The following is a 72,089-nucleotide window of genomic DNA, read 5'->3' as shown; positions in this document are numbered from 1 at the left end:
GGTGGCAATTCTGAAGAACCAGTTAGTCCACTGCACGATGTTAACAAGCGCTTTTTCCGCAAATTAAAGCTGAAAAAGCCCTTTTTCAATTTTAAGAAGTTACTTCCCAAATTTAAACACCCTGAACCAGAAGATCAAAAACCTGAACCCTTAAAGCTTAACATCCCAAAGCTTAACATCCCAAAGCTTAACATCCCAAAACTTACACTCCCTAAGATTAAGATTCCAAAACTAAATCTTCCGAAGCTGACGCTACCCAAATTTAAACTCCCTAAATTCAAATTCAAGCTCCCAAAGTTCAAATTACCTAAAATTAAGCTCCCTAAATTCAGACTTCCTACACTTAAATTGCCCACGTTTAAATTTCCGAAAATCAAGCTCCCTAAAATTAAGCTTCCAAAGTTTCCTCCTATCAAATACCCTACGAAACCAAAGTACCCGTATCCTGACTATTATGATGATGATGACGACTACTACGATGATGATTGCGAGTACGAGGATGACCCAAAAACGAAGAGAGAAATTCGCATGATTCAGGATGTTAATTTGAAGATCAGGGGCCACGACGACCAAGGGGAAGATTATGGGAATCAAAATGATGACGATCAAGGGGATAACGATGAGTAATATGACGCTGAATAATAAAAGCAGTTGGAACTTCAGTTAAACTTAATTATTTTTGTACAGTCAACGATTTTCATTTTAGAAAGATACATAAAACAATTTCATCATGGAACTAAAAACAGAATTACATGTATTGTATTCCTTTTTATGACTGGCGCATCAACAAAATTTCTTAACATCTGAAAATATTGTTCTTAAAAAATATATCGACAAATATGGTGATATTTTGAATGGTTTCAGCAATAAAAATGATAAACTCTTGTTACTGTTGTTCTTTTGGGTTGTAAAGAAATTCATGTATCGTCTCCCATATAAATATCAAACGGAAATCCCAAGAAATCACTGTTTTAGTAATAATGCTTAAAATTATGTTTTGCTTAAACATGTAAACAATTCATGACAAAGTGTGTCTTCGAAAAAAGTAGTATTTTGATTTAATAGGTACATGCATATATTACTAGTATTTCAATGTCGTTGCTTATAATTGATCATGAAATCGTATGAAAACTCAAAAAAAGGAATAAGAAACATGAGGCCAATGGGCTACTTAGCTGACTTGAACAACAGTTCTTGTATCTATATTTACATTTTAAATATGAAACTCATTTCTTGAATATTTATGACTTGCAAAATTTTCAAATTCACCACGACAGTTGCGTCGGAAGCAAATTAAAATGGGTGGGGGCTAGAGTTACTAGAGTTATCAGAAATTTTGATAAGCCAAAAACGGTATGTTATGTCTAAATGCAAAAAAGAGCCCCCCCCCCCCCCCCCGGTTCCGACGCCTAAGCAAGATTTAAAAAATCTTATTATCCTAAACCTCAACACATCAAAGATAAAATATTGAAAAATAAATGATGATATTCAATTAATTCATTTATTCTATCACAACCATATAAATGGCGGCACAACAGGCACTAGACATATACCAATATATATAAATACAAACAGTCTGGATGAGCATACTGGATCATTTTGCTTGTGGAGAAAAGATCTCATGAATTTTAGTTATGAAAATACATTGTTTTGCTTTTTAATACAAAGTTGGTATTCGACAATAGATTACAGAACATTATAGTATTCGGTTGAACATAGTATTTTCTTGCTAAAAATATTTTTGTGATCGGCTTCACCCGATCACTGTTGTGTCCATGTGAGGCATTCCGCTTGCATACGTAGTTCTTATAAAAAAAAATTGAAGCTTTGGTTTAGTATTTATATAACATTTTACTCAGTTTCATTTCAATTCATTTACCTTAAGAGATGCAAACATACATAAAATACAGTTCGACCTGTTAATTTAAGAATGCACATTTTGTCTCACGCGTAAGAATTTCGATTGAAATATTCATTCATTAATGCAGTTGACCTCGATGAACTGACCTCAATCATGAGAACTGACCTCGATCTATTGCTGTTGCATAATATTAGCTAGGAAGACGGCTTGATTTATAAACAAGGTTACGTTATAATGCGACCTCAATAGCAAGTTATGTTTTCAGTCGCATTAAATTAAATTAATACATTTTTTCTTTGTATACGTGTTAATGCTCTTTGAAGAGCCCTACTCAGTATTCTGAAGACGAAGAAGAAGAAGAAGATGATGAAGAAGAAGAAGAAGAAGAAGAAGAAGAAGATACATTAACATTTAATAATTACGTTAAAAATATAAAACTAGACAAGGAGTTTACGAACGGCTTTCCCCAAATTTATTTCAAAAATAAATTTGTTGACGGTTTATAATGATGAAAGTATGGTGTACAGATTTAAAATATTCTATATTTTGTAAAAATACAGTACTTTTTTTTAATTATTTAACATCAAACTGATCATGTTGATTGCTTCTAGCTATCTAAATATCATTATTGCCGATCATTCCTTTAAAAGGAATACTTGTTTGAAATTGAAGATAACACGTTACCTTCTAACATGTAATGAAATTCGCCCGAATTTTGATTATTATTACACAGATTGCAAACTTTTTCGTGAGGTTGTAAATAATTCCATCGACCAACCTCTATAGGTAGACGGTGATTACGTGTTCTAAATTTCACAAGAATATTTTTAAATATTTTAGGGAATGCATTTAAGTATTCTTCACAAACAAATTTTGTTTTAAAAATGTTATTCTAATACTCAAATTCTACCTTAGAATAAATATATAACGACGTTGAGGCTTGATGATCTTAGATCTATGGATATCAAATATTTGACAATAAATTAAAAAATACCCATACTTTCCTTCTGAGGAGTAATAAGGCAAATATTCTGTAATGAAAGTACAAAGTCAAAGTAATTTGTACAGAGGGGCAATAAGGAAGAATTGCTGTTCATCTTTAAAATCATTGGCAGATTCGTAATCATTAAAGCACATTACAATTAAAAACTATATAGGGAATAAGGAATCATTCTTTGAGTATTAAGAGGTGATAATTTTGGTCGGGGTGTGATCAAATCAAATCAAGCCCGAAGGGCTTTATGATAGATTTGATCATGTCCCGACCGAAATTATCACCTCATAATATTCAAAGAATGATTCCTTATTCCTTATATTTATAAGATTTTAAGTCATTGTTCGATTAAATATTTAAATATAAATAAGCAAACCCCGCTGGCGCCTCAATATTCGGCGTCATTTGTATTATGGGTTATATAGTACAAAATCGATACGTAGTGTTATCACAGGCAAAGACACTGGAAATGTAAATATATAAACATGAAATCAAGAAATAAATGTTAATGTTTTCTTAAATCGGGGGATGAAAATAAACAAACCTGTGGCATACATGAACGTTGTATCCAGCCTATAGCCCCACTTCTAGTCCCGTGTACGGTTTTGAATGATTGATAATTCACATCGTTTCAGGAAAACTTTTTAGTAATAATAATATAAAATCAAAGTAATGAAATACTGACGGGAGTTGATTTTATCGATTATCATTTATTTTAAAATCAACTTATTTTGCGTGGCAATTACTTTCTAGTCTGTATTTGAATTGCGCACTTTTTTATAATATGAATTTTTAGACTTTTCAAACAAGAATTTCGAGAAACCCCATATGAATCATGTTCTGTAATATTTAAAGATAGATTTCAAACTATGTATTAGTAATTGAAACAATTCTAAAATTGTATGGATCCAAGCACTATTGATATCGAACTCTTGTCTCGTTCAACCAGACGCTCGGCTGTCTCCGTAAATCTCCGAAAAAGCAAGAGAGCCTCTCTGTTTGTTGGAGATTTACGGAGACTGCTGAGCGTTTGGTTGAACGAGACTGTATTAAACTCTGGCGTAAGAATACATGAGACTACAAAAATATCTTAAATGTTCGTATTATATAAAATCTGAGTATTTTCAAAGTGTTTATAGATACGTTTTCTTGCTTCAGCTTACATTACATCGAATTTTTCTGTTATTTTCAAGAACTAATTCTTGTCAGTGGTGATGATTTGTGATAAGGTCCAAACACTGTTGCACTTTTGGTTTGCCAGAGAAACTGCATAGGTGAGTTGATTAAAATCAACTCCCAAAAATCAAGAACTAAGTCTTGTCAGCGGTGATGATTTGTGATAAGGGCAAAACACTGTTTCACTTTCGGTTTGCCAGAGAAACTGCATAGGTGAGTTGATTAAAATCTACTCCCAAAAACTAGTGTCTTTATTCCTATTTTGTAAATAACCCTTTTTTGGCGACACAATATTAAATCGAGAATGACGTTTGAACAAGAAATTATACTATATCAGCAAGCTTGCCAAATCTTATCACTTAATGTAGCATTAAGAAGAACTTCTAAAACTAAAACTATTTCTTTCATTGAATAGAACATCGTGTCCCTCTAATGGACACGGCTCTTATCACGACCGGAACATTTTTGAATCCATACTGAATTAAACGGGATCCGCTAATCAAAACGGATAAGGTGTTATTGTCAGGCAATTCAGGGACAAGTATTGGGGCAAAATGATTCAATTAATACGTGGTCTTATATTGGAGTGTAAAAATACAGTTAGTACATGATTGCAACAGGAGATTCTTAGCAGAGAGAGAGAGAGAGAGAGAGAGAGAGAGAGAGAGAGAGAGAGAGAGAGAGAGTTTTGATAAAATTTAATACAAAAGGTAATGAGGTGTTTTTAAGAAATACGGAGCTAAGGATACACATTCTGTACAAAACTCGATCAGATGTCAAATGTATCCAACTTTAATATCCAGTGACATAGTTTTTATTTTATTTATAGTATAAACCTTTTGTATCTTTTGTTAAATGAAACTCTTTCTGAAATACAATCTTTTTAAATCGTTACACGATTTATCAAACATAAGAGATAATTAGGCTATAGAGCTATAGATACTAATAATTGACTGCCATAGAGGAACATCTCTACAAGGATGGTTAGATTAATAAGTTTGAAGCGATTAAAGGAAAAATATTAGTAGTCAAATTTACTTAAATCATTTTCCTATCAAATATTTCAGAGGGGTCTTAAAAATGGAGGGATAAGACTCGGTTAGCAATTATTCACAGTTCAACTATTTTTATACTAAAAAAGTGTAGCATGTATTACAGAAAATAAGATTGTGTGAAAAGAAGAAAAAAAAAGATTTAGGTCAGGTATTTAACAGTAATACCTCTCAGTCTAAAGCAACAGATAAATAGGCCGAGGTATTTGAAAAAAAACCCAACAAGCAATAGAAACTGTAAGTAACTGGACCACGCCCGCCTTTATTTAGGAAAGGGCCTTGAGTAACTAATACTTCGCAAGGTGTTGCCTGTTAAAGTGTTCATAATAGAATGTTTAAACATTTTTTAGAAGGTAAATTTTTTTTAAGTAATAACATTAATTGATCTTAAAATACCGTTTGTTTTTTAAATTACTTTTAAATGTTTACTTGTATAAGGAATATTTTGTGCAATTAGGATGCGTGAATGCATATCAATCGATGTTCTCACTGCATATGAATTATTTCATGCAATTATTTTGTAAATGAATATCGATGCGTTTTATGTTCTTTGATTGAATCACTATCGAGTTCATGGTACTGAATTTGTCTTGCATCATCTAATTATAAACAGGCAGAAAATACATAGACAATTTAAAAGATCAGGAGCTGGGGTTTAAATTCATTTTCAAGGGCTATTGCATTTCAAAATAGAGAGTGACTTGAAATTCAACATCTTTTTTTCCACTTGCAGGCTGGGGATTAACATGGACAGAAAAGACTTGTTTGAGGTTTATTTGATGTTCATACATTTTCTGCAACAGGGACTTGTTCTAGGTACCATTCCGTCTGGAGTGACATGGATACCGCCGAGTTGGCAAGGTTTACCACTGTACTGCCCAGAATGGTGTAACGGTGAAGAACTGTGCTGCAATTGTCATTCGATTACCGTTTTTGATTTCGATAACGATCCATGTCGAGCAAATATTTCATCACTTGGAGATTTAGTTGATAGTGGATGCAAAGGAAACACTGTGTTAGAGCATACTGTTCCAAAACTGTACAAATTCCCAGATAATACGTGTGAATTTCCCGGAATAACCAAAATTGTTTTGTCAGGAAATATAATTCTTGATATTCCGAATTTATCATGTCTTTCGAACCTAACGTATTTAGATTTATCAAGGAATAAAATAACAACTCTACGGCAGGCCTCTTTAGTTAACAATAAAAATCTGAGGATTGTAGACCTTTCTTTCAACTCTATTACACACATTGAGACGGGAGCCCTGGAATCTCTCTCTTTCCTTACCATGAATCTGAAAAATAACTCAATAACGACATTAGACGTCACGGATTTGATGATATCAAGACAACTCTGTAAACTAGATGTTTCGTACAACGGACTGGAATCCATCGTGAACAACAACAACTGGACTGTCAACCTTACGCACTACTATGGATATGGAATGTATAACGTGACCTACAATCACTTTAAATCTCTCCCAGACTGGAAAAAGATAGGATTTTCCTCTTTGAACTATCTAGGTAAAATTTTACAACGTGGATATGACATACGACATAATCCGATGTCTTGTGACTGCAACTTAGCAGAGCCTTTGGTTTTCTTTCGACCACTTTTAGCATTCGATCAGAATTTGTATGATGTCAAATGTGAAAGCCCAAAAGCACTGATGAGTCGGCAAATGCGAAGCTTTTTTGAAGGGAACAGTATAAAAGAGCTTGTTTGTAACTACACAGGAAATGGTCTTTGTCCTTCACACTGCAAATGCGTCACAGAGCCGAGATATTTCAGCAAACATCAAGGAAGAGTAATTTTTGCTACTATCATTAATTGTACCCATTCATCTCTACAGCGTTTACCACATATGTTACCAGAAAGTGACGAAATTGAGTTTTATTTTACCGGACGTAGCATCAAGAACCTTCTGAACGAACACTATTTACCTCGGGTGACGGTTTTAAAACTGCAGTCAATGCCTTATTTTGCAAAAACTGCATTAAAGAACCTTAAGAGTTTAAAACAAATGTATTTACCGAGGAAGGCACAGATTAATGGAATACCAAAAGAATTGTCCTTTCTTCATCCCTGTGTGTTTCTTCAAGAAGACAATTTTGTTATGAATTGTACCTGTTCTCTTAAGTGGATGATTGAATGGTTGTCATTGGCTGCGTCTGAAAAATGTCGAAACAATTTTGAATTTCAGTGTTTGGGGGGCAATAACATTGAAACTGCAAGTGCATATCTACAAAACATGAATTGCATTAGCCCCACTTATAGATCAATCTATGTGGCTATAACCTCGATGTTTTTTGCAGCTCTCGTTTTCGTATGTTGTATTGTTGCAATCTGCAAATGGAAATGTGAAATTCGAATATTATTTAGAGAATCAAAATTGGGAAAATTGATGAGGTTACGAACAGCTTTGGACCAGGACCGGGTTGTTTTTATTTCATTTGATGGATCAAATCAGTATCTCCACTCATTTATATTCTCGAAATTGGAGCCTTTTTTGGTCACAAACGGGTTCCATGTTTTCATACCACCTCGTGACTTAGCCTTAGGGAGCATACGAAGTGAAGAAGCTGCATGGCAGATTTCCGTTTCCAGATACTACATAACGTTCCTCTCTTTAGGTTATTTGGATGAAGACGTGTTCGAAACACGAAGCGAGTGGAGATGCATCTGGAATGGCTACTTGTCAGATAATAGAAAGGAATTGTTGATACTGAATTACGACCTGCTGAAACTATCAGATGTGCCATGCAGTAAAATGAAGGCAGTCATGCGAGCTGGAAATGTCGTAGACTTTGATGCAGGGGAAAATACAATATTATCTAAGATAGTAAAAACCTTTATTTATTAGTCATATGTTTTTAAAAATATACTTATGTGGATATTACATTACATTGTTGCTATAGAGCATGGCCATAGTACATGTATTTTATTTCGGTAAGACACAAATGAAGGATCATTAAATTTAAAAAGCAAGTTATATTTTTGGTAATGTTAAGAAAATAAACTCCAACGTATCGAAACAATTTATTTTCTGTTATAAATATTGCCCAATATAGACGCCAATAAAGCTCTTATAATCATAGTTAATTTTGTTTTAATCTTTAGAAAGGCTTTTGGGTAATTGTCCTATACCTTTTTCTCATAAAATTGTTCTAATATCTGCTTTTTTAGAATTTTTTATCCTCTTTTTTTTAGAAAAATCTTCAGCTAACACATTTTTTTCTTCATGGGAATTAATGTTGGTTAAATGTACGTGTTGTAAAGCTCGCCATATGTTAAAAAGAACCATTTTCAATCTTAAAAACCTAATAGCTCACTTCATCTGTATACCATTGCATATATTTGTCAGTTTTCAATTCTTTTATAAGTTCTCCAACCAAAATACTTTTGACAAACTAAAAGATAACAGATTGATTTTTACTAACTGCTATTGAAACGATCTGGATGATCAATTTAGCCCTACAAATATGCGGTAAAAATATTAGTTTCTCCAAGCACATAATTGATCTCAATTTATCTAACATTAAAATCCCCCCCCCCCACTCCTTTTCTTATTCATAGCAGTGATTAACTCAATAACATGTCTACTAAAAGCTAACGGTCTATTAATACCAAAACTGTTTGGATACACTTTTATACAAAAGACAAACAAACAAGCAAAGCAGCAAAGAACTCAATATATTACTAAACAATTTACATTAGCTTTCTCAATGCTATATATAATGAAAATGCCAGTATTCCCATTTGTTGTTGTTGTTGTTTTTACTTACATTAAATTAGACTTTTTGGCAAGAATTGTAATTATAGAGACGATAAATTGTTATCAACACCAGCATGAGTTTCGTGCCTATATGTTCGTCATTTAAGAGCCTACAAGTTTACGACTATCTCTGTCAATCATCCAGTATTTTATTGATGTCAATCATCCAGTGTTTTCATTGAGGTTGTCAATCACCCAGTATTTTCGTTGAGGTTGTCAATCATCCAGTGTTTTCATTGATGTCAATCATCCAGTATTTTCATTGATGTCAATCATCCAGTGTTTTCATTGATGTCAATCATCCAGTATTTTCATTGATGTCAATCATCCAGTATTTTATTGATGTCAATCATCCAGTGTTTTCATTGATGTCAATAATCCAGTGTTTCCATTGATGTCAATCATCCAGTATTTTCATTGATGTCAATCATCCAGTATTTTCATTGATGTCAATCATCCAGTGTTTCCATTGATGTCAATCATCCAGTGTTTTCATTGATGTCAATCATCCAGTATTTTCATTGATGTCAATCATCCAGTGTTTTCATTGATGTCAATCATCCAGTATTTTCATTGATGTCAATCATCCAGTGTTTTCATTGATGTCAATCATCCAGTGTTTCCATTGATGTCAATCATCCAGTGTTTTCATTGATGTCAATCATCCAGTGTTTTCATTGAGGTTGTCAATCATCCAGTGTTTTCATTGATGTCAATCATCCAGTATTTTCATTGATGTCAATCATCCAGTATTTTCATTGATGTCAATCATCCAGTATTTTCATTGATGTCAATCATCCAGTATTTTATTGATGTCAATCATCCAGTGTTTTCATAGATGTCAATCATCCAGTGTTTTCATTGATGTCAATCATCCAGTGTTTTCATTGATGTCAATCATCCAGTGTTTTCATTGATGTCAATCATCCAGTATTTTATTGATGTCAATCATCCAGTGTTTTCATTGAGGTTGTCAATCATCCAGTGTTTTCATTGAGGTTGTCAATCATCCAGTATTTTCATTGATGTCAATCATCCAGTGTTTCCATTGATGTCAATCATCCAGTGTTTTCATTGATGTCAATCATCCAGTATTTTTATTGATGTCAATCATCCAGTGTTTTCATAGATGTCAATCATCCAGTGTTTTCATTGATGTCAATCATCCAGTATTTTCATTGATGTCAATCATCCAGTGTTTCCATTGATGTCAATCATCCAGTGTTTTCATTGATGTCAATCATCCAGTGTTTTCATTGAGGTTGTCAATCATCCAGTGTTTTCATTGATGTCAATCATCCAGTATTTTCATTGATGTCAATCATCCAGTGTTTTCATTGATGTCAATCATCCAGTGTTTTCATTGATGTCAATCATCCAGTGTTTTCATTGATGTCAATAATCCAGTGTTTCCATTGATGTCAATCATCCAGTATTTTCATTGATGTCAATCATCCAGTGTTTTCATTGATGTCAATCATCCAGTGTTTTCATTGATGTCAATCATCCAGTGTTTCCATTGATGTCAATCATCCAGTGTTTCCATTGATGTCAATCATCCAGTGTTTTCATTGAGGACACCTCTTGGTTAGGGTACGGCCAATAGTCGGTCATGGTGTCATATTGAGAGACTCATCCCAACCTGAAACTTCCCCTGGTACACTGGCTATGCTATATATTGAGTTTTATCCTTGGGAAGGGAGGTAAATGATTGTGCCTTATCATTTCACAGAACAAAATGAGCACCCCTCCCCCCTTTCCGTGATCGGTTTGGATCAAATCTTGATCCACAATATATACATGTACGTGCATCATTTTATATAAGGCAACATAGGAGTCATACAAATTTATATTTGGTAGTCCGACATGAGTAAGTTCAATAGCATAATATCATAGAAATTGGAGTGTCTCAAAAAGACATGTTAACTTTAAAGTGATACATAACGGCAATGCCTCAAGGACGACTCATGCCAAAAACAGATTTGTATATAAAAATACCAGACAGTTTCAAGTCCCATTTTAAATTAACTTAGTACGTTTACCGCATATTCATCAAAGAAATATGAAATATATGTTAATACATGCATGCATTATAGCACTGCACATGCGCTCAATAGAAGAAATGATTTGTGTGAGATTTATTTTTTTTCTCATGAATTCACAACTTTAAATGGATTTTCTGAGGAGCAGTTTAACAAGAATGCTTATTTTTCATTTAAATAAAATTATCATCAAGCACAAATTGAAATCGCTTATTCATTCACTTTAATCTCTAAATCATTTTTGCGCGTATACATTTAACCCAAATTTGATCTCAACAAACAAATAAAAAAAAATCATGAAAATTAGACATATTTTCAAATGAATATACATAAGTTTAAATACAAATGCTGGCATCAAGTGTCTTTTGATGTGCACAGCAGTTGAACAAATGCCCACACGGCTTATTGGCCAAGAAAAAATTTGTTATGCAATGTAATTAAGTTAGGTATTTGCAGGTAGAGTATACCTGTATTTTACCAGGATAGTGCAATAATAAAGAATCAATAAAGTAAATAAGTAATGTGCTATTTGTATACACAAATACTTTTTAATAAGCCTACATTAATCATGTTTGTATACTAACATTTTATTCAAAAATCGATCTCACTTATCAATAATTCTAAAATCATTTATGGCCAGCGTGTTTCATTCGAAAATGCTTACCTAAAATACGTGTTAAAAGAAATTTAAACGTTACGCATAATTAGTTTATCTGACAAAAAAACTTTAATTCAATCATCAGCAATGTCAGCATAGAGCAAAGCAAACATAACAAGACATGATAATTCCAGAAACTATACTTTAGGAATGGTAAAATAGGGAAGAATGGCAAGTTGTATAGTACTATATCCCGGGATAAAGCTCGCTGTACAGACAGCCTTCTGTGGGAAGTCTCACTTTTGGGGAATGTTCACTTAACAACAGCGGTTCCTTTTCGTTTGTTTCTGCTCCTCCTTCTTTCAGTTAATATAAACTGCTGCTGTTTTTATTTAAATTTCCAGCTTTTCAATTTTATCTTGTACACAATCGCCATTTCTCAAATCATTTTCAAATCATATACGAGACAGGTATTCATTTTAATTAAAAGTTATTCTTTGGTAATGATATTGCATCATATGATACTTTTACTTATTAGGTTTGTTACTGACTTACTACAGAAATGTATCGGGTTGATCAATCTTAAAGACGGCGAAGCGAAGCCAAGCCGTCTATGAGATTGATCAACGCAATATATTTCCTTAGCCAGTCAGTAGCAAACCTTAAAGTGTTTTGTTTTCCCGAGGACATTTATTTCACATGAAACGGTGATCTTCAAAATTCAAGGTCTAAAAAGACCTTACAGCTTGCCCAATGTAACACATACCAACTCCTCAAAATTCTCATTCTCATTTTTCAAATTGTCTTTGAAAATCATTGCTGTCCCCTTCCTCATTTGAAATGTTTTGTTGCTATTTAATTTAACACGTTCTCTCCCTTTCCTCTGCAGAGGTTTGTGAAAATCTTAACGCCGCCATTTTATTCCGCTCCAGACATAGTAATGTGACGTCAAATTAAAGGGAAACTACTCTAAGTGAAAAGTAATTTCAAAATGCAACTACTCCAAATGTTTTAAAAACTTACGGAACTAGGTTTCTATATTAAATATTATAAAACGTCGAGATGAGTAGGCAAAGCGTCGACCTTATTTCTGAATATCAATACTCACCAGACGGACGTAGAGATATCTCCGGCAGTCACGTGTGATGATTAAACCAATGAAAGTGTGACATTTCAGTCTGAGCAAATACAACTATAATCATATAACATATAAAATGGCTCACCCTGGAAAAGATGTGCGCTAAAAATTCTGTTTTTAACACTGTACTAGCCTTATTTTAATGTAAATAACGGTTTCAAATCTTCAGTGTGATTCCAACATTTACCTACACGCTGTCAAACAAGAAGATTTTCTGTTAAACCGCCTACTTTGGACTTTTTCCAATCTCCTAAGAGGCCTATTTCCCGCCAAAATGGTGGATATGACAGACGTGCCGAAGTTGGATCCTTCCCTGCACAAGAATTATATCAGAGTATCCAAGGTCCAGCTTACCAAAAAAACTTAATAAAAGAACAGGTAAAGCTAAGAACTCATTATTTGAGGAACTTGACGTACAGCTTTACGAGAAGGGAGCGAATATGGTGACTTTTCACACCGACATCCATCGTCTCTATCCATGGATCAAAACTCTTGACTCATTTTACTATAACCATCTAGGTAAATGCGACGAATTCAACATCAATTGGTATGATGACCCCGAAATATGGGAGAACCCATCAGACAATGCAAATTCAATTGTTATTGAAATTAGAGATAACACCAACACCCTTGTATACAGTGTAACCTTCTTCGTAACAACTGGCACTATTAGGGCACATGGTAGCAAGTATATGCTGTTCGTGGAGAAACATTTCCCAATTTTAAAACTTATACTTGATAAGGTTCTTCTACTCGATCTACAAGAGGCTACTGAGGAGGAAGAGACACTAACACATTTGAAACAGCCACATTCAAATGTTGAAAATCGGAATGAGAACTTACAAAGTAAGGAAAAATGTTTGGTGGACGAGACACACATAAATCAGCCACATTCCAAAGCTGAGAAAAGGACTGAATATTCACAAAGAAAAGAAAAATGTATGGTGGACGAGACATACTTGAAAGAGCCACATTCCAATGAAAATTGGACTGAGAACTTACCAAAAATGGAAAAAAGTATGGTGGATGCCATACAAAAAATCCAACTTAGCCATGAGAAAGACATAGGTAGTTTAATTACAATCGTCAACCAAAACAGAGATGACTGCGTAAAAAAACTTGATCAACTTGAACTCAGCCAAAAGAAAGGCTTGGCCGAAATGATCAAAATTGTCAGTCAAAATAAGGGAGATTGCCCAACACAGATTCGACAATGTCTAGCTGGAATTGAAGAAATTAAAACAAATTGTAATTCTCTCCAGAAATTTAAAATAGATGCCACTGCAGCACTGGAAGGCCTTGTGCAGCCACTACAGGACCCAACGTCTTACTGATTGGAACCTCAAACATTAAAGGTATCAAGGAAGAAAAACTTACACCAGCCGCAACAACAACCAAAATCATCAAATACACAATTGATGAAACAATCGAGTACATCCAAACTTGCGAACTGTGTCCAGATGTCGTAATTTTTCACTCGCTTACAAATGACCTGACAAAGATGGATCCTCAAGCTTGTGTTGATGCATTAGCAGAACTGATTAAAATAGTTAAAGACAAGTGGATCAACACAACAACGATAATATCTCTGGCAACCCCCAGACTGGATAACTTAGGGTACCATACAAATGGACAAATCACTAATGCACTAATTAAACAGAGAATTACAGAAGTATCGTACTGCGATCACAGCAATATCCTTAAAGATGGGAATCCAACCCCCGACTACCTATCTGATGATAAGTACCATCTTTCCAAGAAAGGCACACCCATTCTTGCAGCAAACATCAAAAAAGCCATTCACACCTCGCTAACCTTTCCAATGATAAATCGCGGTAGATCAAGGTCCAGGTCTCGCATCAACAGCACAAGAGGACGAAGTCGTGGGTACCATTACAACTCTGAACATGTGTACCGTACACGCGATTCGTGAGGATGCAGTTACAGCTCCGAACATGTGTACCATACACGCGATTCATGAGGATGCAAATACAGCTCCGAACATGTGTACCGTACACGCGATTCGAAAGGATGCAGTTGTAGATACCATGATAACTTCCAGTCTGATTCGCCAAAGTGTTGTAACAGATATATCACCATAAACTTACTAAGTTGTATGTAAATCTCATTCTAAACTCTTGTGTTCACTATACTGGTGTATTGACCAACCAGTACTACTAATTGCACTCTCAATTAAGAGTAGCTTAAATATCTTTATTTTCAGTATATTATTTTTTTGAAACCATTACTAGTAATACACATTGCACATACATGCATTTGTGTGTATATGCAATGTGTATATATGTACATGTTTACACATATATTGAGCACACACATTTTTTTGTGCATACATTATTGTAAACGGCTAGGATAGTGTTATTATTGCAGATCTTTTTGTTCTGAAAAACATTGTCTTCTATAGTGTGAAAGAAGACAAGCCCACCTTTTCTTTTTTTCATTTATTATTATTAATTTCTTTTTCCCTCATCCTTTAAATAGGACTGTAGTTTAAATTCTTGTTCTATTGACAATGAGTTCATCTTTAGTTTACTCATCAATCAAAATGGGCTTCTGGAATGTAGGGGGTCTTATGAGCAAGTCATATAACAAGTTAAACGATGCAATTTTTCTCAAACAAATTGAAAAATTTGATATCATCTTTCTGGCAGAAACACATGTAGGTCATGACCAATGCATTCATAAGATTGGAAACTACTATTATCATTTTGTTTGTAGATCTGCATCCAAGCATAATAATAGAACATTTGGAGGTCTAGCAATGCTATGCAGAATTGAATTCAAACCACATATTAAGATTTTTAAAAATACAAAATCTGACTTTCAGTGGATTAAGTTAGAAAAAAAATTTCAATTTTGATCAAGATTTATTTATTTGCATGGTATATGACCCTCCAGAAAATTCATCTTATTCCAAAGGTATCGACCATAACATTCTTGACTGTATTGAAAAAGATATAACTCATTACCAAAATTTAGGCAATATTTTAATATGTGGCGATTTTAATGCCAGAGTCTCTACAGAACCAGATTTTATTGTAAATGATGACAATGGCTACATTCCTCTACATTAAAAATACATTGTTGACAAACAAATTATCAGTCGCCATAATATGGACTCTAAATTAGATCTTTGTGTATCAAATCAACTGAGAATACTTAATGGTCGTACTTTTGGAGACACAATTGGTAGCTATACCTGTTTTACACCTAATGGATGTAGCACAGTTGACTATGTTCTGATATCAGAAAACATTCTGAATCAAATACTGTATTTTTGGGTATCTGATTTTTTGCCCACATTGTCTGACTGTCACTGTCAGTTACAATGGTCACTATCAGCTAGGTTCTGTTTTAAACCTAAAAACAAATGTGTTAAGTCATCTCATGTACCCTCTAGATATATATGGTCTGAGGATTCGTCTACTCGTTTCGCAGCTGCCCTCAATTCTGAGGACATTCAGAAAAGATTACAAAATCTTACAAAAGGGGAGAATCTTCATTCTTATGAGTCAATTGATAACGCTTCAGCCGAACTATCAAATATTATTATTCATACAGCTGACAAATATTTAAAAATATGCAAAATTACTCGCAAGACAAAGAAAAAAGGTCAAAAATGGTTTGATTCTGATTTGATTTCCATGAGGAGAAATTTACTTAACTATGGAAAGATTTACTCAAAATATCCTAAAGACCCCTCCGTGAGAAATCACTTTTATAAACTATACAGAGAATATACAAAGTCAAGAAAATACAAATGTCGTCAGTACAAACAATCCATTCTTAAAAAGTTGAAAACCCTACATGAAGAAAATCCTAGATCTTATTGGAAATTAATTGACAAGCTACGAGGTATTGAAAGAGATAATGTCTCAGAAGCAGTTGACCCACCAACTTGGGTCTCCCACTTCCAAAATTTAAACATACCAAAACCCAAGTTCACCCAACGCTTAATACAACTAGAAAATATCCTTACAGAACTGGAAAAAGAAAAATGTTTCACTGAACTTGACAGTCACATATCGATAGCTGAAATATCAAATGCTATTTCAAAACTAAAAAGTGGGAAAGCTCCTGGTTTAGACAATATCTCTAACTACATGATTAAATTCGGTCAAACTGTTTTATTACCATCTCTACACAAGTTATTTAATGGCTGTCTTACTTTTGGATATTATCCCAAACTTTGGTCTTCAGGTTACATAACACCTATCCACAAAAGTAATGATATATCTGACCCAAATAATTATAGAGGCATTACTGTTACAAATGCAATTGGGAAGCTCTTTATTAAAATATTGGATATTCGACTAGATAAATTTTTTGAAAAGTATCACATTATTGACGACTGTCAGATTGGATTTACTAGAAAAGCAAGAACGTCAGATTATATGTATATTCTTAAGACTATTATTGATAAGTATTGTAGTACTAAGGATGGTAGAGTGTATGCCTGTTTTGTTGATTTTCAAAAAGCTTTTGACACAGTCATTCATACAGGAATTAAAATTTTACTCCTCAAAATTGGTGTAGGAACAAACTTTTATAACACTATCAAAAGTATGTATTCATCAAGCAAATCTTGTATCAGACTAGAACATAACATCACAGACTTTTTCTAAATAAAAATGGGTGTAAAACAGGGTGACAATCTTAGTCCCAACTTATTTAAAGTTTTCATTAATGATCTCCCGAAATCCTTGCACTTGTCTGCTGATCCTGTGTTTTTAAACTCAAATCCAATCAATTGCTTGATGTATGCGGACGATATAATTTTATCATCTTCATCAGCAGATGGTTTGCAACAAAAGCTTAATATCTTGCAAAAATACTGCAATGATTGGTGTCTCAATATTAATACATACAAAACCAAGATAATAGTTTTCAATAAATCAGGCAGGCTCTCTGTCACAATTATGTTCCAACCATACTCCCATACTTTTGGTTGAGTTCTGGTATCTAAATTTTGTTTGAAATGTATTTCCATACTTTTGAGTTATTTATATATTTTTGCTTGCATGAGTGGTCACTGGGTGTAGTAATACTACTGGAGAAAACCTGTTTAACAGGTATTATTTATTTTTAAATCAACTTGCTTAGTGGTTTGAAGAGTGAGGTTAGATGTATTCTGGGCGACAAGCTGTGTGGACGTGTCTGTACTCTTGCTGAGATATCTTGGGCGTTTCCCATGCTGTGTGATCTTGGGAACGGCATCCCTGTGTGGGCTAATTTGTGTGAGAGAGATACAACCCAGTGACCACGGAGTGGGCACGTGCACGTGGTGGAACATGCTATATCCGTGGAAGGACTTATGGTGGGACAATTAATATCCAAACCAAAAGCGTATGTGAGATGCCTTGTCGAATGCCATCTATTCAATCCGATAGAACTGATGTCAACAACCTCCTAATTATTGTATATTTGTAAATAAATTGTTTTTTGTTTTGTAAATTTTGTTTTGTTTGACTTACAAGGACCATCCTTTTACCAGATTGGTGAAATGTTTTAATAAGAACCTATACAATTTGAATGCAATTGTGACACTCTCTAAATCCAAATTTAACTTTGCTGATGCTGAACTTGAATGTGTCTCTGAATACAAATACTTAAGTGTGTCATTTTGTTCCTCAGGCTCATTCTCCTTTGCTCTAAAGCAGCTTTATCAAAAAGCCTTAAAATCATTTTTCAAACTCAAAAAGGACTTTATTTCTATGAATCCAGACATCAAAACCACAATTCATACTTTTGATCATACTATTAAACCTATTTTAACGTACGGAGCAGAAATTTGGGGGTATTTTAATCCATTTGCCAAAAAAATTCACTCTGGTTGTGCAATGGACAAAAATTATTCCAGCACACTTTGCGACAAATTGCGTCTTAAGTTTTGCAAATCGATACTTGGTGTACATAAATCTGCAACAAACTTTGCTGTTCTATCTGAATTGGGAAGATTTCCCTTACATTTTGATATCATAAGACCTATGTTAAGTTATTGGTACAGACTTGAGAATCAAAGTCAATCATTTCCACTTTTGTATAATGCTTATTGTGAATCAAAACAGTTGTTTCAACAAAATACTCCCTCCTGGTATGGCTCAATTCAATTTTTAACTAACAGCATTGATGGCACAAACAAGTTACTGTCGGTAACAAAACAAAAATTCAAAAGAGCACTTAGAGACTTTCTATTTAAATATTATATTAAAGAATGGAATTCTAAATTCACTATATACGCTGAATTTTAAGCAAAATTTTGGCCAAGAGAACTACCTAAGATTACTTTAAAATTTTGAGCAGAGGAGAAGTTTAACTTGTTTTCGCATTTCCGCTCATAGACTTAATATTGAAAGAGGACGATATCAAGGCATTCCACGACAAGAAAGATACTGTAATAGATGTAATGTCAAATCAGTGGATGATGAAAAACATTTTTTATTCTCATGTGATCATAATAAGGCATTAAGAGATACTCTGTACAAATTAGCTAATGAATCTTGTAAAAATTTTCAATATATGGACAATAACCAAAAATTTTACTGGCTTATGACAACTGAAGATTTACAAGTACTTGTACAACTCAGTGAAATGATTCTCAAAGGTGGAATATAATGGTTTATAGTTATATATACAGATATATTATGCAAAGTATTTATTTTGGTTGGGGGGGGGGTGTTATTTATGTATAAGCATACTGGCTTGAACACTTTGAGTACAAGTAGACCAGTCTAATCGACTGTGCAGGCACCGTCCCTTGGTACTCTCTGTTTTCAGGCCACTTTGTTTCTGTATAGCTGTTGTATTCACTGATGTGTAAATCCCATACATATATTTCATTGTATTAATGATACATTTTGCATATTGTTGCCTGGACATTGTGAGCAGTATTTCATTCATTATTTGTTATAATCATGATATTATTTTTTTTTTAAATGTATATGCCCCCTGAGGGCCCTTGATTGGTGAATAAATAAATATATAACATTGCATCATATCATATGACACAATATCATATCGTATCACACAATATTATACAATAATAATGATACAATAATATAATTTGAACTAATAACAATACATATATAATTATATACATATAATTTCATAATATCAACATTTAATTTTTTACAATATTATATTATATAGTATAATATCGTAAAATATATTACATGATACTGTATCAGATTATATAGTAATATACTATTATTACTTATTAGGTTAGTTACTGACTCACTACGGAAACATATTGGGTTGATCAATCTCATAGATAGCGAGGCGAAGCCGAGCCTTCTATGAGATTGATCAACCCAATATATTTCCGTAGTGAGTCAGTAACTAACCTAATAAGTGTTTTGTTTTCTCGAGGACTATCAAGCGACATATTTATTCAGAAATAGCTATGATCTACGCAAAGCCATGTACAAGATGCCTTGCATCTCGTCCAATTTAACTCATTTAAACTCTTCAAACTTTCAAATACTCTTTCAAAATCTTTGCTTCACCCATGTTTACTTACAATGTTTTGTTGCTATTCAATTTTAAATGTTTTCTCCCTTTCCTCTGCAGAGATTTGAGCAAATTTCGACGCTGCCATTTTGTTCTGCTCCAGACAAAACAATGTGACGTCAATATTCTAAGGGCAACTACTCTAATTTTAAAGAATTTCAAAGGACAACTACTCCAAATACTTTAAGAACTTACGGCATGCAGTTTATGTATAAAATACTATGAAATGCCGAAATGAGTAAGCGAAGCGTCGACCAATGACGGCCATATTGCCTAATATTATTTCTCACAGAACAAATATAGAGATATATGAGGCAATCACGTGCTATGTTTAAACCAATGAAAATGTGACATTTCAGTCCAAGGGAAAACAAATAAAAATATTAATCAGATAACTCAATATCATATGAAAAGAAATCATAATATATTGTTTATCACCAATCACATCTATCAAACAAGTTTGAGTGAGGTATGACAACGTTTTCTTAGAATCCTTGATAATGAAGATTAAGCTTTTTATCTGAAGCTAAATGTAGCCTTTTTAAATACAAATTAAAGTTACAAAAATCCAGAAAGTTTGTCAGAAGAGTATTTTTTTTACATTCAAACCTGCATTAACCTTCTCAGGCATCCTAAACCTTTGGCCCCGATTAAGAAACCAAGCCTGTCAAGTGCATTAGCATCACGAGATGCTTCCAAATTTGGACAAAATTAAACTAATAATTACTAAATTTTGTCTTTCAAAAAGCACCTGCTCCAAAAAACTTTAACCAGCTCCAAAAACCTTAACCTCATTCAGCATCCGAAACCTATGGCTCAGATCCAACGTACAAACTCGTCAATGCATAAGTATCATAAGACGCAGCATCCATGCAAGTTTGGTGAGGTTAAGACCAGTTGTAAGTAAGATATTGTCATAATAAAGGAACCTGTTCCAAATAACCTGCTGCAACATATTTACATAATCTTATCCAGCATCCAAAACCTATAGCTCAGATTAATTATTTAAACCTGTTAATGCATAAGTATTAAAAGACGCACAATTCATGCAACTTTGGTGAAATTAGGACCAGTAGCAGGGCACCTGCTCCAAAACCTTTAACCTGCTCCAAAACCTTTAACCTCCTCCAGCATCTATAATTCATGTTTAAATGCATAAGTAGGTCAAGATGCACCATCCATGCAAGTTTGGTAAAGGTAGGACAAGTTATAGGCCCTAACTTAGATTCAGGATCTGCTCCAAAACCTTTAACCAGGTATGGACGCCGACGCCGGGGGTGTAGCAAAAGCTCCCCCCGACTTCCTCTCGGTGAGCTAAAATAAAGATTTAAAGTACTAACAGAAATAAAGAGGTAATCAGTACAAGATAAATTACGGTACACTTAGTACAAAGAATGAATACACACGGAATGATAAGGTACATTGAATTAAAGGACACACCTACAGTTTATTTGGTCATGTCTGATCTTTCTCTCTAAGACATTAAATCATCTAATTAAAGGAAGTACGCCTAAAACTATCCATGTTGTGAGAGAAAGAACTAGTATCTAAACTTAAAGTTTATATCCTGCTTGAATAAATACTTTTTAAGAATAGACATAATTAGATAAATCTGTTGACAATAATGATAAATGAAGTTTTTAGTTATTCTTACAGTATGATTTGTGAAGAAATGTATCTTTTTTACTATGACAATTAAAACGTTTAAAAACTAAGTTGTGTATATTTGAGTTTATTCACTATACTCCTGAACAATATCACCACGTATTCTCATCCCTGAGCCTATTCAATTACTTAAACTAAATCTAAATGTATATAAAGTACTGGGAATACTGAATTTACAGTTTTAAGTAATACTAGTAGACTCTGACACGTGCGTGCACAGGTTGACATTGCATATGATATCGTACATTTACGAAATAGATATATCGACACACCGTATTATTGTCATCATTTAAATAACTAAGCTTTAAGCCTGCAATAATGCTATTAATTTCACTACACTCTAGAATAATCTAACTGTGTCTCGGGACAGGTCTTCACAACAGTTAAAATGTTTTTCATACATGTATGTACACGTAATGTAGCAGAAAATTGCAGAATTGTTCCAAAACGACTTTGGGGGAAATTAATGAATTTGCAGTGAAAAATAACAGTCAAATAATTCATAAAAACCATTTTGAGGCTGTAAATACATGTACCTTTCATATAAAAATTTAATTCATATTATTAAAGAATTGAACTCTCCGGATTGTTCATAGTAACTGAACTGTGTTTGAGTTATCTCCCGTATTTTCTTTGATGAACACAATAAATAGCAAATTTCCAATGAAAATTTACACGTTTTTGTTAAATCGTTTCTGAGTTTATCCATGCAAATGTGATATTGTGGAGACATAAACTAAAGAGCTTACCGTGTTTTAGAGTGAATGTAATGCGCATGTGCAAGATTTTAAAATCAAAAAAATCCAGACGATTTCCGGAATAATTTTAGGAATTTTCGTTGATTATTAATTAGCAAAGCTTGGTTAAGAAAAAATAAAAACAAATTGGTAATCTTCAAGTGCCAATGATGTTTTAAATATATAAAACAAAAGACATTACTCTTCCTATTTATCGGTATTGAAGGCCAAAAATTCGAGTCTATTATTTTGATATAGTCGTATAGATATCCTGGTTGTTGAGAGTGGTATTGCAATTAAGTCATTACATATCAGTGCTTTTGAAAAATAAAGCTGCGCCTGGTACAATTTAATTTGTTAGGGAAGTGGGTACGTGATATCGCATGTTTCCTTACTCTAATACTAGCAGGTAACGTTGTTAAGGACAACCTGCCCACTTCCTGGAAGAGTGGATGATTCATGGTGAGGTTACTTTGACTTTTAAGTAAGTCAAAATTGTTTTAATTTTCTATAAAGTAGAACACTGTGCTTTCATTCTAAGCTCAAACGTGATGTGTGGTTACATTGATAACAATAATGTAATTTGTGCTTAATTCTAGAAGGTGGGATACAGAAAAACTATAACGGAAGATTTATATTCAGTCTTTCCCTGTTGAAACACCTTTACCTGTGTCGTTTAAGGATATGGACATTACATGTGTTTCTGACAAATGTTTCGTCTTATTCTTTATTAACCTTTCTTGTAAGGGTCCAACATATGCAAGTGAGTGCTTTTCCCTGGCATTGTCAATTAATTTGACAACCATGTACATTATCTTTAGAAAAGAGTGGATAGCTTTACCGTCTCCTTTTAAAATGAACAATTACAGTCAACTTTATTGGGCTTTTTTTTTTTAAATTTGCATAGATTCTACCAAATACCATTAAGGATTACATAATACATGTGATTGTACCCTATACGGTCGTGGGCAAATGCAAGTTTCTTGCATCACTTAAGGTGTCGTGACACAGCAAAGATTTTAAACAAATTTGGTTTAACCTCACCCTCTCTTACATGTAACTCTACAAATAAGATGTGGAACGTCGCAGATCTAATGCACTGATACAAAAGACGTGTAAATATATTGTGACTTAAGAAGAAAAATCAAGAACGATCATTTTTTTTTTCTTTTTGTTTAACACAACAATTCAATTTTGTATAAAATAACAAGATGTTAAATGATGTTTTCATTTTATAAAGCTATTTACACATGTGGCATGAACTTGAAATGTGTGTCGAAATGTGAGAAAACGCTAACATAGCAACAGGGAAGTAATATTTTACGCTCAAATTAAAGCGAGCTTATCACGAGAGGTTTCAGAAAAAGGTTGAGGCCTTTGTTCGTCTGAATCGCAAGTCTTACCTTTTTAAAGGCTGATTATTAAACTGTCTTTGTGTTTGAAACTCTATTAGTCTTATGATATTTGCTTTGTTTAAAATACTTACTTTCGTATGTGTGAAATTGATTTGCGCATATGCACTTTATGCTTCGCGGGTTTCAATTGTAGAACCTCATTTAAAAACGAACAAAGAGGGTAACAAAATAAAAAGCTTAAGCAAACAGACAAACATAAATGTGTGCTGCAGAACAATCAGAGGTACTTGATTTGCAAAAATTCAATATTACATTTCTTCGGTATAAAAGAACGGTCTTTTTAATGGAATACGTTACATGGACGACTGTGGCGAAAATTCCATACTGCTGCGTTAATTACATACAGTCATAGCATATTTTTTTTTCGTCAGGTTTGTTATATAACACAACCAGGAAGTTCATGCACCAAATGGATCTAAAATTACTGTCCTAAATAACTGGTTTCGGTGGCTTATATTGCAAACAACGTAGTTCAAACAACGTAGTTTAAAACAGAGTGGGGTTGTTATATGTATACCGGTACATGTATACATGTCAGTCGTTCTTGTTCGTATTGCAAGCTGTTGCTCAACATGGAGATACATATCTTTTTAAAAGCATCGGTCCTTTTCCTATCTGTACTAAGACAATGTGTTGTTCTAGGAAATAATCCGTTTGGAGAGGAATGGAGGCTGCAGCATTGGGATGGTTTACCGTTGTACTGCCCGGGTTGGTGTAAGAGTACCGATAATCTTATCCTGTACAGTAAAGAACTGTGCTGCAATTGTCATTCGAATAGCGTTTTTGATTTCGATAACAATCCATGTCGAGCAAATATTTCATCTCTTGGAGGTTTAGTTGATAGTGGATGCAAAGGAAACACTGTGTTACAGCATACTTTTCCAAAACTGTACAAATTCCCGGATAACGTGTGTGATAATCCCGGAATAACCAAAATTGTTTTGTCAGGAAATTTAATTCTTGATATTCCAAATTTAGCATGTCTGTCCAACTTGACGTATTTAGATTTATCAAGGAATAAAATAACAACTCTACGGCAGGCCTCTTTAGTTAACAATAAAAATCTGAGGTTTGTAGACCTTTCTTCCAATTCTATTACACACATTGAGACGGGAGTCCTGGAATCGCTCTCTTTCCTCACCATGAATCTGAGAAATAACTCAATATCGACATTAGACGTCACGGATTTTATGATAACCAGGTCTTTTTGTCAAATAGATATTTCGTATAACAGAGTGGAATCCATCGTGAATAGCAATAACTGGACTGTCGACAAAAATAACAATTATGGAACTGGATTTTACAACGGAACCTACAATCAGCTGAAATATCTCCCAGACTGGAACAAAATCGGTTTCCCGAATTTGATATCTCTGAATGCAATGATGTATCGTGGGTATGACATACGGCATAATCCAATTTATTGTGACTGTAACTTAGCACAGTCTCTGGTTTTCTTTAGTCCGATTCTTGCATTAATTGATCGTGATTACTTCTATGTCAAGTGTAATGGTCCAAAAGCACTCACTGGTCAGAAATTGCGCAGCTTCTTGGAGGGAAACCGTATTACAGAGCTCGTGTGTAACTACACGGGGATCGCGCTCTGTCCTTCACAATGCGCATGCGTAAAAGAACCTAGATATTCCCCCAAAAAATTCTTCAATGTCATCCTCGTCACTAGCATAACCTGTAATAACTCGTCATTATACCGCTTACCGCACATTTTACCAGAGAGTGATGAAATCGAGTTCCGTTTCAACGGAAGTGGCATAAAGGAACTAACCAACGAGCATTATTTACCTCGGGTGACGGTCTTGAAATTGGTGTCAATGCCTCTTTTTGACAAAATGGCATTGGAAAACCTCAAGAGTCTAAAAGAACTATCTTTACCCCGAAAGGCACAGTTTAATGGAATACCAAAAGAATTGTCCTTTCTTCATCCCTGTGTGTTTCTTCAAGAAGACAATTTTGTTATGAATTGTACTTGCTCTCTTAAGTGGATGGTTGAATGGTTGTCGTTAGACGTCTCCAGTGAATGTCAGAGAAATTTCGAGTTTAAATGTTTGACTAAAAACAACACTGAACCTGCCAGGACCTATCTACAAAACATAGACTGCAATGTTCACACTTCTGATTCCATCTATCTGACATTGACGTCAATGTGTCTCGCTTTGCTGGTCCTGCTTCTATTTCTGACAGCAGCGTGGAAACGGAAATGCGAAATCAGACTGCTAATCAGGGAAACAAAACTCGGCAAACTCTTGAGGTCGCGAGTAACTTTGGACCAGGATCGGGTTGTTTTTATTTCATTTGATGGATCTAATCACTGCATCCACTCATTCATTTTCCAAAAATTGGAGCCTTTCTTAGTCACGAACGGGTTTCACGTTTTCATACCGTCGCGTGACTTAGCCGTAGGGAGCGTTCGAAGTGAAGAAGCTGCATGGCAGATTTCCGTTTCCAGATACTACATAACGTTCCTCTCTCTAAGTTATCTGGACGAAGACGTGTTCGAAACACGAAGCGAGTGGAGATACATCTGGAATGGCTACTTGTCAGATAACAGAAAGGAGTTATTGGTACTGAATTACGACCTGCTGAAACCATCCGATGTTCCATGCAGTAAAATGAGAGCAGTCTTGCGAGCTGGAAATGTCGTAGATTTTGATGCAGGGGAAAACACAATATTTTCTAAGATAGTTAAATTGTTTCATACTTCATCATTTTGACAGATAATCTAAGCGTTTATAGCAAAGTGGAAAGTTCATTTGTAGTTTGCATACAGTTTAAATGGAGAGTATAGTGCAGTAATTTTGTTTGAATTATATCTAGAATTTTCCGTGTGCTAGTTAAATCGCTTGCAGGCAATTGTACCCATGTATTAATATGCAGCCTTCTATAGAATAAAATGTCAAAGAGTCTTTAAACCTTGTTCAATAAATGGCAGAAAAGAAGTTAAATTATGTAGTAATTGTTCCGTAATAGGTATTTTCATTTTCATAAGCATGATAATAAAACAGGACCGTTTTAAAAACACTCGATGGAGTAGTTGAATTGTGATATGAAAGGTAATTATTTCTTTTTCACATGTTTAACATCATCTGAAGTAATTTTGTCTGCGCATATAATATCTACGTAAAAACATAAATTTACTATAGTTTAAAACTGTGTTGTGTTTGGCCGTTGTACTGTAACAGACACCTCTCATTATCCTTGAGAAAACGATTTACTAGAACTCTATAGACAATTTCTTATTTTTTTTAAAGATTTTAACAAGTCTTACGATATATTTTAGCCAACGCCTTCTTCAGGAGAGAATTGAAATAGGAATCAATGCCTTTACTATTTGTATGCACTGAATAAGATAACTTCATTACCACAGCTGTCAAGTTCTATTATAATATCCACATTTAAAAGGCCAGTTCTGTCGAGTCTATTATTTAAATTTTTAAATAGGTGCATATACCCCTTTTCTGGTTTTACTCTTTAAGAGGGCTGGGTGGTTGTGTCCATTCTACACTATATCTGTCTCCTATTTAAAAAAGAGTTCTGTACGAATGTATAGCAAATTATTCAAATTTCAAGCTCAAATAAATGGATTTCGTTTTATTTAATAATACATGAAGTTTACAGATAAAGACAACATGTCTAAAAATATAATGAAGATATGATGGTTGATTTGTTGATCATGAAACCTTCTTAATGTTTTAATTGTATTGAAACCCGTTTAGATTGATCAGTGTATCTTCTTTTATTACATCTTCAGAATTGAGACATTACTTATCTAATACCGGTATAAGGGCATGACATACAAATAACCTAATGTAAAAAATACTTCTGAAAAAATTCCTTTCACCTGTTACAAAACTTAAATAAATAGCTACCTTAGCATTCGATGTGCTGATCTTACTAAAAAATATCTCCCCAAAACAATTTAAAAGCTGACCCGAAATCTTCACATCCGCTATATAAGGAGGAAAGCACTAGTCATGCTCCAGTGCATTCAGGTATTTTTTGCGAATATGTAAAGAAAGGTAAAATAAAAAACCAAACATATATAACAGAGCACTAAAAAGGAATTTCCGATTAAACACTGAACAAAATAGGCTGCAATCCAGGCTCACTTATTTCATTTGTCTTCACAAAACAGCGTGTAAACGGTTTGTCGTCTGTTCTGTCGCTGCACACGCATAAACATAGACGATATATCATGCACGAATATGATGTTTATTTGAAGAAGCATAAAACATTATCATAAAATGTAACCTACAATTGCAAACGTGTTCGATGTGAGCTAGAAGCAAAACAACATTTACCGTTTTTGTGCAAGATAATGGGTTTGTCTGATTCTTGCAAAGAGTTTTACTCTCTTCTCGAGTGGGGTTTATTTAATCATTTTCCAATTCTAAACAAAAACAATCCATGTACTTAGAAGCCAATGCAATATGTAACTGCGCCGACAGGAAAGCAACCGACTGTAAATTTCTCGAGGCTTTAAATTTACCCATGGCATGTAGCAGTAGAGGAACAATGAAATAAAACATGATGACTAATAACTTTTATGACTTCATATCAGATTTCTTTTAAAGATGGAGAAATACTGCTATGTCATATTTTGGCAGTGATTTTGAAATATACCAGAACATAACTATCCCTTATTACACAAGTATAAAAATGTTGATTTGTTCTACAATATCAAGATACTTATCTTTTTCAAGCACCCAACTACATGATTATCAAAAGCTTCCATAAATCTCTCTCTCTCTCTCTCTCTCTCTCTCTCTCTCTCTCTCTCTCTCTCTCTCTCTCTCTCTCATGCAATAATATACGATGTTTCAACATAAACAACTACACATTACACATTCTGTACACAGGGAAATATTTGCCCATTTTTATTTCTGTCCCTTTTGCCCTAATTGTCGGTGGGCAAATTTAAGACATGGCGAATTCCTGGGTGAATTCAAAATGGGGCAAACTGTTTGCAAGTGTGAAAGGGCAAAAAATACACAGGGCAAAAATAACCCTGTTTACAGTGTATCACCTGATCCTGAGGTATATTGGACGGACTAAAACAATGATTTCACAAGTTCCTATCAACACTACACTGAGTCACACCTTCCTCTGTCAATCATTCAGTGTGTTCCCCGGGGTCACCTCTTGGTTTTGGGTACTGCCAGCAGTCTGTCTCGGGTCTTTTTCTTCTGTTCTTGCTCTTCCATCAGCCGGTTGATGTATTGCTGCTGTTTTCTCTCAATCTCCAGTTCCGTCACTTGTTTCTTGTGCTCTATTTCCTTTTCTTTTAACTTCTTCTCTAACTTTTCTATTGCTTCCTTCTTGTTGCTCAAAACCTTTTCTTGTTGCTCTACTTTTTTACTTATTTCTGAAAAAGTTTGATTTAGTGTTACAGTAGCTCAAAAAAAGAGAAGTTTATGCTTATTCTTTGCACAAGCAATATTGCAAATTTAACTAAATATCTTTCAAAAAACACCTTGTAGTTGTGTAACCCATTATAGTGTATGCTATATGTACATTTCTATTTACTGCATATTTGTAATTAAATGCCAAGAATTGATGTTGACATAAAATCACAAGAAGTACCCCTCTTGGATTTTAAAATCTTGCTATTTTTTTCTGACAGTAATTGTTGTGACCTAAATGAAATTATTATATAAGTTCTGCGTTAATGATTTTGCATGCCCATGATTTGATACAAAACGGCAGAATTATGGAATGAAGAACTCGCGTAAGATAAGGAATCTACGGTACATGTATTGAGAAACAAATACTTATTGCTGTCTGCAGGATCTGGCTCGTCTATCTGATTGTGTTTCTGCTTGTGTGTGCAATGTTTTTGATGTAAGCATTATTTATTATATTAGTTTTACCATGGATTTGCAAATATGTATACTACACAAGAATCGTTTTAATTAAATTGCATGATTAAACATCTCTGGTGATGGAACTACAGAACACTTTACTGTATTACTACCGTCAGAGCTTCAGGTACATTACCTGTACATTTTGTTTCTAATTTGATATTCTTTGATGTTTCTTGCATTGCTTTGGATCGTACATCACCGAATCTACAAATACAGTAAACAAATTGTATTTGTTTAAACAAGTTAAACAACATGTAATAATAATATCTTATCTATGAATGTACACTTCATATGTGTTTTACAATGTACTAATTAATTTAATAACCTAAATCAAATAACAAGGGATATCCCTACGTAACCATTGACTCATATACATTGTAATTATATAACTACCATTTGTATTGCTTTATTACTTGTATGTGTATATTAAAGTTTACATAATACTGTAATAACTACAATTTATAGTATATGCACTATGAGTCTACTAGGATATGTATAAAAAGCTATCAATTACATGTATACTATTAATAAAAAAAAGGATCTTTTTAATTCAGATGCCTTAGCAATCTCTATAAATATACCATTAGATATCATATTTCAAAGATTTTTGATCAGGATAGATTATTTATCGGTTAACCATTGTCAGTACATAAATTGATATATGCAGCAAAGTTCTAGTAGCTTACGCTCTTTGGAATGCCTCTTTCTCTCTGGCTAACTGTTTAGTTAAAATTTCAACTTCTCCAAGAGCAAACTCCAGTCTGTCCGTCACCTCTTGCAGAGCTGTGCGGGTCTTGGAATGTTCTTTTCTTTCCTCCTGAATTCCCAAATGGTTGAAATTGAGTTAAGTTACATTAAATGAGCAGGCTCTGTAGTAGCTATAGAAAGTTCTTTGTTTGTTATCTGTATGCTTCTTTCTTATAAACAGTTTATAATTTAGAAATAACAATGGACAAAATATTTTTTCATTTTTTGATCTGTTGGATGTAAAATGATTTTAAACATCAATAAAAATGTGCATGTACATCTTTGTATGTCTCAATGTAGGAGTTTTATTTGAGAAGTTTGATGATTTTTGGGAGTTGATTTTAATCAACTCTCCTATGCAGTTATTCTGGCAAACTGAAAGTGAAACAGTGTTTGGACCTAAGCACAAATCATCACCTCTGACAAGACGTAGATCTTGAAAATACACATGTAATAGATAAATTCGGTGTACTGTATGCTGTACCATTGTTTTTCAAAAGAAACATATTTATAAATACCTTGAAAATAGTCAGATTTTATATCGTAAGAATAATTTAATTGTTTTTTGTAGTTGTATGTATTCCTACGCCAGAGTTCAATATAGTCTCGTTCAACCAGACACTCAGCTGTCTCCGTAAATCTCCGACAAGCAGAGAGTCTCTCTTGGTAGTCGGAGGTAAACAGAGACAGCCGAGCGTCTGGTTGAACGAGACTAGAGTTCAATATTGTTTAGATCTAGACGTGTACAATTTTTAGACACATTTCGATTACTGATACACAGTTTGATGGAATTAATTCTATCTTTAAATATTACACAACATGATTCATATGGGGTTTTCTTGAAATTCTTGTCGGAAAAGTTCGAAAATTCATATTATAAAAATGTGCGTAATTCAAATACAGATTAGAAACAACTTGCCAGGCAAAGTAACATATCATTGATTTTAAAATTGATAATAATCAATAAAATCAACCGACAGTACTTCAGTACTTTGTTTTATCGTTGTTATTTACCTCTAGCTGTGACTCCAGTTCTATGTAGTCTGCCTTGCTAATATAATCCTCTTGCATTGATCGCTAAAAATTCAAGTAATTCCTCAATTCAAATTTCACAAACACTTCATTACTTTTCCAATCAAAATAACTTAAAATATGCAGGTAAATTCAAAAAGTATGATTATTTTCTTGATTCCCATGCATGTACCATTATCAAAAATTAATTACGTCCAGGAAATACTGACCTACATTTGGTGACAAAAAAACATAAAGTCAACTTTTTTGGGTCACAAACAAGATTCATTTAAATGCATTTGTACTTGATTAAATACAGTACAAAATGAAAACTTTTAACAGTGATTTTAATTTGATTACATTTATCCATATAACTATATCATTCTACTTGAACTGCTTGTATACAACAGAGCAATGCCTGATGGACAATACCAACCTCCAGTTTGCGTAGATCCTCCTCGTAAGTATCTCTAGAGAGATAACTTTCCCTCAGGGTTGTCTCTTGAAGTGAAAGCTGCAATAATGTAATCAATGAATATCAGTACATACATAATACGTAATACCAGTTACATCTACATGTACAGGACCGATCAACCCAACTTAACACCAGAGCAGGCCGCGTCTTAACCCCGGGTCTACTTTTGGAGTTTACTTGGGACTTACTTTGGGTCTTCTTTTTGAAAATTTGCGTCCACTCAGGGTTTACTTTGGGTCTACCTGGGGTTTGCTTTGGGTCAACCTGGGGTTTGTTTTGGGTTTACTCGGGGTTTGCTTTATTGGTCCACTGTACGCTCTGAGGTGTGAAGCAGAGCCATCTTTTATCTTACAATTTTACTGCCTGTAATTCCCGCCCCTTTTAATTCAAAAAATACACGTAGCATCTGCCGCCGTCTGCTTTCAGGGGTATTATTCTGATTGGAGTTTACTCTCAGTGTCCACTCTGGGTGTACTTTGGGTTTACTCTGGGTCCACTCTAGTAAACCCAGAGTAAACCCCAAAAGTAAACCAGGGGTTAATTGGGGTTAACATTTTATTAGGTTGAGTCTGATCGGTACTGTACATGTACTGTTAAGTTAATGTATTGAGATAGAACAATGATATAAGAAAGATAATTCAAAATCAATATTTCGTCACTATGACATGACATGTAGCATTAAAAGGTTTATTTGATGGAGAAGAAGATGTCCCTGCCTAGTGCCTATACACATATGTAGTTTCCAAGTTGCTACAATTTTGACTGATATACTCTGCATCAAGGATATGTACAAAGTTTTATTAATATTAAAATATACTATTAAATAATATTAAATTATATTATATTATATTTAAAGAGTGCTCAGTCTTTTTCAGCATTAAATTGCATAAAAATTGTTGTTAACAAACTTAAGAAAATTAGAACAATTTTATTAATAAGAGCTTGGATTTTTCGTTGGGCGTTACTATCAACTTCGCTAAGCACCAGCTGTGTTTTGTGAAATTGATGCTGTTTCAATGAAATACCGGATGAAGTCGGACAAGTGCCATTGCATTCAATGTATTCATATCTATCTATAGTCTGTCCCAAGTTATTGCTTCCATCACTTTTTAATGCTTTTTAATAAAAATACACATACCTGTGAAAGAAATACAGTTGAAATCGATAAAAGTGATTATATCCAAGATATCTCATTGAACAATTATCATTTTTCACTCATAAAAGTTCACAGGAACGAAAACAAATTTCTTACGGAGATTTATAATGGGAGATGTTTACATCTTTTCTCCATTTGGAAGTACTCGGGATACCTCGCGCAATTTTTCAACTTTATCATCCGAGCTTATTAATGGCTGATGCAATGCAAAATCCCCGTAGACTTTCTATTTTGGGATGTGTATTGAAACCTGAAGCGGTAGAGGGGGCGTTTCAAAACAGATAATCTGGACATTTTTCATATTAGTGGATGAACGTAGTTTGAGCACAAAGGTATTTATGATTATCGAAATATCAAGCAAAAAGTGGTGGAAGCAAAAAACTCAGGACAGAGTATAATAGCCAATGACTGAACAGTTAACCATGAGTAGACCCCTCCCTCATTAAATCAGATTTTGTCACGCATTGCCATAATTCCAAGCTCTTGTCAATTCAGCTCTAATGAAATGTTTTGTTGAAGAGGGGTTAACTGTACAATATTCATGCTTTATAAGAGGCCTACATATATTTCTTTGAACATTACAGTTTTTGTTGCAGTTTGTTTCTTAAATTTTCCTAGCTTTTAACAATAAAATATCAGCAATTCCTCTATGTGTTAACAAAAAATCGGGCTGTATCATCAACATGATATCATTTGCACCACATATCATGCAAGTGGAATGTAACATTGCTAGCAACGCCACGACAGAGAAAATTCGAACAATAAACAAACTTGACTCACATCGTCGCTGAGCCTCTCTATGACTGATTTCTGAGTCAAAATGACGTCCTGCAACTGTCGCTGGACCAACACATCCGTGGGAATGGAGTCCTCCTCAAAGGTCGGCGATTCTTCCAAAACTGTCACGGTTTCTGTCGGCAACATCGACTCAGCCATGGTGTCAGATTCCATTTTTCCGGAACATAAAATTCCATCCTGTTACATTTTGCAGATTTCAGAGCGAATTCTGTTTCCTGCGTTCTAATTGTTATACAGACCTTTATAACTCTCGGCAACAGTTTGTTTGTCTGACTTGTAGGTTCGTTGATCACTGAAAAAAGAACAATTTATACAAATTAGTTGTTCTAGTGTCTCGGGTGTTCAATATATTTGGTTTAATACATGTTAGATTGTGCATCTTACAAAGCATGTTGGGCATGGATTAAGTACATGGATTAAGTACATATACGATTAGGCATGGAATTTCCAAATGCCGACGGATCAAAAAATGGTCCATTAACAATTGAGTGCACTGAAAATGGAGACATTGACTATGATCTCCTCAGTCCAAAAGACAGACCTAAACCAAGTAAGTAATGATGTCAGCTCAGGATACAGTAATGTTGCAATGTTACTAGTTGGTTAAAATCCTAATCATTTTATTCATAGGATTTTCTGTCAAAATTTTTAAAAATGATTTGACATTCTAAAAAAAATGACAAATAGTATATGAAATCTTATATTGATTTTGATTACCAGGTAATTAAATTGCATTGGTATTGTGTGGTTTGATTTATTTTATTTAATAGTTTAATGTATAATTTTTCAATCTTGCCAAAATGAAATGATCTTGTGATCCTTTCTAATTCACTGGTTTAGAGTGGCCATTACACTAAAGTACTGTTGATCACTTAAGGTATGCCATGGTTTGGTCTCGACATTGGAGGAACACTAACAAAGCTCATCTATTTTGAGCCAAAAGATTTCACAGAACTAGAGGAGGAGCAAGAAAAAGAGACGGCTAAAACTATACGAAAATATTTGGTAGGGAACACTGCATATGGAACCTCAGGGATACGAGATGTTCACTTAGAAATGAAGGACCAATTAATTGGGGGACGCAGGGGAAGCTTGCATTTCATACGATTCCCAACCAGTAATATGGAGGGATTCATAGAGATGTGTAAAGCTAAACACTTTAACAGTCTAGTTACAGAGATTTGTGCCACAGGAGGAGGAGCATATAAATTTGAAGAGGATTTCTTTACGGTAATTTGCAAAATTAATTTGATGATTTGGGTTTTTTTAAATGACCAATATATTTTGTTCACAATTTTCATGCATTCAAAATTTTACACAGAAAATGTTTTCTTTTTCTAGAAAGTTAGTTTGCACCTTCACAAGTTTGATGAATTGGAGTGTCTACTAAAGGGTATCCATTACATAGACCGACACAATGAAAAGGAATGTTATTATTGGAAAAACTCTCACGATCCTGATCAATGCGAGAAAGTTCCTTTTGATTTTAAAGACCCTTATCCATACATGGTTGTTAATATAGGATCAGGAGTCAGTATATTAACTGTTCATGGACCAAATAATTATCAGAGAGTGAGTGGTACAAGGTAAGTCAAACAGTCTGATTCAAGTATTTTACAACATCAATATGGTACAAAATGTACAAGTTTTCATTTCACTTTCATGTCAGCTCTTTTTGTTGATTAAATAAATCTAGATTTTAATGTAACACATTGATTGCAGAGGATGTAGATGATGATGATGATGATGATGATGATGATGATGATGATGATGATGATGATGATGATGATGATGATGATGATTTCTTACAGTTTAGGGGGCGGTACTTTTCTGGGCCTATGTTGTTTATTGACTGGGTGCCAGACGTTTGAGGAGGCAATAGAACTAGCATCACAAGGGGACAACAAGAAAGTGGACAAGCTTGTCAGAGACATCTATGGTGGAGATTATGACAAATTCAAACTCAGTGGGGAAACTGTAGCCAGCAGGTAATCTACAAGCATTCATTTTATTTTTTAAAGAAAAACGTATCGGTTTAAAATACATGTTTCATAATTATTGCTTTAGTGGTACTATAAAGATGGAAATATTAATGAAGGGGAGATATACCGGTATATATCCAAGTTTTGCTATAACGTCAAGTTTTACTAAACTTATCATCAGGAATACAAACAAACACTATTTGAAGTCAGAGAATCAATTTTGATACGTGTGTCATTCCTTATTTAGTTTTGGTCATATGAACCAAGCTGATAAAAGAGAGAATGCCAGTAAAGAGGACCTCGCTCGAGCTACACTCACCACCTTGACCAATAATATAGGATCCATAGCCAGAATGTGTGCTCAAACTCAGGTAAGTGACTCAACAATGAAAAACAGGTCATTTGGTGGGTCACATTGACAAATGATATAGGACCCACAGCCAGAATGTGTGCTCAAACTCAGGTAAGTGACTCAACAATGAAAAACAGGTACTAAGGTGGGTCACATTGACAAATGATATAGGACCCACAGCCAGAATGTGTGCTCAAACTCAGGTAAGTGACTCAACAATGAAAAACAGGTACTAAGGTGGGTCACATTGACAAATGATATAGGACCCATAGCCAGAATGTGTGCTCAAACTCAGGTAAGTGACTCAACAATGAAAAACAGGTACTAAGGTGGGTCACATTGACAAATGATATAGGACCCACGGCCAGAATGTGTGCTCAAACTCAGGTAAGTGACTCAACAATGAAAAATAGCTACTTAGACAAGTCACATTGACTAGTGATATATGACCCATAGCCTGATGATTCCATAGTTCATGTATTTATACAGTATCTTATAGAGAACCAATGATTTAAGATCTAAGAACTTCGAGGTATTGCCTGAAAGATATTGATCTAGACTAATTATAGAGTTCTCTGTCTCTTTAGGGTCTCGAGCGTGTGGTGTTTGTGGGAAATTTCCTGCGTGTGAACACAATATCCATGAAACTCCTTGCCAATGCTATGGACTATTGGTCTAATGGAGCCCTCAAAGCTCTCTTTCTGGAACATGAGGTAATTCTTATTAAGGTTTGAATTAATCTTTGACTTATCAAATGTTTAAGGTATTTTCATGTGTATGTAAACATTTGTATTGGATTTTAAAAAAGGGCTGGGAAAGATGAATGAATTGTAATATTGTCTCCTTGCAAAGTGATTATTACTTCCAGGATAGTCATTGGGTCAGACCCAAATATAGACTCTATATTTTGCCTAAAGTAATATGAAATAATTGGGGCATATAATGTATATATTGGACATATAGTGTATATAAGTGTTACCCGAATCTGTCTGTCATACCATCATTTTTAGTTTTCCTGAAAAATACCAGACCTTTTTTTGCTATGCTTTTAGATTAGGTATAAATGATTTTGGTAAGTGTCTCTGTATACATGACTTCACAAAAGTCATTCTCACAGACTTTGAAAATTTCTACTTATTCACAGTTCCATGCTTGTAGACAATGAGCTTATTTTTTTATATGTGTAATTATACTGATGACTTACAAAATTAATGAAGTTTAGTTTCACAGCTTAACTAGTGATTGAAGTATTTGCACCAAAGTTATTGCCCTTAGACAGAATGTCTTAGTTTTTTCTGTCCAAAAAACAGTGTAGAGTGTTGTAGAAATTAATTTTGATAACTAAAATCATCATCTGTATGAGTAGAGAATACAATCAAATTGTACATTTTCCCTTCCATCAGAAAAGAATATTTTGTAGATCATTTAGATATTTGCCAATGAGAATAAAGCTTAGTCAAAGATTGACCTTTATATCCTTTATGTGACCATGAATTATACAGTTGCAGTTTACATAAAACATGCTGTTTATTGCTGATGGAGTCACATCACACTGTGTGTAGAATTAAAACAGGTTTAATGTGATGTCACATAAGAGGAGTGAATATTCATAATAACAAAAAAAGTGTGGGACAGACAGACGGACGGGCGGACAGACAGACAGATGGACTGACGGACGCAGAGGAAAGCTATAGTCCCCTCCGGTGAAAACTGGTAGGGGACTAATAAGTGTATGTGATAAAGCAGCCATGTGTAGGAGATGGAGAGCTACACAGACTGTGGCTAAGATCATGTTGTAAGCTCAACTTTGCAATTCTGTGTCCTAGTCATCATAAAAATTTAAGTAATATAAATCTTGATTACAAAAAATTAATTACCGTTGTATTTTTTAATCTACTCTCATGGCTAATGGGAATAATTTTTTTAATAAATCAAATTTGAATTTTCTTTTTAATTCAACAGATTCTTTTGTCAATCAAAGATTTACATAAAATTCATACAGTAAAACTTTGTTATAGCGAGGTCCTAAGGCCCAATGGATTTACTTGTTATATCCGTATAATAAATTCGTAATAATGACTGTAGCGAATTCACATTATACATGCTTTCCTTCAACAGGTAATAATTTTTGCTAATTTAGGCTTAAAATAAAAATACATTCTTGTGTTACTTTTAATATTCAGATTGTGAATTGAAAAATTTATATAAAAATAAAGTCAATCAAACTATCATGTTAAACAGTAGTGCCATCGTTTTAAACTATAAAGAAATTCGTTATGAAAGTGTTAAATTCCGTTATTATTCACCTCTATGGGACTCAAAATCATTTCGCTGTATCCGTAAATTTGTATATTCATACATCCATATCCGAATCCGTTATAACTGTAAAAATGTTCCAAAGATTTGTTAAGAATTTTACCGGGAACTCAAAAAAACTTCGCTATATCCGAGAATTCTCTATCTCCGTGTTCATACTAAACGAGTTTTACTCTTCTATATTGTTTGAAGCTACTTGAGTACTAGCATAGGGCATAAACTTTAACTTAGTGAAGTGTGGTAAATCCCCAAAATTAGAAATTGCTGGGTGAGAGTGTGCTACAAACATTTTGTTTTTGTATGCAAATTTATATTGTTTTTGTTTCTTGCAGGGATATTTTGGCGCTATGGGATGTTTGATGGAATATGTGGGCTCTGGTGGGTCACTCAACTTTGAGGCACCCCAGCTAGCTGACCATTGAAGTGTCCAGGTCATTCGGTCCTGGACAGGTGGCAGGTGTTCTGCTTTTCTCATTGGATTCGTTATAATTATTAGGACATATCATCATGTTCTCTTCAATCTTTTATACAGTTCATTTTTAGCAATTCTGAAGTAGATTCCTGTTTCCTCTCTGTTGTAGAAATGTCTTACTTATCTTTTATTTGAGATATTTATGGGTTCCAGGGGCTTGGAAATAACATGAAAGCACAGCTGAACATGTAGATGACATATGTCTTCATTGAACACATAGGTGGTGGATCTTGTTTCACTTTTTGTACATAATATATTTTAATTTCAAATTCAAAGGGCTTTATGTTTTTTAACAATCTTTCACCATTTTATGCAATATTCAACTGTATTACATGTTAAAAAATCATTTCTGAGAATTGAGTGTACTATGCCTAGATGCTTGGCAATCTTTGATAATGATGTAGTAATTTTGGGTATTGCATATTCCAAAACAACGATCCTTGTGAATAAGGAAAGTATATGTATCTGCAAGACCAACAACTCTGTATGTACATTTAAGATTTTAACTTTGATGATTTTTTGTGTACATTATATTAGCTTTGACAGTAGATGCATTAGTTTTGTGTGAGAAGGGAGTTAGATTGTTGTGTACATATTCAATGTTTAGAAGTGCTGTGTTTTATATTCAGAAAAAAAAATCGTGTTCACTATGTGTCTCTTGAGATCGGAAGATGATGATTCTTCTGTAACAAATCTTCCAGAGTTTATCTTTTTTAGAGAGTACATGCATTAATTTCCTATATACAGGGGAACAAAGTGCTTTACGGTTTTAATTGTGATCATAATTCAGACTCGCTGTGACCAGAGAGCTGTTTTATTGACATGTTAGACAATTCATGGTGATTCTGTTGATATATAGTTTGTCTTCACATTTGCACTGATTTCCGTAAAAAGGACAAACCTGTGTAACTGTTTTTGTGATACTTACGTTTATTTCAGTCCACTGATATATCCAAACATTCCAGGGTCAATATTGAGATTCAATAGTCTTACATAGTCTAATAGATGTCATTGTCTAATTAATGTAGTCTTGTAGATGTCATTGTCTAATCAATGCAGTGTTATAGATGTCATTGTCTAAACAATGTCATCCTATTTTTATAGATGTCATTGTCTAATCAATGTAGTCTTGTAGATGTCATTGTTTAATCATTGTAGTCTTATAAATGTCATTGTCTAATCAATGTAGTCTTATAAATGTCATTGTCTAATCAATGTAGTCTTGCAAATGTCATTGTCTAATCAATGTAGTCTTATAAATGTCATTGTCTAATCCATGCTAGATCTTCACATCACTGTATGTTGATAGATGTATGTAGAGATTCAAGTACATGAATCAAAGGTTTTAGGTTTAATTTGTATATTTTATGATATCTATCAGTTACAAACCTATATAATGATATCATATGTATGTTATTTTTTGTGTTTCACACAACTTTTCCTAAAGGAGTAATTTGTTCGGAATGTATCCTAGTTATACTAGTCTAGTATCTATAAGTTACATGATTGTATATTTGTTGTTTGTCCTTCATTTAGCTGGAGGTCCGTTACAACATATACATGCCTAAACAAGATCACCTCCATTTGTATGGTTGAGTATTTGATATATCCTTGTTCTCTGTGTTCTCAGTAAAACCTCTGTAAAGGGTGACAACACCAAACAGTATTTGATCCTGTTAAGGGATCATTGACCGACGGACCTTTCATCCTTGTGTTCATACATACATACATGTATTATAGTGTATATTATGTGTATCGGACATTTGTATATTATGTATATATTTTCTAATTTAACCAGGTCCTTATTTGTTGATAATTATTCTGTTAATTGACCTATGTAACATAGGAAGTGGCATTAATTTATATAATTGTGGTTTTTTAAATTTGAATTACTCTATTTTTTATTCAGTTTTAGTTTAAAGATATAATAATGTTCTTTGTAGAACAATTTCTTGCAGTGTTTCTTATTTATCAATGTAACATGATATCACCTAATAAAAAAAAATCCAGAACTTTTGTTGTATCTTATCTGTAAAAAAATCATGAAGAACTGATGGAGCTTGTTGTGTCAAAGTGATAATATAACAATGTCATGCCTCAATAGTTTTCTGGTACTTTGTATGTGAAGTATAAATTACCACTTTTTTCCTTTCTCTCTTACACTATCTGGTACTTGGTGTATGTACACAGCTATCTGGTACTTGGTGTATGTACACAGCTATCTGGTATTTGGTGTATGTACACAGCTATCTTGTACTTGGTGTATGTAACGCAGCTATCTGGTACTTGGTGTATGTAACACAGCTATCTGGTACTTGGTGTATGTACACAGCTATCTGGTATTTGGTGTATGTAACACAGCTATCTTGTACTTGGTGTATGTACACAGCTATCTGGTACTTGGTGTATGTACACAGCTATCTTGTACTTGGTGTATGTAACGCAGCTATCTGGTACGTGGTGTATGTAACACAGCTATCTTGTACTTGGTGTATGTACACAGCTATCTGGTATTTGGTGTATGTAACACAGCTATCTTGTACTTGGTGTATGTACACAGCTATCTGGTACTTGGTGTATGTACACAGCTATCTTGTACTTGGTGTATGTAACGCAGCTATCTGGTACTTGGTGTATGTAACACAGCTATCTGGTATTTGGTGTATGTACACAGCTATCTGGTACTTGGTGTATGTACACAGCTATCTGGTACTTGGTGTATGTACACAGCTTTCTGGTACTTGGTTTATGTACACATCTATCTTGTACTTGGTGTATGTACACAGCTATCTGGTACCTGGTGTATGTACCACAGCTATCTGGTACTTGGTGTATCTGCACAGCTATCTGGTACTTAGTGTATGTAACACAGCTATTTGGTACTTGGTGTATCTGCACAGCTATCTGGTACTTGGTGTATGTACACAGCTATCTGGTACTTGGTGTATGTACACAGCTATCTGGTATTTGGTGTATCTGCACAGCTATCTGGTACTTGGTGTATGTAACACAGCTATCTGGTATTTGGTGTATGTACACAGCTATCTGGTACCTTGTGTATGTTACACAGCTATCTGGTACTTGGTGTATGTAACACATCTATCTGGTACCTTGTGTATGTTACACAGCTATCTGGTACTTGGTGTATGTACACAGTTTTCTGGTACTTGGTGTATGTACACAGCTATCTGGTACTTGGTGTGTGTACACAGCTATCTGGTACTTGGTGTATATACACAACTATCTGGTACTTGATGTGTGTACACAGCTATCTGGTACTTGGTGTATGTACACAACTATCTGGTACTTGATGTGTGTACACAGCTATCTGGTACTTGGTGTATGTTACACAGCTATCTGGTACTTGGTGTATGTAACACATCTATCTGGTACCTTGTGTATGTTACACAGCTATCTGGTACTTGGTGTATGTACACAGTTTTCTGGTACTTGGTGTATGTACACAGCTATCTGGTACTTGGTGTGTGTACACAGCTATCTGGTACTTGGTGTATATACACAACTATCTGGTACTTGATGTGTGTACACAGCTATCTGGTACTTGTGTATGTACACAACTATCTGGTACTTGGTGTATGTACACAGCTATCTGGTACTTGGTGTATGTTACACAGCTATCTGGTACTTGGTGTATGTAACACATCTATCTGGTACCTTGTGTATGTTACACAGCTATCTGGTACTTGGTGTATGTACACAGTTTTCTGGTACTTGGTGTATGTACACAGCTATCTGGTACTTGGTGTATGTACACAGCTATCTGGTACTTGGTGTATGTACACAGCTATCTGGTACTTGGTGTATGTACACAGCTATCTGGTACTCGCTGTATGTACACAGCTTTCTGGTACTCGGTGAATGTACACAGCTATCTGGTACTTGGTGTATGTACACAGCTATCTGGTACTTGGTGTATGTACACAGTTTTCTGGTACTCGGTGAATGTACACAGCTATCTGGTACTCGGTGTATGTACACAGCTATCTGGTACTTTGTGTATGTACACAGCTATCTGGTACTTGGTGTATGTAACACAGCTATCTGGTACTTAGTGTATGTAACGCAGCTATCTGGTACTTGGTGTATGTACTCATCTATCTGGTATTTGGTGTATGTACACAGCTATCTGGTACTTGGTGTATGTACACAGCTATCTGGTACTTGGTGTATGTAACACAGCTATCTGGTACTTGGTGTATGTACACATCTATCTGGTACTTGGTGTATGTACACAGCTATCTGGTACTTGGTGTATGTAACACAGCTATCTGGTACTTGGGGTATGTAACACAGCTATCTGGTACTTGGTGTATGTAACACAGCTATCTGGTACTTGGTGTATGTACACAGCTATCTGGTACATGGTGTATGTACACAGCTATCTGGTACTTGGTGTATGTACACAGCTATCTGGTGTATGTGCACAGCTATCTGGTACTTGGTGTATGTAAACATCAATCTGGTACTTGGTGTATGTACACAGCTATTTGGTACGTGGTGTATGTACAAAGCTTTCTGGTACTTGGTTTATGTACACATCTATCTTGTACTTGGTGTATGTACACAGCTATCTGGTACCTGGTGTATGTAACACAGCTATCTGGTACTTGGTGTATCTGCACAGCTATCTGGTACTTGGTGTATGTACACAGCTATCTGGTACCTTGTGTATGTACACAGTTTTCTGGTACTCGGTGTATGTACACAGCTATCTGGTACCTGGTGTATGTAACACAGCTATCTGGTACTTGGTGTATCTGCACAGCTATCTGGTACTTGGTGTATGTACACAGTTTTCTGGTACTCGGTGAATGTACACAGCTACTGGTACTGTGTACAGCGTATGTACACAGTACAGAAAAGCACCGGAAAGGCGGTATATCAGCTTGTTACTTTTTTTCATCCTCGCCACTTCAGACATAGTGTTTGACAAATCATTGCATAAAATTCAAATCTATGAATGTGAAAACATTTATTGCCTTTACCAATGCTTACTAAAGTTTTTTGCTGCATTTTTGCCCATACTTCTTAGTTTTTTACTCAACACCAGGTTCTGTGGATACGTCGCTCTCTGGTTGGTGACAAACAATGATAATCGTTACAGTATGCTTTTGCTTGAATTGTTTTATTGGTATATATCGGTATATAATCGTATAAATATAATTTGATCTATCATTCGAGAAAATCTTGTTTTCTCAAACGCAACTGTGACATTACTAAGATGAGAATAACAATACAAATGGCTCACAAAGTCATGAATCTAACCTAACCGTTTTTATTTATACATTTGAACACATTAATCCATCTTTGTTCGGAAACTGAATATGAATTATTTAAGTTGTTAAGTGAAAAAGGCATAACGTACATGTATAAACAGCAAGCAAAGCAAATGCGAAGCAAATGGTAGAATATGTATTGGATCAGGGCATAATTTCAAATATTAACTGAACACGAACAATAAGAAAAGAGAACCTAACAAATAATCGTGTTACAGTAATCTAGAAATGTGTAATTCGACTCAAATGGATTTCACGTAATCGATTTGCTGCCACAAAACCTTACATCGGCAACATTGGATCAGGACGGACGGACGTAACAATGTTGTGTAATTAACGCACACTCTGTACAGTAAAACACGCTTATAACGAAGTGCCAGGGACGGGGGATTTTGCTTCGTTAAAAACGTTATTCGTTATATTTATTCGCGTCACAATACGTCAATAACCTACAGGCAATGAAAATCAGTTCAATGTAAGCGTCAATTCTTCATAACGTGTTCACTACAAGCGTGTTTTACTGTAACCTTTGTTATTATTTATAACCGATGATATATAAGACTTTTTGTGAATCAGCTTTTATGTAGTTTTAGTTTACGTAGATTCCAAAATAAACCATATTGCTTGATTCAGTAGGAAAAAAAGAGAAAAAAAATTCATAAAAAAGATTACTATAAACGAAGAAAAAAGTAGATGGAAAGGCATAGATTCAGAGGTTAAGCACAAGTTGGAGTGTCGTTGTTGTCGTTGGCTGTGTCGTTGTTGTCGTTGGTTGTGTCGTTGTTGTCGTTGGTTGTGTCGTTGTTGTCGTTGGTTGTGTCGTTGTTGTCGTTGGTTGTGTCGTTGTTGTCGTTGGTTGTGTTGTTGTGGTAGTTGGTTGTGTCGTTGTTGTTCGTTCTGTGGTTGTTATTTTCGTTGTTGTCGCTGGTTGTGTCGTTGTTGTTGTTCGTTCTGTCGTTGTTATTTTCATTGTTGTAGTTGGTTCTGTCGTAGATGTAGTTGGTTCTGTCGTAGATGTAGTTGGTTCTGTCGTTGTTATTTTCGTTGTTGTAGTTGGTTCTGTCGTCGTTGTTGTTGTCGTTGTTGTAGTTGGTTCTCTCGTTGTTGTTGGTGTTGTTGTAGTTTGTTCTATTCTTTGTTCGGTTGTTGTTAGTTCTAATGTTGTCAGTATTGTTGTAAGTGGTTCTGATGTAAGTGGTTCTGTCACTGTTGTAGTTGGTTCTGTTGTAGTGGTTGTAGGTGTTGCTGTAGTTGTTGTTGCCTGCTCTGTTGTTGTAACTGGTTCGGAAGGTTTAAGTGTTGTGGTAGTTGTTGGTTTTGTTGTAGATGTTGTTGTAGTTGGTTCAGTTGTTATAAGTGTAGTGGTAGTTGTTGGTGTTATTGTAGTTTTTGTAGATGATTCAATAGTTTTCTTTGTTGTTGTTGTTGTTGCATTTGAATCTGTCGTTGTTATTGCTGTATTTAGAATTGTTGTTGTAGTTGTCGTTGTTGTTGGTGAATATGTTGTTGCATTGGTCGAATCTGTCGCTATTGTGGGTGAACCTCTTGTCATGGTTGTTAATTCAGTATCTGTTGTTCTATTAGTAGCTGACATGTCCACTGTAGGAGTGGTGTTCGTGGTTGCTTGGATTGTCGGGGTTCCTGTTGAATTCAACGTTTCTGTTGTTTCTTCATGTGGTTGTGTTGTCGACTGCTCTGCTGGTGATGTTGTTACTGAAGCCGTGACATTGATTGGAGTTATTGGCTGTGTTGTGTTTTGATCATTTGTTGTAGAAGCTGTTGGTTCTGATTGGTTTGTAGATTTGGCAGTCGAAGATGTTGTCAACGATTCTGTGGTTGATTCGATAGTGTTATTAGTATCTTCTGTGGTATTCATAGGAATGAATGTACTTGTCGTGTTTGTATGTTGTATCGTAGACGAAGCAGTGGAGTTACTTGACTGCGTTGTGACAGATGATTGGTCAGTAAGGGAAGTTGTTGCTGATGATGTTATTGTATTCACTGGTTAAAAAACAGAAAGATTACTCAACAACACTCACATACAAAATTACTATCTACTTTAATGTTGTAGCTATAGTAAATGAAATCCGTTAGGTAAAACTAGATTTTTCTGCTTGCCAAAATCGAAAATTGTAAAGAAGTAAAACTGAGAATTCTTAGTCTAATATCTTAATTGAATCAAGTAACATTGTGTTCATATGTTGATACCAACAACAGTTTATTCATATGATACCTGTATAATTAATTAATAATTATCAAATAACTCTGAACTATACGAGGTTTTTTTTAAATAATATACATGTATCAAGATAAACCAAACCATTACCCGGGGATTGCGTAGATATATATGGCTGGGATGAGGTTCTTGGAAATACAAACGTCACAGTTGCTGAAAAAAACGTATTCCACAAGATTATGAAGTCATTGAAAGCAATTTTGATGGGTTAGGGTTAGGGTTAGTTGATATAAAAGATTTTCGATGTTATTTTCTACAATTATTGCATGCTAATAATCATAATATTACAAAGATCGACAGTAGAGTCTTACATAGTTCTGGAATGTCTTTCTGGTCCTCTTCAAAAGATGAAAAAGAGAAAAAAAAATAATAGTTATAAAAAAAATTACAACCTTTATGAAGATTTAATTGTACCGATTAATAAAATTCCAACATATGTATCGTATTGACAAAAGAATCAATTCCATGCATTGCTAGTACTTTAAGATTCATCTAATTCCAATTAACCAATAATGGAAGTTGTGCAATCGAAAGTGGTCTTATTTATCATTATTTGCACGAAAAATGTCAGAAATATTTTCAAAATAATGATGTATGTGTCTTTACATTGTATCAATAAGTGAATTATTTTTTTACATTTATTGATATTTAATTTAATTAAAATAATTCGCTTTTCTAAACAAGCATTTTTTACAATTGAAATACCAGATGACGTAACGCCCATGTTGAATGTGAAGCCAATATTTACATAGAAATATCAGATGAATTTGACACATATCCTTATATACCATTTATAAACAAGATGAATGTGATGTTAAATGACTATTTACTATGAAATACCAGATGCATGGGGTTATATTCTATTTACCATAATGATTGAAACATCAGATGTATGTGACGCCTATCTCTACAATTGAAATGTCTAATGAATGTGACGCCCATGACTATTAACAATTAAAATACGAGATGAACGTGGCCTCTTTACAGGTATTTAACATCAAAATGCCTAATGAACGTGGCGCCTATGACTTTTTACAATTAAAATTTTGTATGAATGTGACGTCTATGAAAACATGTATTTACCACTGAAATGATTAATGAACGTTACGCATATAATAACCATTGAAATACCAAATAAATGTGACGCCAACGTTTTTGACGACTATTTACATTTGGAATACAAGATGAATTTGACGCCTATACTAGTATTTACTATTTGAATACAAACTGAATGTAACGCCAGTGACTATTCATCAATGAAATATCAATTGAATGATATGCCTATGTTTATGACGCATAGATATATTAGATAGATGTGACGAATATGACTATTTAACATTGAAATATTGGATGAATGTGACATCTTAGAATACATGTATTTACATTTGAAATACCAGATAAATGTGACGTCTATATTTACTATTAAATAACAGATGCATGTGATAAATATGACTACTTTTAAAATGCTAGATGAATATGACATTTTAGAATACTAGTATTTATCTTTGAAATACCAGATGAATGTGATGCCTATATTCACTATTAATAACCAGATGCATGTGATAAATATGACTACTATGAAAATGCTAGATGAATGTGACATTTTAGAATACTAGTATTTACCTTTGAAATACCAGATGAATGTGATGCCTATATTTACCATTGAGATACTAGATGAATGTGACGCCTATATTAACATTGAAATACCAGATGAATGTGACGCCTTTATTTACCATTGAAATACCAGATGAATGTGACGCCTATATTTACCATTGAGATACTAGATGAATGTGACGCCTATATTTACCATTGAAATACCAGATGAATGTGACGCCTATATTTACCATTGAAATGCCAGATGAATGTGACGCCTATATTTACCATTGAAATACCAGATGAATGTGACGCCTATATTTACCATTGAGATACTAGATGAATGTGACGCCTATATTTACCATTGATATACCAGATGAATGTCACGCCTATATTTACCATTGAAATACCAGATGAATGTGACGCCTATATTTACCATTGAAATACCAGATGAATGTGACGCCTATATTTACCATTGAAATACCAGATGAATGTGACGCCTATATTTACCATTGAAATACCAGATGAATGTGACGCCTATATTTACCATTGAGATACTAGATGAATGTGACGCCTATATTTACCATTGAAATACCAGATGAATGTGACGCCTATATTTACCATTGAAATACCAGATGAATGTGACGCCTATATTTACCATTGAAATACCAGATGAATGTGACGCTGATGACTATGGCCACCATAGAGAGCAGGATAAGGACAGAGCTCCGGAGGGACAGTCGGGGACTAGTTGGCTTTTGCGAGGTTTCGTGCACCCTGGAATAACCTATGGAATGTTCAGTTAACTCACTGAGTCTCTCAAAACCATGCATTTCATATTTACAACCAAATTTGAAAGGCAGTAAGAGCTCACTTTATGTGAAGGTTGTAAAGAAGACAAAGTTGGCATGTTAAATCAAATTACAAAATTCCCATATTTCTTATAATAAAATCATAAAATTTCAATTTTTCTTTTCCAAAAAGTCGATTCCAAGACAGATCATAGCATTCTAACGGACTATGACAAGCAGTTTAACTCATCCACAGTTGGTTTCTTATTACACAAATGGCAAACTTGTTTTCATTTTGATGTAATTTATTCTTTTAGTAAAGGTGGTATCGAAACTACTTTATGAGGTTGATTTTGGTAGAATTATGTTTGACCAATGTCTGGACATTGATGATTCAGGGTCAATCTCTTGGAAAAGTCTAACACGACCCCTCCCATGAACTGCTTATATTACAGGTTGGCTAGCTAATTTCTAGATACAAATTAAGGTCCATTCTTTTAAGGAGATAAATAAACTCTTAAAATTACGACAACCATCCAGTCTTCTTAATGTATTTTAGTCTTACATAATTCAAACCTCTTTCATTACTTTAATGGGTTCCTTTTTAATTACTGAGAATCTTATAAAAGAAACACGTATCAAAAGGGGGGTTTCCTAGTTATTGTGTAAACGGTTATAAAAATTTGAGATATAAGGTTTATACCTTTTCACTAAATGGCGAATAATATTAAACGATGAAACATAATATTACACGTACATAATGGTGTCACTACAGAAGATATATTCCTTTTTGTTATTGAAATCAGTTCTTGCCGAATATTTCACTTCTATAGCATGTCATCTACATTTTGTAAAACTAAACATCATTATTTTTTTATCCATACATTTCTTCTCCATAGGAATAGTACAGATCTACCTGATGACCGCATTGATAAATATCTAGGTGGTCATTTAATCTCTACAGTGATATAACCCCTACCATTGTCCTTACTTCATACAAAATATGATGAATAAAAAGCTGAAGGTTGTTTGCAATCTTAAACCGACGAATTTTATAAAATTCAAATATTTGATAAACGTCACACACGCATGCCTATAAAAATGGGGTTTTTTGGTCATACCTTTAATTTTTCACAATTGTTGATACTAGTCTGATTAAGATTAATACAGACTGGCTTTGTATGGATTTACACGACACCCTAACGTAAATCTCTCTTATGATAGAGATCAAAAGATTCAACAGGGAACATAGCTAGGCCAGATTTGGGTCTCTTATAGCGTTCTGTTACAGTTCAGTCTTGCTTGACACTGAACATTACTGGATTAAACTCATTGTCTTAAATAAGAATACTAAATAGTTGTCATATTGTAAATTTTGTTTTACTTTGTATTTACATCCACCCACTAAATTAAAATTTTTACAAACATGACATATTAATAATACAATACTATACAGGGAAAACTAAATAGTGATACAATCTGAATATCTCATAGATAGAGAAAACACGTGAATTGATGAACTAACCGCTGTATGACGATCCATTACTCGGGGAGGACGGAAGCGACTCGTTGGAGACCAGAACAACTTCCTCCAAGACGAACGCCTCGTTACTGTGCGACATGTCTGCCCGTCTCTCTCTGTCTCTCCGGGGAACGACTTTACTGTACACGGGCTCCGGAGTCTCGGTGTGACCTTGAGTTTGACCTTGGGAAGGAGACCCGTCCTCCACACTGACGGCGGTAACCTCGTTCTGGGAATCTCGCGCTGATTGCCGGTCTTTTTGCGGTGACACGTCGTAGTCAGTGGAGGCTGGCCTTGCCCCCAGGGCTCCGTACCTCACGAACTCATTCTTGTCCTCAAACACAGAGGTAGCAGCACGGTCACCAAACTGTGGTTGAGGGTAGAGAAGTTTTAGCTCAAAAAAATGACTCAAATATGTTACAACTGTATGTAAAATCATATATAACAAGTCATGCTATTTAGAGTATTTCATGAAGTTGGGTTTTAATTTTTGAGCATTTATGATCTATGCCAAGGACTACGCCTAGATCAAAATACGCCGTGAGTAATGCAATTTGTTACGAAGCAACAAATGAATTAACAAATTCTTACCGTAGTAAAACGTTTGAGTTGCGCCATTCTCCTATGTGGGGGAATTTCAAGAATGTTCCATGTTTTTTTTAATAAAAAGTAGACTAGGTGTGTAATCAGGAAGTAAATTCCATGCAAGTTTACAAAAATACTAACACAGATTTCAAACAGTTAACACAGCCACTGATCCAAAGCAGTGGTTTAAACTTTACGCATCGAGGACGATATAGCTAAGGTGTGTGATGGGGTATTGTTGCATTCGGGTGTCGAATTTCAAAAGATGATAGATTCAGATCTTCTTAACGGATATTTAAGTAAAAAACAACGCATCTACAATATAATTGCAAAAAGTGTATATCTTCTTGTGACCAATTTTAAAAGGCAAATATCATGGTTGGAAACTTTTTACGCTATTCAATTTTCTTTAGATACGTTAAAAATTGTTACACCATGATATCGTGTCTCATTTGGACTGCCGCAAACATGATTTGTTCAAAAAGTTCAAAGTATGTACATGTTTACATAATTTTAGAAATAAGTACTGAAGTTCTGATGGGAGATCATTTTATGGAGTATTTTAAAATCAACGATGCGAAATTTCGCTTGGCAAGTTATATTTCAGCTGTATTTGAGTAAATACGCACATTTTTTTTCTTAATATGAATTATCGGGCTTTTCCGAGCTATAGGCGGAAAACACCATATGAATCACGTTGGGAAATATTTAAAGATAAAATTTACACCATTAAACTCTATGATGCATCATATCTCAGTAATCAAAATATTTCTGGAAATAACAAACAAATGATAATAAAGTCTAGTCTACGCCCGCACTGGTACATGTAATATCTTTATATTGGGTAGGTTGTCCTCGATTCCAATCGCTCATGTGCTATCGCTGTAGAAATTGTGCTTTGGTAATCAATGACAGATAACCAGTCTTATTGAACTCTGTCATATCATATGAATGAAAACTACTACAAAAATATCAAGTTATCCGTAACATTAAAAATTTGACTAATTCAAAGTATTTAAACAAGGCCTCTGAATACATTACATCAAATTTATCGATTATTTAAGTTCTTAGTTTTGTCAGCGGTGATGGTTTTCCATTAATGATTTGTGCTTAGATCCAAACACTGTTTCACTTCCGGTTTGCATATGAGAGTTGATTAACAAATCAACTCCCCAAAACGAACAAAGATGTCAACAGAAATTATTTTATTATCATAAATAAGCATAATAATAAACATTATGCTTGTAGCATTCTGCAACAGTTCGGCTCTCGCTTTATCCTTTTGACAACGAGCCTTTGATTCATCAATAAACAGTTTGCATTCAGTTCGTTACATAGCACATAATTATAAGAACATTTTTTTCTGAAAATGTTAAAATTACACATCAATTTTCACTGAGGGTTTTTTTTGGTTACCATTCCAGAAAAATGAAACAGTCGTAGGCTTATTCAAGATCTTGCAACTTCTGCCGAGGGCTGGGAGATTCCGGCATTAATACGCATGTGCATAGGTAGGTAAGTTGGTAAGTAGGTAACTTTTTTAACTATACAAGAATAGTCAATAGTAAACTGATTCTGCACATACTTTCACCATATAATATCATCTCTCGCCGGTTAATATCAACAGTCTGTAAGACCAGCTAACAGGTTTTAGGGTCGACCCCGAGATAGGTTTGAACTATTCCCGAGAACTCATCCAGAGCGGCCACTCTATGTTCGGCAGTACAGGTGATCCCAAAATCTAATCGTATTTTCTCCAAGACACAATCAACAGCAGATAGAATGAAGCTATAAAGAGAATATATATGATCAAGCAAGCATATGCAAAGAAAGCTTAAAGCAATATGAGCTGTATATTTTAGAATTTTATTTTGCTGCAAAAACCTGCTAGTATGATAAGTCTGCATTTAACTTAAACTTTCATGATAAATAAGATTTGAAAAAATCATTAATTTTTGTCAAAGAAAATATTTCTCTTCTAAGGAATATATAGAGAATGTGGAATGTTTTGAATTCGCTGATCAAATTTATAGTTTATACCATGCAGCTTGAAATTTTCTAAAAGGAAATCACATTCCAATCTGCTAATTTTTTTTGGTTTCATAAACTATGATTGAGTTATTTAAATGAAGATATACACTTTTTAAAGTTATTACTTATATTTCTTAGATATTGCCTGAGTAACAGGCGTGCATATTGTGATCTTATTTTAAGTACATTTACTACCATATTACTGGCAATGTTTGTGCATTAATTCATAACTTGCTTGCAGTGCAAATCTGGAGATACAGGAGATATGAATACATTTGTATTTATTTTAGTTTCAAAATTCACGGCTATTAAGAAGTTGAGTTTCTTTAAAATGCGACGTTACGTTTGTGCGTCGTTTGACGTTATAAGCGTAACGTTAAGTAACACCAGTATCGTGCGCGACGTCATAGCAAATCAATTTTTGTACAGGACGACAATAATTCAATTTTGCTCCAAAAAAGCTTCTTAACGGCCTTTTCTACAAAAATATGGCTAACAGAAATTTAAAAATCATGATATTTTTGTCATTTTAGTAGAAATAAAGAACATTTTAGTAAAATAGAGTTCAACATGAATCAAAGTACTGAGAGTACTGAAAGACAGGGTCTTGAAAGTTTGAATTTGTAATTGTCCTGGATTTCCTCGAATATGCTTCCAGAATTTATGAGTTTGATTTAGTTGTTACAATCTATGTTAATTCGGCTTTTTTGCAATTGTTTGATACTTTGTCTAAATTTTACTCAATCCCGGCCTTCATAATTGTAGAAAATTGACACAACGGTATATTAGGTAAAATAAAACCCCAAGGAAAAATTTTAAAATTACTACTAACCGGGAAAATCAAACAACTATATCGAAGTAAATAATTTTAATCATTAGATTTATTCAATTTTGTGATCCAAGGGAAAATCCACAAGTCGGACGATATCCGTAATGAAAGTTTTATGAAAACCCCGAAAACTCTAAAACTGCTGAATTAACAAACAAAGTGAACATTTGTATACCGATAACAAACATCTGGCGTTAGAAATATTTTTTTACAATAAGATTCCAAGAACTTTGACAATAAAAAGATTTGTCACGGTCGCCATTTTCATTTTTAAGACCGACTTATATGACACGATTTTCTTCATTTGCGATTCATGCAAAATAATAGGTAAAAATAAAGCCGTTCGCCACTTATTACTTTTTTGTGTAAACTCGTGCATCACCTACACGAATTATGATACAACCGTTCCCTTCATTTAAAAACTTTACTCCGAAAATCGGAGACATAAATAACAGAGATTGTCAACTCCGCCATTAGCGGGTAAATGTTACGGGACCAACCTTACTTTGAGCACTACAAGTGCAACAGCAATCTTGTATAAGTCATTAAATTTGAACCTGATAGTGAACATGAACATGAACCTGTAAATATTTTAAGGATGTTTTATTTAAGAAATATATACAAAACTCCTTATTTAGTTTTTAAATTACTTTTTTAAAACTTATTGACTTTTCACAAAGTAATGGTAATGCATTACTTTACTCATGTAATGGTAATGTAATGCATTACTTCAAGAAAATTAAGTAACGGTAATTTAATGCCCTAATTCATGAAGTAATGGTAATGTAATGCATTATTTTACACTGTAATTCACCCCAAGCCTGATTCCAACTAAGCCGGAAAACATGAACATTAACATTTAACTTGCATGGTTCTTCAATCGATAAGATTGTATATATTATATGATGTATAAGTCTTCCAAAATGTATAATCTATTACAGATTTTGCTTACAATACATTGTTTAAAATTTAAATTCAGTTTTATCAACTAAAGAGCCAACGAACGAGAAGGCAAATTCAGACTTGTTTTTATTTTCTTTGTACAAAATTCCTTTAGAGACGAACAGCAGTCATACCGCAAGTAGACTGGAAGCCAATGAGCCACCTATTTAATTTGTAAAACATCTGTGTTTAACCCGTCCCGATTTTAACTTCGGCTTGCGCATGAAGTTTAGTAGTATTAAGGTGAAAGATTGTCAAAATAAAATTCACAATTTTTCAAAAATGGCACATTGCGTTTGGGAACTTTAATTTCGATTCCACCATCAACCTCTTCTATTGATTAATGAGCTCGTATACCAACTGAATCGTCATCGGCGCTGTGCATTCAGTTACGTAACTCATTCCACATTTGAACCCGAGCAAGAATATTTTGATCAATTAAACTATTTGTTTATTTTCTAAATAGAATTTTGTTAATACACAGAGGACTTAAAAAGATTTAATGCGTGTTTTTATAATACATATTTACTGAAATGCATGAAAACTTTCTGCAGTATTTTCTTACGCGTAGACTCAATTCATGTGTTCTACGCGTGCCTTCCGGTTTGAGACTTCGGCTGACAGTAAACCAATAGACGGGGTCACGTGACCCCGTCTAAAAATGCAGCCCATATTGCTTTAAGAAAAGAACAAAATTTGATGTTACAATGCGGGGTCAATTTGGCGAGTTTTTCCCCGATATGAGGAATACTTTAAAAATACACCACACTTACTTGCATTTAACCTCATCCGAAGCAGATATGACTGCTGCTAATTGATTGTAGTCGAGACAATTGGAGAGTAATGTTGAGGAAAGATAGGTCGAGTTTGTACAGGGGTTTACTGGAAGATTTAACACAACAATTAAACACAAAGTGGGATATTTTTATTAAGAAAATAAATTTGTTTAAATATTTCAATATGAATAACATTTTGGCAGAAACTAACTAGTTGTTGTCACCGGTGTTGTTGATTTTATCATCGTTGTCGTCATTGTTGTTGTCACTGGTGTTGTTGTTGTTTTCATCGGTGTTGATGTAGTCATCGGTGTTGAAGTTGTCATTGTTGTTGTCATCGGTGTTGTTGTTGTCGTTGTTGTTGTCATCATCGGTGCAGTTGTTGTTTTTATATTGTTCGTCACTGTTGTCATTGTTGTTGTCCCCTGTAAAATTGTTTTTGTTGTTGATGTCGTTGCTCCTGACAATGTTGTCCTTGCTAGTGTTGTTGTCTGGGTCGTTGAGATGTTGGGCGACAAATCACATGTTTTTGGATCAATGCTGAGATAGGATAGACCTAATTCCTCGATCTCGTATAGGGCGACTATTTTCTGTTTGTCGGAACATGTGATACCAATATCTGATCGTACTCCTTCCAAGACACAGGCAACGATGGAAGAAATATAACTAGAAAAAAAGGACAAAACATATCATAAGGGCAATACAGACTTATAGTACTTTTATAAACGAATTTAAGAACATCGCCCCTTATTTCAGTGATATTGTGGATAACTGAATTTATAACACAATACTCACTTGCATTTGACCTCATCCGATGCATTTTTGACCTCTTCTAATTTATTTGAGTCGGCAATACAGCTTGATTGCGATAAAATCGAGGATAGATATGTAGAATTCATACAAGGATTTACTGAAAAAAACCAATAGATTATCTAAGACATTATCTTTATCATAAAAAAGCAAAATATTAAACAGGAACCTTTAATTTTAGTGCAAGAGATACTGACTGGCTGTTGTCTCTGTTCTTGTTGTCGATCTAGCTGTTATAGGTGTTGTTGCTGCTGATTGTGTAGCCGTCATTAATGATGTTGTTGTGGTTGTTGGTTGTTGTTTTGTTGAAGATGATTGCGTTTTTGTTGTAGATGGTTGCGTTGTTGATGATGGTAGCATTGTTGCAGGTTGTTTTGTCGTTGCTGATTCTATTGTTTTGGTTGTTAACGCTGGTGTTGTTGTTATTTGTTGCAATGTTATTGATGAGGTTGTTTGTTGTTTTGTTGTTGATGATAATTTAATTGTTGGTAATGATTGCACTGTTGTTGATGTTGATGGGGATGTTGTTGTTGTTGAATGCATTTTTGTTGCTGTTGTTGTCGAACTAATGATTGTTGTCAGTGAAGTTGTTGATGTATGGGGAGATAACGATATTTCTCCTGAAGATGTTGACTTTGTTGTTGACATTGTGATCGGGAGGTCACAGATTTTCGGATCAATATGAAGGAAGAGTTGAACTGTTACTGAGAACTCTTCCAGGGCGGCAATTTTATGTTCGTCTGTACAGTTTACTCCAAAATCTAATCGAATTTTCTCCAACACACAATCAACAGCAGACAAAATATACCTAAAGAAACGAAAAAAAAAACCTTTCATTGTGGAACCATAATGCTTTCGTCCAGTGACCACAATTAAAACAAGTATTCCTTTTAAAGGAATGATCGGCATGAAATACCATTGGTCAACTCTGTTAATATAATATACGCTACATGCAGTAAAATATATCTAACACCGTTTTAATGATTTCCGAAACGGCAAGGCACGAATGAACTTTATACTTAGTAGGCGAATCATACTTCCGACTAATATTCTTACGCATATGTGAAAAAAACCATGATTTGAATCTTTATGTATGTAACCCTGTAAATGTTTTATTTTCAGGGTAAAATGATAAGAGTAACGTTCATAGTAATCTATGTCTAATTATAGATTTAAATAAGGTTGTCATTGCATAGTAAATGAAATAGTGCAAGGGGCAATGCGTGCGCAAATAGTTAAATTTGCAGGATGCCTCATATGGACACAACTGTGATCGGCCGAAGCTAATCACAAAAATCATCCTTGCATTTTGTTACATTACCGAAATCTGACTCATCTAAATAACGGTCAACTCTACAGCTACTTACTTGCATTTGACGTCGTCAGATGCATTCGCCACTTCGCCTAATTGACTTGAGTTGATACAATTAGATAGCAATGTCGATGTTAGGTAAGTCGAGTTCGTGCAGGGACTTGCTGATAAATAAAGAACAATTTACACTATTCAAATTTTGACTTATATTCATAAAAAAGCATAAAAATAACGTTTGTGTCAATGACAGTGCTATATTGTCTTACTGGTTGTTGACACAGCTGTTGTCATTGTTGGTTTTGTTGTTGTTATTGTAATTGGCAGATCGCAGATTTTTGGATCGATGCCAAGGTTAATTTGAACTGTTTCGGAAAACTCTTGCAGTGCGGCAATTTTGTGTTCGTCTGTACAGTTTACTCCAAAATCAACTCGTATTTTCTCCAAAACACAATCAACAGCGGACAAAATATAACTAAAAAGATAAAAACGGGTACATGTACTTAAAAGACTTACAATGACAAAGATCTACATTTGTGTCCATTTCATGAATAGAAAACCAATCACAGCTTTTTTTAAAGATAATATTACTAACATCAAAACAATATGTTCTCTCAAAAATGTTTAGTTTCTTACTTGCATTTGACGTCCTCTGATGCATTCACCATTTGGTTTAATCGACTGAGATCGATGCAATACGATAGTAGTGTCGTGGTTAGGTATGTCGAGTTGGTGCAAGGGCTTACTGAAAATAGCAACATGTAATTAGTTCTACACAAATCTGGACTTTTATTCATAAACAAACTTATAAATAACTTTGACCGTGTTACAGATACTAACAAGTTGTTGACACGGTTGTTGTTGTCACCCTTGGTGTTGTTGTTTCTGTTTTGTGTGGTAACGTAGACATCGATGCTTTAAATGTTGTAGCTGTTGGTAATGACGTCGTCATCTTTGTTGTTGGTGGCATTCCCGTTGTTTCAATGACTGCATACATATGAATACATACAAAATTATATTATTTATGATTGTTTTACGTCCTGTCAAGATTTTACCATAGAAATTGAGATTTTACAATTTTGCAAACATATTTTTAAGCCTTTACCAGTGTTCACGACGATTTTGGCCTCGTCTGTACCCAACATCAAGGTCTGTGTTCCATTGGCCTTGGCGTTCTGGACAACTTGGACCAAAACCCCGCGGACGACAGATATTGTAATCGTTGCCTGAGAGCCACCCGATGGATAGCTGTAACTTGTCATGTAAATTCTGAAGTCAAATACCACGCTACCTGGACTACAAAAACAAAACCGAGGTTATATATCTCACATACAGTATCACTACTAACCTTGAAAATTTCGCCAAAAGAAAATGAAATTGTCATATTTTTTCCAAAAATGATTTGTTTCAGATGTACATTTATAATTCTAAATTTTTGTTTCATATTAATATAATTCTAACAAAGCTACATCCATCAAGGTATTCAAGTATAACATACTTGCAGTCCGCTTATAATCATACATGACCTGTCCAGAAACTTACCTTACCGACTTTACCGTTACATGACTAAATGATGACCCAACCTCACTGTTCTTTATGCCCTCTTCCACCTTTAAAGACAATCGTCTTCTTGTACGGACAAAATAATCTATGTTTCTTTTATGAGTATAATTATGACATGTTAAAAATGGCAGTCTTTTGATTATTAATAAACAATAAAACGTGATTATTGCATACAAAAATACCAATCAAATGCCTGTACATAAGGCTTCAAGTTCTGCAGATATATGTCAAAACTCATGGCTTATTACCTGTTTCTGATAGTGCGATATGAATCAATGATTCTGTTTTCAATCCACCACTGTTTCTTACCTGGCTGGTGAAGTTTGAGACCAGGTCAAGGTATGCATCGCTCGTACTGTTCCGAAAATTCTCGTTCCAGGTAACCGACATCACAGTCATCGACGCGTCAAACATCATGCCTATAACAACACAATTCAGTGACACTGACCACAATCTCTAGACATTTTATTTTATATTATTTTGTCATACTTTAATTCTTGATTTTTCATAAAGCGCTCATACTCACCAGCACTTTCAGTGTTGTTTGTACTATTGACAGTGGTGTGGGTTGTTACTTCTTGCGTTGTTGACACAACATTACTGGTCGTTGTTGTTGTAGGCGGTAAAATTGTAGTCACGGCGCTAGTTGACTTTGGGATAGGTGTGGTTGTTGTTGTCATAGTACTGGCATTAGTTGAACTGGAGATAATCGTTGTGGTCGAAGCTGTAGACTTCTCAGATAAAGAAGTGGTTGTCATTAGAGATTGAGCTGTTGTGTTAGTCCCGCTTGTGGTGGTTGGTATCGTTGTTGTTGTTCCTATTGATGGGTTAGAAGTTGTTACTGGTGACAAGGTTGTCGTTGTTATCTGTTTTGTAGTTGATATCGGTTGCGGAGTTGTCGCTGTTGATATGGTTGTTGATGGCTGAGATGTAGAAGTTGTTGTTGATGACGTTGTCAATGTTGGTGAGGGTGTTGTCATTGGTTTTGATGTTGTTGATGGTGATGTCATTGGTTGCGATGTTGTTGATGGTGTTGTCATCGGTGTTTGAGTTGTAGAAGGTGTGGACAAAGTACTTGTCGAGGGAGACGTTATAGGAGGACCGGAAGTAGAATCAGGGGCCGCTGTTGGTGTCGATGACGTCATCGTAGTCGATGATGTTAATGGTGGGATAGATGCTGTAAGGATTCACAAAGGAACTAAAAGGACGCCATGCTACAAACGTAAACATGTTGTAACAAGATGCAATACAATGTCACATGTGCCCTTCTAAAGCATTAGAGAAGATAAAGATTAATTTACTTACTCGAACTTGCAATTGGTTTCTGAGTACTTCGATCTAATGGTCCAGGTTGCGGTGCTTTATAAAGTATATGTTGTATTTTATCAAAACACATAAAGATTTCAAAACAAATTTTAAAAAGCACAAAACATATTTTAATCATTAGGAAATAGCTACTTACTAGTGTATACTTTCTGATGGTCTTCTGAAATTGAGATGATTTGTTTATTAGTCTATTTTATCTTCAATTTTCAGCTTGACAGTGATACCTGAACTTACGTTTAATTATCCTATTTAAACCAGGTATCATCGAAAGTTTAGACCATACAGCACGTAAATGATTTGTCCTTGTGCAGTCGTCCTATATGTTGTACAAATGTATGTGATTTATGTAAAATACGTACGTGAAAGTTTGACTATGAGGAATATTCCTAATCCTCCGGCTGCCAAAATGACAAGTGCTACGGCGACATTGACCTTGGTGCATCGCTTTTTCCTGGGCTTGAATTTTGGTTCATCTAAATAGCAAGGTAGCCATGTCAAGAGTTATTATAAAGTCAATTAACACAAACCTGTCTGTTAAATTTATTATTAATAGAAAAACATTCACAAAACACTCGGGATACACAATGAGAAGCGGACATCCACTGGTTCCTTTACCCTCATCGAATGTCCACCTCCTCTCAATGTCTTCAGCGTTTCCGTTGTCCTCGTTATAGGCAAGGTTTACAAAAGAGTAGCCATTTTCTCCAGAATCGTGGGATATCTGAAATATTTTAAAAGTCCGTAAAACTACTGAAAGATGCATTATGCAAATACTAAAACATATCCTATTTTGTTGAGGTTTAACGAGAGAAACTGTTTAAGTATTAAAGTAATATTCTTGTCTTGCATTGTTAATGTCGCTGCTTGAATCGCATGACAGATATCTAAGAATAAAAATGATTTCTTTTATTGGTTTATCATATTACTTTAGCGTCATAGATCTATGTGATTACACAAGCAATAAAAACCTTTTTAAAACTCCAATCTTTCTATTTGATATACCGGTATATCATTAAGAGCTTTAAAGTCAAAAGTCACTTTCGTTTTGAAAACTGTATATGTATTTCTGGATAAATATTTAATTTAATCTAAGAAATACATGTACATGAAACTGGTTGACAAGTTATTTATGTGTGACATATTGAAGGTATATTTGAATAGAAAATATGATTTTGAATATTAGACTTAAAAAATTTGATTCCGAGAAATCTTTGATAAACATGTGAAAACTTATTCAAACAAATATTAATGTAAAACGATAAATTTTTAACACATATTTTTAATTTCCTTCGAACGCTGCAGCAATTGTTTAATAATTCACAAAACGGGCAATGAATAATGCACGCAAGTGATATTGCGTGTTCAAAGTCATATATGCTTGTAAATCATGGCATTAGACCCACCCTTAAACAGCCATTCAACGGGAACACCTGCGTACATGTACCCACCCCACGAAAAAACTGTCGTAGTGATCAGGAAAATGCAAATTAGTAACGACTTACCTGTTTATACCTCTGCAACTTGGCCATATCCTATCGCTTTTTCTATACCTAGATGTCTCTTTTCCAAGTGAAACTAGTCTTTTCTCATTGATAACTTCCAATAGATCCACTTTTTACGGTTGATGTGATACAAGAACGCACTTGTTAGATCATTGGAATGTATTTAGACATAAAAACCATCCGGTTCCTGCTGGGGTTTAAATCTATATTGTGTAAAATGAATAACTGTATATAGGCATGATGTTTGGAACCATTCTTGTAGTATTCATGGTTCACTGCAACTTCAGAATGAAAATAGGGTTTTACTCCAATATAGTAAAAAAAATATTCACTTGTTCTCAACACTGCATTTAAGGGGTTTTTTAACTGTGATTTTTAAATTAAGTCGTTATATGGGGCATTTTAAATCGAGAACGTACAAATAGGTGTATTAAATGGGGGATGAATGAAAAAAGTATACTAAGATGTATTATCTTATTAATTATGATTATTTTGGAATCAATGGGTGCTAATTAAGAAAATTTCACTTCATCTGAGATTATACTAATTCGATATGTATCATCAAGACATTGACTTATAGACACCTGTACACTGATGCATGCTCTTCTAACCCCTTTTTAAAATGTGAAATTATTTATTAATGCGGAATTCGTTGGATACGAAAATGACCTCAATATCAAATTCTTTATTAAACCCAGGATATCTTGTACTGTACACACGATTCTTATTTTTTTCTGTAAAAGTATTAAATGAATAAAGCACAAACTTGGTCTGCTTGGCTACACACTTAGGCCCGTTTACAGATAGTTGTGGCACCCCTTATCCCGGGCCATACCCTGACCCTCTGTTTCAGTCCAAATATCAACCGATGTTTATCAATTACCTAATGAGACAGTCATTGATTTTTTTTACAATAATGAGGTAATGTATAATTATCTCAAGTTTTAGAGACCGAGGCATACAGGCTTACTTCGCCTGAATGATTTTATCACACTACTTTCACTGGAATTTGAACAATTATTTAGCACTCCCAAAAAAGCTTGTTTTTCGGGGGGTTTTCTTGGTTATTTTCTCTTTCAATCTGATATTAAATGTTCGTTCAAATCGTTTTTGAAAATGCCTTTCATATATATTTTCCGGTAGAACATATTAAATTGAGTGTTTTAGGTATCACCTTACACAATTACAAAAACAATTTTAATGTAAACTTTAGAAGAATTTTCTTCGCCTTTGTGATATATTAGGTTTGATAGTATTCTGATGACTGTTTTACCCTTCTACCGATGACTAGTGTAAACCCAGAGATCGTTCAAAGAGTCTTTTCACAAACAGGCCCGAAATACGATATCAATGTAGTACACCGTCTTAAAGTGTAAATGTGTAATGGAACATGCCTGCCAAAGCATCATACTAAGGGCGACAATACAGCTCTCCTTGTAAACATGAACAGAATGATTTATAGAACTGCTTTCTGGTCGACTATTAGATGGTATAAATAAATTACCAATCATCCACTCAGACAAAATAGACCATCTCTCAACTTAAGAAACAAAGCTGCAATTAAAAAGACATATTGGGATTCGTTATCTTGAAGTAATATTTATGGTGACATATCTCTGCCCCTTGTGTTCAAGTTATTTATCGATCAAATATGTCGACATGCAAGATAAATATGTTGATATGCAAGATAGTTATGTCAACATGCAACATAACTATGTTGACATGCAAGAAAATTGAAATAAAAAAAAATTATAAAAAATCTAAAAAAAAATCTCAAAATATCGCTAACATGTGACATCCAAGATGCTAGATGCTACATATTTATGTAGACATGCAACTTAATTATGTTAACATGAGAGATAAATATGTTGACATGCATCTTATTTATGTTAACATGCAACTTAGTTATGTTGACATGTAACTTAGTTATGTTGACATTCAATTTATAAGTTACATGTTAACATATTTATCTAGCATGTGAACATAACAAAGTTGCATGTCGACATAAATAAGTATCATGTAAAGATAACTATGTGGCATGTCGACATGAATAAGTAGCATGTGAACATAACTAAGTTGCATTTTGACATGTTGACATAAATAGGTTGCTTGTCAGCATATTCATCTTGCATGCTAAAATAAATAAGTTGCATGTCGACATAAATAAGTGGCATATAGCATCTTGGATGTCACATATGGGCGATATTTGAAATTTTGTGTTTTATAACTCTTATGTGATTGCAATATTCTTGCATGTCAACATAGTTATGCCACCATAAATATGACCTCTGAGGTTTACCTGTATCCCATATTCCAATACAAGTGAAAATAGTCTTTTCTCGTATTTGGATTGAAAATTATGGTGGCATATCTCTGCCCCTTGTGTGCAAGTCATTTTTCTATCAAATATGTCGACATGCAACATAATTATGCTGACATGCAAGAAAATTGCAATCAGATAAGAATTATACAAAATCTCAAATATCGCCCACCTGTGACATCCAAGATGCTAGATGCTACCTTTTTATGTCAACATGCAACTTATTAATGTTAACATGCAAAATAAATATGCTGATATGCAACTTATTTATGTCAACATGCAACTTATTTATGTCCACATGCAACTTATTTATGTCAACCTGCAACTTACTTATGCGAGATAAATATGTTGATATGCAACTTAGTTATGTTTACATGCGAGATAAATATGTTGACATGCAACTTATAAGTTGCATGTCAACATAAATATGTTGCATGTCGACATATTTATCTCGCATGTTAACATAACTAAGTTGCATGTCGGCATAAATAAGTTGCATGTCGACATAAATAAGTTGCATGTTGACATAAAGAAGTTGCATGTTGACATAAATAAGTTGCTTGTTGACATGAATAGGTAGCGTATTTAGCATCTTGGTTGTCACATGTTGGCGATATTTGATATTTTTTTAAACTCTTATTTGATTGCAGTTTCCTTGCATGTCAACATAGTTATGTTGCATGTTGACATAACTATCTTGCATGTCAACATATTTATCTTGCATGTTTACATAATTAACACAAGGGGCAGAGATATGCCACCATAATTATGACCTCTGAGGTTTACTTGTAATCCATATTCCAATATCAGTGAATGTTTGTCTTTTCTCGTATTTTGATTCAAAAAAGAAAGTTTGGGGTTTGTTTTATTGCAATTGCATTACAAAAAAAACATCAAAAATATTTCAAATGAATAAATTATATCGTTGTTATGGTGCCATAATTTTGTTTTTATCTGCCGTAAAATATGATTCTCAGAAATATGAAAATACTTACAGAAAATCAGCAGAAGAACAATACATCTACATTTTACACTATATAAATAGTGCCTGTTTGGGAGGGTAACAGTTGAAATTGACACCCCGAGAAAACCATTGTCAACCGACGCGAAGCGGAGGTTGACAATGGTTTTCGAGGGGTGTCAATTTCAACTGTTATCCTCCCAAACAGGCACTATTTATTTTGTTATACTGAATGTCTTTTTTAAAATTTTTAAGAAAATTTTACTGCTTTTATATAGGAATAACGTGAATTCTACAGCGAACCGTACGCGCATAATTTTCGCGCATGTAACATTTTTTAATGTTACCCGTTGCCAAGTGCGTTGCTAACGCTGAGGGTAATAGTAAATATTATTAACTGCGTCTTAACCAATCAGATTTCAGTATTTAACATGAAAGTATAACAATATCAATTATTACTTGTCATTTTCATTGCTTTAAACATAGCACGTGATTGCCTCATATATCTCTATATTTGTTCTGTGAGAAATAAAATTAGGCAATATGGCCGTCATTGGTCGACGCTTCGCTTACTCATTTCGACATTTGATAGTATTTTATACATAAACTGCATGCCGTAAGTTCTTAAAGTATTTGGAGTAGTTGCGCTTTGAAATTCTTTAAAATTAGAGTAGTTGCCCTTAGAATATTGACGTCACATTGTTTTGTCTGGAGCAGAACAAAATGGCAGCGTCGAAATTTGCTCAAATCTCTGCAGAGGAAAGGGAGAAAACATTTAAAATTGAATAGCAACAAAACATTGTAGGTAAACATGGGTGAAGCAAAGATTTTGAAAGCGTATTTGAAAGGTGAGATTGAAAATTTTGAAGAGTTTATTGACGGTAATTTTAAAGTTAAAGTTTCTTATAAACTTTTGAACAAATTGATTGAACATTTTACAAAGAAATTCTACATGAGAATCACAAAAACGCTTTTTTAAATGACGCTTGATAAAGAATGTACAAGAAAAAAAATTCAATGAGATTTCGTCTGCTAAACATTTCGAGTTTTCTCGGTAAGGTAAAACGTCTCTCATTTCTTGAAAAGAACATAAACCTTTGTTGACTTTTCATTGTACAACAACATGTTGATTAAATAAACAATCAAATCTATTGATTAATTTGAAGAAAAAAATAAACGCTTGCTTTTCCGGTGATTATTTTTAGGGACTTGTCAACACTCGAACCTCACAGCTACTTACATAGCAAAGCACGTCAGTATATTTAACAGTCGGCATAATAATAACAATAGTGTTGTGTTGTGCATGTACTATGCCTAATTGTTATACTTTCATGTTAAATACTGAAATCTGATTGGTTAAGACGCAGTTAATAATATTTACTATTACCCTCAGCGTTAGCAACGCACTTGGCAACGGGTAATATTAAAAAATGTTACATGCGCGAAAATTATGCGCGTACGGTTCGCTGTAGAATTCACGTTATTCCTATATAAAAGCAGTAAAATTTTCTTAAAATTTTTAAAAAAGACATTCAGTATAACAAAATAAATAGTGCCTGTTTGGGAGGATAACAGTTGAAATTGACACCCCTCGAAAACCATTGTCAACCTCCGCTTCTCGTCGGTTGACAATGGTTTTCTCGGGGTGTCAATTTCAACTGTTACCCTCCCAAACAGGCACTATTTATATAGTAGTAGTCAGGGTTTGATACATAGTGCACTCGCCTCCGGCTCGTGCACTATGTATCAAACCCTGACTACTACTTAGGCATAGTACATGCACAACACAACACTATTTTATAATTAGATACCAGTCTTGATATTTAAAACTTATTATTTAACTCGCAAAATGATCATGAGGCAGTTTAAATCAGTAAACATAAATATAAGTATTATGGGAGGATGGATATAGAAAACAATCATCTATCATCATCTGATTCAGGTTGAATTTTGAAATCATTATTTTGGAATCAATGAGTGCGAACTTGGAAAAAATCTACTTAATCTTCGTGAAGAAAACTGTTTGAAACAGGGCATTGACCCATAGACACCCATGTGCATTGTTGCACGTTCTTTTACTCATTTTTATATGCATGACGTTATACATTATTCCTCGAAAATCTCGAGCATTTGTGAATGAAGAGTTGGATATGAAACAAAAAATAATTGTGTACGAAAAGTGATTAAATCTGGTGTTTCTTGCACTTGAACAGACTTTCGATTTTTATTTTTTTTCATAAAATATTGTTTATGTCTACAGAAAGTTGCGAAACGCGTATAACTGGGCTATAGTTGACCCTCTGCCCTTATTCAGAATCAATCAACCCATTTTGATTAATTAGTAAATGTAACAGTCATTGATAATTTTCAATATATAGTGAGGCATGTTTGTGTGTGCACTATGTATCAAACCCTGACTACTACTTAGGCATAGTACATGCACAACACAACACTATTTTATAATTAGATACCAGTCTTGATTTTTAAAACTTATTATTTAACTCGCAAAATGATCATGAGGCAGTTTAAATCAGTAAACATAAATATAAGTATTATGGGAGGATGGATATAGAAAACAATCATCTATCATCATCTGATTCAGGTTGAATTTTGAAATCATTATTTTGGAATCAATTAGTGCGAACTTGGAAAAAATCTACTTAATCTTCGTGAAGAAAACTGTTTGAAACAGGGCATTGACCCATAGACACCCATGTGCATTGTTGCACGTTCTTTTACTCATTATTATATGCATGACGTTATACATTATTCCTCGAAAATCTCGAGCATTTGTGAATGAAGAGTTGGATATGAAACAAAAAATAATTGTGTACGAAAAGTGATTAAATCTGGTGTTTCTTGCACTTGAACAGACTTTCGATTTTTATTTTTTTTCATAAAATATTGTTTATGTCTACAGAAAGTTGCGAAACGCGTATAACTGGGCTATAGTTGACCCTCTGCCCTTATTCAGAATCAATCAACCCATTTTGATTAATTAGTAAATGTAACAGTCATTGATAATTTTCAATATATAGTGAGGCATGTTTGTGTGTGTGTGTGTGTATATATATATATATATATATATATATATATATATATATATATATATATATATATATATATATATATATATATATATATATATATATATATATATATATATATATATATATATATACACCCACACACACACACACACACACACATTTTGGGAAAGTAGTATTCAGGCTTACTTTACATGAATGATTTCTTTACTATTTTTTAGAGATATTTATACGGTCACTTAGCAATCCAGAAATGGCTTGTTTGTGTTTTTCTTGGTGGTTTTTATAGCTTTTCATTTCATATTGAATATTTGTTAAGATCATGTACGCCTCACTGATGTATTTTTAAAATGAGCAGTCGGTTTTATCTTTCACAATTTCTTACAAATTCTTACAGATGTAAACTTCAAGAGGACATTCTTCGTCTACCTCTGTGATACAATAATTAGCATGAAATGTTCTAAGGGTTGAATCAAACCTTGGTTGATTACATTTATCAATGATTAGTCATTAGTTTTAACGCCCAAGAATTGTTCAGAAAGTTTATTCAGAGCCGGATCCGAAATACGATATCGAGATTGTAAACTCGAGAGAAGAATACTAATATCTATCATGTGGTTGAATGCAGAATTCATAGTAATGTCACCGTGTGAAAAATACTTATTTCGAGTGACATAATGTTTCTTGATTTAGTGCTAATTATTTCTAATTAGACCTTCACCGCCGGACATTAAGATGCCACCTGTTATTGAACTAATTAAATATCTTGAGTAATCCTTTAAATTAATTATCTATTGTGTCAAGAGTAACTCTATTTATTCACTCATGTATGTTTTACCTATTATAAATTAGTCGTTATCCACAATGATCATCAGTTGGAGACTGGACCTTGTACTGTTGTATCTGATGGAAATCTACCATTTCTATATGAAGACACCGAAGTTCTTTGTGAAAGAAAAAACCAAGATAAACACATCAATAATTATGGTAGAAAATTATTAGAATTATGTAAGTCAACAGGTCTACGAATTGTTAATGGTAGACATCCTGGGGATGTACCTGGTGACTATACTTTTTTCTGTTCAAGAGGAAATAGTGTTATTGATTATCTGTTGACCGAAAGTTCATTGTTTTTTAGTATAGGCCATTTTTCTACTGGCATATTTAATATTTTTCCTGACCATTCACCAATTATTTTTACCATCAATGGTATTTGCCTAGAAACACAACTGCATAGAACGAGTGTATCTTCGGGTAGAACTTCGACATACCGACTTGTGAATTTCTACCGGTCATATTAATTTAGAATGGGGGGGGGGGTATTTTGGTATCAATGAGTGCTAAGTTAGAAATTCCACTACATCTTGGATAACATAAATTCGCTATTCATCTGCACGACATTGACTCATAAACACCTATCAACATATAGGTGCACATCAACATAACCGCCTTTTTTCAATTCTTACGGAATTGCATAAATTTCTTAAACATCTCGATTATCAAAGAACAAAATGTTGGATACGTATCAGAGAAAAATGACCTCATAAAGCAGATTTCTAGGAATATAGGTTAACTCGGGATTTTTGCACTTGCGCACACTTTCGATTGGGTTTTTTTCTCATCCTAAGTTTGCGGAGTACAAGCTTGTACTACTCTGCTTAAAACAACCCTTTAAACACCGTAACACGGGCCTGTTCCCTTGTCCCAATGTAAGATTAATTAACCATTTTTTATGAAATAGCAAATGTGGCAGTCATTGATATTTTAAAATAGTAAGATTTAGAACAGATATTTAATACTGGAGGCAGTAGCATACAGGCTTACTGCGCATTAATGATTTCACAAAGTCTGCTTTCAGCGGAGTTAAAGCAAAATGGCTTGTTTTAAGGGTTTTACTACTTTTCTCTTTTAATCTTATTTTGATAAGATTTACTTAGTTTAATTCATACATGTATCAATATTTTTTGAAAGAGTTTTAATCAAATGCTCTAGGGTACATCTTTCACAATTACTTCCAATCGTAAAATCTAGAAAAGTTCTTTCCGTCTAGCTTTGTATCGTTAAGTTTTTGAGAAATTCTTGTATTCTGATAGTTTTTATCTTTGGTTAACTGTCATCATGTGTGTTTTATTTAATGTCAATTTGGATCGTTATAGTTAATAATAATAAATATTTAAAATAGTCTCTATCTTTTGTACCTCACTTTATCAACGCGTAAAATTATATATTAATTAAAAAACAGAAAACTTTTGAAATATAACTACAAAATGGGTAGAGGATTACAAGAACAGTACTAAAATCTATCATCTAGTTGAATGCTGAACTTAAGCAATTGTAAATGAGGGAATGGAGTATTTTGGTACCAAGGAGTGTTATTTTGAAAAATGAACCATATCTTGGATTACATTAATTTCCTATCTATCTAAACTGACACCAAAGGCACCTACATGTAAGTATGCTGATGCACGTCATTCAGACCTTTTATAAATGACAAAAATGCATGCATTCCATGCACATCTCGATTCTTAGTTAATGAAACGTTGGATTTGTATCAAAGACGAAAATGACCTCAGATAAAAAATGTATTCCTGGGAAATCTTGAACTTGTAAAAACTTCCGAGTGTATGTTTTTCAGGATTGAGGAGTACAAACTTGCTCTGCTCGGCTGAGAACTTGCGTATGTCCGCAGAAAATGCTGCCACACCTTAAACCCCGAACATATTGGATCGTCTGCTCCGAGTCAACCTATTTTGATCAATTAGCAAACGCTGCAGTCATTGATATTTTTACAATAGTAAAGTATGGAATATTCATCTTATTTTTAGAGACCGAAATGAACGGGTCTCGTTGCATGAATGATTTAATGATCATTTTCAACGGATAATATGGCAATTCCCCCAAAAAGGCTTGTTTTATTTTTTTTCTTTGTTATCTGATTTGAGCATGCAGGTAACATTAGTTCACGTTTGAAAAACACTTCAAATTAATAAAAAGAATCGAAGTTGTCTATTATATCTATTACTTATAACTTCAATTTTAATTTTTCTCATTTTCATTCCAATTTTTCAGTTTTTTACATACTCCTAAAAAAGTGGGGGGCCAACTCCAATCATTCCATTTTTACTGTATAAATTTAAGAAAATTAGTTTCTGCAAAAAAAATGGGGGGGGGGGCAGCCCCCCTCCCTGTGCCCCCCCCCCCCCCCCCCCCCCCCCCCGATGCTACGTGCCTGAACTGTATCAACAACCACAGAGAAATCTTGCAAAGATGAAATAGACACAATCTATCACTCTTATTCGTACTTTTTTTCTTCAAGGATCCTGGTTCTTTGTGCAGAATTTGATCAGCCTTTGTCTTCGGGATATGTTTTGCTTTTTCTTTATAAGTTATGATTCATCACGTCCATCAGTGTATGGCGATCGTTCTCGTACTGCTTTTTTTTAGCAAAACTTGATTTGATAACACAAAAAAAAAATA

General features: G+C 34.1%; 5 protein-coding genes across 10 annotated transcripts in view; 2 read left to right on the top strand and 3 right to left on the bottom strand.

Moving 5' to 3' along the window:
• The window catches only part of LOC105318947 (uncharacterized), a 3,256-nt gene extending 2,371 nt beyond the window's left edge, over positions 1 to 885 (top strand). Inside the window, exon 4 of the mRNA XM_011416277.4 lies at positions 2 to 885. Within this exon, the coding sequence (XP_011414579.3) occupies positions 2 to 627 (626 nt within the window). The 3' untranslated portion in view covers positions 628 to 885. The remainder of the gene's footprint in view (position 1) is intronic.
• Positions 886 to 28,195: 27,310 nt separating this feature from the next.
• Positions 28,196 to 34,203, bottom strand: LOC105318948 (spermatogenesis-associated protein 24). Its single transcript, XM_011416279.4, has 6 exons — positions 34,033 to 34,203; positions 32,058 to 32,135; positions 31,625 to 31,687; positions 30,550 to 30,680; positions 29,997 to 30,067; positions 28,196 to 29,364 (listed from the first exon to the last, which is right to left on the bottom strand). Exons 1-6 carry the CDS (start codon positions 34,201 to 34,203, stop codon positions 29,135 to 29,137), a joined length of 744 nt encoding a protein of 247 aa, XP_011414581.2. The 3' UTR covers positions 28,196 to 29,134.
• A 258-nt stretch (positions 34,204 to 34,461) lies between these two features.
• LOC105318949 (pantothenate kinase 3) lies at positions 34,462 to 39,796 on the top strand. Its single transcript, XM_066068158.1, has 7 exons — positions 34,462 to 34,600; positions 34,928 to 35,280; positions 35,392 to 35,636; positions 35,862 to 36,038; positions 36,280 to 36,403; positions 36,972 to 37,097; positions 39,033 to 39,796. The coding sequence occupies exons 1-7, from the start codon at positions 34,489 to 34,491 to the stop codon at positions 39,120 to 39,122; spliced, it is 1,227 nt and encodes a 408-aa protein (XP_065924230.1). The 5' UTR covers positions 34,462 to 34,488; the 3' UTR covers positions 39,123 to 39,796.
• Positions 39,797 to 44,302: 4,506 nt separating this feature from the next.
• On the bottom strand, positions 44,303 to 51,360 carry LOC105330638 (uncharacterized). Its single transcript, XM_011432487.4, has 6 exons — positions 51,203 to 51,360; positions 50,615 to 50,978; positions 48,957 to 49,085; positions 47,017 to 47,043; positions 46,796 to 46,858; positions 44,303 to 46,470 (listed from the first exon to the last, which is right to left on the bottom strand). Exons 1-6 carry the CDS (start codon positions 51,227 to 51,229, stop codon positions 45,179 to 45,181), a joined length of 1,902 nt encoding a protein of 633 aa, XP_011430789.3. The 5' UTR covers positions 51,230 to 51,360; the 3' UTR covers positions 44,303 to 45,178.
• Positions 51,361 to 52,386: 1,026 nt separating this feature from the next.
• On the bottom strand, positions 52,387 to 62,487 carry LOC105330637 (mucin-2). 6 transcript variants are annotated; one of them, XM_066068420.1, is made up of 19 exons: positions 62,285 to 62,487; positions 61,398 to 61,503; positions 61,142 to 61,255; positions 60,919 to 60,942; positions 60,762 to 60,815; positions 59,983 to 60,633; positions 59,766 to 59,875; positions 59,436 to 59,503; positions 58,999 to 59,189; positions 58,734 to 58,880; positions 58,530 to 58,638; positions 58,163 to 58,368; positions 57,952 to 58,060; positions 56,782 to 57,392; positions 56,570 to 56,684; positions 56,049 to 56,440; positions 55,986 to 56,009; positions 55,772 to 55,880; positions 52,387 to 52,984 (listed from the first exon to the last, which is right to left on the bottom strand). In XM_066068420.1, the coding sequence occupies exons 1-19, from the start codon at positions 62,309 to 62,311 to the stop codon at positions 52,837 to 52,839; spliced, it is 3,315 nt and encodes a 1,104-aa protein (XP_065924492.1). In that variant the 5' UTR covers positions 62,312 to 62,487; the 3' UTR covers positions 52,387 to 52,836. The 6 variants fall into 6 exon arrangements, with proteins under 6 accessions (XP_065924492.1, XP_034327647.2, XP_019923802.3 ...); XM_034471756.2 differs by having other exon boundaries at positions 55,986 to 56,440; positions 59,983 to 60,670; XM_020068243.3 differs by having other exon boundaries at positions 55,986 to 56,440.
• Positions 62,488 to 72,089: the final 9,602 nt, after the last annotated feature.

The sequence above is a fragment of the Magallana gigas genome, chromosome 8 (genome assembly GCF_963853765.1).
Source record: "Magallana gigas chromosome 8, xbMagGiga1.1, whole genome shotgun sequence".
In the NCBI taxonomy this organism is placed as follows: Eukaryota; Metazoa; Mollusca; class Bivalvia; order Ostreida; family Ostreidae; genus Magallana; species Magallana gigas.
This window is presented reverse-complemented; position numbering and strand designations above follow the sequence as displayed.

Excerpts from the sequence above, each read along its gene's own strand:
- LOC105330637 (XM_020068243.3), bottom strand. The coding sequence starts at position 62,311 with ATGGCCAAGTTGCAGAGGTATAAACAG. Across the intron at positions 58,369-58,529 it reads TCAGAGGACGTCAAATGCAA|TTATATTTTGTCCGCTGTTG; the intron begins GTAAGAAACTAA and ends TTATCTTTTTAG. Across the intron at positions 56,441-56,569 it reads TCGGATGAGGTCAAATGCAA|TTATATTTCTTCCATCGTTG; the intron begins GTGAGTATTGTG and ends CTTTTTTTCTAG.
- LOC105318948 (XM_011416279.4), bottom strand. The coding sequence starts at position 34,203 with ATGGAATCTGACACCATGGCTGAGTCGATGTTGCCGACAGAAACCGTG. Across the intron at positions 32,136-34,032 it reads TAGAGAGGCTCAGCGACGAT|CTTTCACTTCAAGAGACAAC; the intron begins GTGAGTCAAGTT and ends ACATTATTGCAG. Across the intron at positions 30,681-31,624 it reads AACTGGAGTCACAGCTAGAG|GAGGAAAGAAAAGAACATTC; the intron begins GTAAATAACAAC and ends TTGGGAATTCAG.
- LOC105318949 (XM_066068158.1), top strand. The coding sequence starts at position 34,489 with ATGGAATTTCCAAATGCCGACGGATCAAAAAATGGTCCATTAACAATT. Across the intron at positions 34,601-34,927 it reads AAAAGACAGACCTAAACCAA|GTATGCCATGGTTTGGTCTC; the intron begins GTAAGTAATGAT and ends TGATCACTTAAG. Across the intron at positions 36,404-36,971 it reads GAATGTGTGCTCAAACTCAG|GGTCTCGAGCGTGTGGTGTT; the intron begins GTAAGTGACTCA and ends CTGTCTCTTTAG.
- LOC105330638 (XM_011432487.4), bottom strand. The coding sequence starts at position 51,229 with ATGGCGCAACTCAAACGTTTTACTACG. Across the intron at positions 50,979-51,202 it reads AACTCAAACGTTTTACTACG|TTTGGTGACCGTGCTGCTAC; the intron begins GTAAGAATTTGT and ends CCTCAACCACAG. Across the intron at positions 47,044-48,956 it reads ATTCATCTGGTATTTCAATG|AGGACCAGAAAGACATTCCA; the intron begins GTAAATATAGGC and ends CATCTTTTGAAG.